Source organism: Lissotriton helveticus, chromosome 10 (genome assembly GCF_964261635.1).
Source record: "Lissotriton helveticus chromosome 10, aLisHel1.1, whole genome shotgun sequence".
Lineage (NCBI taxonomy): Eukaryota > Metazoa > Chordata > Amphibia > Caudata > Salamandridae > Lissotriton > Lissotriton helveticus.
In genome coordinates this window covers 648,613,568-648,685,656 of record NC_136071.1, presented here as the reverse complement: position 1 = coordinate 648,685,656, position 72,089 = coordinate 648,613,568, and positions in this window count along the sequence as shown.

The following is a 72,089-nucleotide window of genomic DNA, read 5'->3' as shown; positions in this document are numbered from 1 at the left end:
CTTGTTGTTGTTTTTTGACCTGCACTTCATAATCTCATTGTTTTGTTGCTGGACTTTTTTCAAGTATTGTTTACTTTTACATTGTCATCATATTGTCGACTTAACTGTAGTTTGGCCCCTTCTTTACTGACTGTTTACTATGAGCAATGTATGCATTTTTTCATGGAACATTAAAGGTCTTCGAAACCCCATGGGATGTCAAAGACTACTCACTGATTTATCCAAGCTAAAATGCCAGATTGCCCTATTACAAGAAACCCATTTGTAAAAAAAAAAATGTTTGCCTCAAAAAATGTTGGGTTGGTCAAGTGTTCTGGTTCCCCTCACATTAAAACAGAAATGGTGGAAATATCATCTTCCATAACTCCATATCTCTTGTCTTTGAAACTACAGTTACTGCTGATGAAGGCAGGTGGTTGTTATTAACTCTTACAGTTAACAATATCCTGTTCCCTATTTGTAATGTTTATGCCCCCCTGGGTGTTGATGTACAATTTTGAAACATTTTCCCTCTCCAATTACTCTCTTGTCCTATTAAAAATCTTATTTTGGGAGAAGGCTGCAATCAATTGATGAATCCTTTCTAAGATAGATGTTCACAAACTAAATATATCCATACCAAAATCCAACCCAATTTAAAAAAATGTAACACTCTCAGTGGGCTTAGCTGACGCTTGGCGAACCTTAAACCCTGATGTTACTGAACTCATGTTTGTTTCTGTGTACACCGGTCTAGCTCAAGGATAGATGACATATGTGTAACTCATAACATTTTTAAATATAGGGTATGGGCCAAAATTTGTTCTATCCTTATTTCCCATCATGTCCCTGTCATAGTTGACGTAGATATCCTACCAGATGTTTCATGTTCTAATAGATAGAGCTTTAATAATGTATTATGGACTGATAACATTTAAATTGAAAAAGTTGATAAGTTTACCGCAGAACTTTATTAGCTTGACCTTACTATTGATATTGCAATTAATTTTATTTGGGATGCATTTAAAGCAGCCGTAGAGCTTTTTTTAATTAACTATGTTGAATTTAAAATGTGTACCTCGCTTAAAGAAACCTCCTTGTTACTACAAAATATTTCAGTGCTTGAACATGAATATTTCTCCTATAATTGTAAAGACACTGTACAGGATGCTAGTTTCCAGGCCAGAGAAGACCTGGCTTGACAGTCCGGGTGGTCTGTTCCGATGACGAATAGGGTCAAGACTGATTTGCATATGGCTGGGTCTGAATTGGGGTGGTGAATTGAGCTAAAGAACGATGAGGGATTCAACCCAGATCTGTGACTTAGGGTGAGTGTCTGAAAAGTTTCAGTGCTCCGTCCATCTTTGTGTTTGCTTTGCACTTAAACAATCACGTACGCTCAATCCATGCACTCAATGAATAACGTATGTACTAAGTATGTAGTCCTGTTATCACCGAGGGACTAGAGTAGCATTCATTTAATTCTGCAACCACTATCCATGCACAAATTGAATCATTGAGGCATTAGTTATGCACTTATCTAACCATTCAGGCACTACTCATAATCTCATCCAAACACCCAGATAGTAACAATATAGTCATGCAAACACACAGGCAGTAACTATTCCGATATGGAACTTTTAATGTAGTTTCTACATACTCAGGGAATCACTCAGGCATTACCTATGCACTCATCCAATCATCCAGGGAGTACTGTTGTACTCAAACACAAACACATGTATTTACCAGTTTTAATGAGGAATATGTACTCTTTTAGAATCATCTGGTGAATTATATATGCAAACTGTACCACACTGTTTGCATGTAATCAGAAGAATTAGTGAGCTATATACTGTGATACAGATTAATGTGCAGATTTATCTATGCAGTGTTTAACAAAATTAAAATCTGATGCATGTAAGTAAAAAAGTACTCAAACACTAAGGGGCTGATTACAATGTCAGTCATAAAGCCACCTTAGGTCGGAGGCTTTACGACCGACATCGTCGGTTTTTCTTCCAGCCAGCAGATTACAATATAGTCGGTCGGAATTGAAACCGCCCTGTCATTGCGGCTGGCTTCTGATGGCTCAAAGAGCCCATTGGCCAGTTGCAACCAGCCCGTAATCAATATGAATGGTGGTTTATGATGTCCGGATTACAATGTACAGTTTCCAGAAGGATTTCCATGCCAGCCTTTCTGACATTGAACCCCTGTCAGAAAGCATGTTTGGGGGCCCCTAGCAGGGCCCCCTTTCCCTTGCAGCATCTGGTTGAGGGCCGGCATAGGCGCCCCCCTGTTAATCCTTGCATCTTGTGGCAGGCACCTCAAGGTGCCTGCCACAGGGTGTAGGGATTAACACAACCTCACATTTCCCTATGGGGACATGCCCTACGGCTGGAGGTCAGTCAGTCTTGTTTCTGCCACGGTTTCCGTTGGAGAAAACTCTGACCAACATTGTAATAGGCCCCGTGATCTATCAGTGACACAGTGGTAGAGAGGCACAGATATAGCTCTTTTGTTGTGCTTTCAGATTTAAAGTATTGAGAAACAGTATGTACTTTTACAGTTTGATTAGTGTTTATTTTTAAATTTACTACAAAAGGATTAAAGTGGTCTAATTAGAACTGAGATATAGTGCAGCTATGTTGTAGGAGAGGGCACTATAATAATAAAAAAGGTAACTAATAAATTAAGTTCTGTGTTTTGCTCTGCGTTTGGTACATTGAAGTAAGGGCTTGTAGTTTTGTAGCTAGGTTCATCTATAGATTTAAAACTACAACATAACATAAAAAAAGAGTTTGGGCCAGATTACGATCTCGCTAGGAAAGCCCTCCATACGACTCTGATTCTGTGGGCTTTCCAAGTGAATTGTGCTGTGTGAATCCGACCGAACAAGTACGATGCATCCGTATGCTGACGGACTCAGTTCGCTCAGACCTCATTGTACTTTATTGGAGCCCATGTGGGGTGGGTGGGGAAAAGCGTACACCCTGTGGCGTGCACCGGCCCTTATTTGTTAGGGCTGGGTCTATAATGATAACGGTCTCTCCAGTGAATAGATGATTGTGCATGTAAGGGGTAAATCCATGCCTGCCCGGATTCGGACAGAGGTGCTTGATTGTGCGTGCTGTGCTATAAAATATTTTAATATTTAAATTTGGATGCTGGGCCTCCTGCCTTCTCATGAGGCACATGGATGGCCACACACAGCCAGAAACTGCCTGGGCGAAGTGATATCAGCCCCGTCCTCCCTCCTTAGCGGTGAATCATCAAGTGCTTCCTCCCAAGGTGTATGGACAAATGTAGATCTGGGTCTCAACTTTATCGGATTCCCCAGCGTACTGCACAGCTGCAGCGCTAGTCATCGAAGGAAGCAAGCAGAAGGCCTATAAATAAAACTGAAAAAAGTAAGTAAGTAATTATTTCATTCTTGTTTTTTAATATACGCTACTGAAGCAAGTATGTCTTGATTATTGGTTTAGGTGCATGCATGCTTGGAAAAGTGCAAATACTAATGTAATTCTAGTGATTGTTTTTATGCAAAAGTAGCGACATTACATGCAGTGGCGGCAGTCTCATATTTGAGCGCGGGGTGAGGTCGGTAGTACTAGACTCTGGATCTTAATCTCATCAGCAATGCCAGGGTGGGGTTTCCTGAGTCACAATCAGGTTTTGGGAACATCTGCTAAGTGCGCTAATTATTTTAACCTTTGTCAGTCTTGCTTTTACTGTCCTAGGCAGCCTTCGGTGCACTTGTTGTCACCCGCTTCAAACCTGAGACCTGCTCTCAGTCATGTGACCCTGTCACCAGTATCTCTTCTGTGTCACGGGCAGGATATGGAAGGCCTATGTGAGGCCCTCTAGTGTGATGCATTTACCCACAGGCCTCAGTCGAGTGGCATATGCACAGGCACACACTCCATGTCCTCCCACGCTCACTCACCCACCCCGTGTCAAATCTGGGCAGAACTTCCAGCACCTCAAGCCACATTGCCAGAACAATTCCTGTCACTCCTGTGAAAAGCCACAGCATGCGAGGCAGGCCCTGGCAAGCAGAAGGGAGGAGGCAGGCGGACGGACTGACCAGCAGAGAGTAAACAGGTGACACCGAAAAACATAAAAATACCTAGCATAAAATCTGAAGCACTTTCCGGAATGTCTGACTGTGAAACCTACACACAGCAGGCCACCCTTGAAGCACCAGAAGCTCAGAGTGCAGAGCTCAAGGTTGCCATGGAAAAATGGTGAGTGCCCCAAAAATGTGATGTTAGCCTTTACCTACAAGAATGTACCCCATAATACGACTGAGCACAGCCTATACAGTTTGCACCACAAACTTAGTTGCTATTGGCTGCTATTAATGGCAATTGGAAAAGCTGACTTGCCCTTGCCGGGGTCCAAATCTGAAAACTGCAGATTATACACAAATCTGAACTGGTCAGCAGGTGGCGGGTGATGGAGCAAGGATCTGCATGTAAAGCGACTTGCTTGGACTCAGCCCTCTCTAAATAAACTGCACTACCCTAATAACCCAATCTGGGTTCCTGAGGGAGAAGATTCGCTAACCCAATCGGGGTCTGACTGTTAGCTGCAGAGAGAGGGGTGTGACACTGGCGTTGCACTTTAGCTGTGGGTGCCGGTCCTGACCTGCGGTGGTCCTGTCTTGATCCAATTTGGTGTTTACTTATCCTGATTCTGGTCTGCACCTGTTCTATCCTGTTGGCACCTGCACTATCGGGGTCCTGTCCTTTATCCCAGCTCGTGGCCAGGGTTGTTATTCACACAATTCTAGGTAAATATAAAAGTTGTAAGGGTATGTCATAATGCTGTTTCCTTTTTCTTACCCTTCCTATGTTTCAATGCTTAAAGAAAGTTTTCTTAATATGTCCGCATCATATTGCTTTGATTATACTTTTCTTAATTGAACACACTTTGACTAATTTAGTATGGACTCAGACCTTTAAGAAAATATTTAGATAAAGCGTTTAAATCTTTCCCGAGTCTGTGGTTATTTATGAGTGCAAATGTAATTTACTACCTATTTTCTTGCTAACTCCCTTGATCCCTTAGAACACTAGGCACCAGTGACTAGGATTGGTAAGTCAAAGGTATAGGTCCTAAAAGTAAAATACTACTGGTTTAAAACGTAGGTTTACCTGTTCAAAGTGTGTATGTTTTATGGGCCCAGGTGAGTATGGTAAAATCCTGAGCAGGTGAACCCGCGCTCTATTAAGGGAACTTTCTAAACGGTTTCAAATGCCGTTTTCCTTCAATTTATTGTTAATGTGGGTGATGTGTGAGTCTGTTACAGACATTTTGCAGAGAAATGTTGTGTTTATGTTTCAAGCACCTGCCATAAATACATTTCGTTTAGATTAAAACAAGACCTCACATATTCCTATGTCACAGTGATTATTTGCAGTAATATTAGTGAGCTGGTGCTGTGTTTCAATATTGAAAACACAGGTCACTATCTCTAAATATTAGCTGTAAACACATTTAGAATTTGGACCAGTGTGCATGTGCACTGTCAGTGACCTGGCCAAAGAGGGCATGAATAAGCTGAAACTGGATCATAACTTCAAAGCTGTTCTGACAGCAGCCCCCAAAACACGTTTGGCCCTGGGTCTCCAAAATAATTAAGATGTCCCTGGCCAACCGAGCTATCTTACTAGAAGTTGAACCTGTGACCTGTAAGTGGCACAAACATCGCCTACTTTCGAAGTTAACCGGCTAAAGGAGGTCACCAGGGAGAGTGACTGGGATTTATTTGAATTTGGATGCCTGGGGTTTGTTTTTTGCCAGCAAATTAAACTGTTTTTTGTTCAGTGGCGAACAAAAAATACAGATTTTGCTTGTTCCACTTTTATGGGAGACTTCTCCCGCTTAACCTGGCTGCTGGAGAGAGATGGAGTTTTGTCTAGTGGCAGTTTCGACTTACCTAAGGTAGCGCATAGCAGGCGCAGAGGGTTAATATGCCTGCTGCAAAGAACGTGTACTATGCAGATTACGGAAGAGTATTTCTTGTGCAACGCTCAGAGGGATGCTGCTTTTGTCAGAGATCCTTTTGTTACTGTGCACTTCATAAGTTACAATCATGATCTAGCACAGTGAGCTGTGAACTGGCATCAAAGCACTAGATGCAAATAGCATGGTACAGGATTGAAAGTTATGTTTTTTTCCCCAGTTTTTGACTTTGTTTAGGTAGAAATAAATTGTTAATTATAAAGTCAACTCTAACCACCGTGTTACGTTGCCAAATTTGCATTAGTGGCAATCATCATTTTATTCCAAAATTGTGTTTTAAACCTTACCTGAGGAAGTCTTTCTTGCCGAAATTCAGATTGGGTATTACATCTGGCTTTCAGTAGTGCCAGTTGAGGATGTAGGTGAAGCCAATAGAGTAAGTGGGTGGCGCCAGTGGAGGAAGTGAGTAGAGCCGGGAGAAATGGGTGTGGCCGCCTAAAAAAAATTGAGCAGCTGGACTTAACATTTTACAAATTAAGCCCTGAGGGGGTGGCATTAAAGTTCCCAGTTTCAAAATTGAAAATAAATGAGCGAAGCACATCCGATGTTACAGACATACAGTTATTTATGTTTTTAAGATCCTTTTTGTTTTTTACGTAGGTGCTTGATGGATTATTTACATGGAAAACAATTTGAATACCTGGCGCGTGCACAGGTTGTTAGAGCCAAGCCCGTAATGCCGGGTTTCTGGCCACATCTCGAGAAAGATGCCACCAATCCTGGGTAATCAGGGGCACGCATTGTGGACGGTCAGGCGGGATGTTCTTACCTGTTGCTGCAGTTGTCCTCTCTCAGCTCCACAGCACACCTTTCTTGGATCTACGCCCTGCTGCCTCCTCCAGGTGCGTATATGGGGGAAAGGGCGTAGCCTACGTAATGAGGGATGAAGCCCTAACTAGATGCTATGCTTTAGCACAGTGGACCTTTGAATTTGCATATAGCACTACTCCCTTCTCAGACAAAGAACAGAAACATGAGCAATCACTCTGTGGCTTCAAATAGAGCCACACAGTGATTGGCCATATTCCCACCCTTACTCAGCATTTGAGTGTGGGGTGCAAAGGCAGTCCAAACTGAAGCTCATCACAACCAATCCTTGCTTGTTTGTGGTGATCACAACCAATCCTTGCATTGCTTCATATTAGCAAACTGCATGAGTGCCATGCAACAATTGGTTGAAGCCGGTGAAGCCTCACACGGAGAGAGACCAGGAGCTGTGCAGTGTCCTAGCTGCCTAACATAGAGCGGGTTCAAGAGGCCTGAAGTGCGCATGTTGGGCTGGTCACAATAAGAGACCTGTCCAAACTCGACATGCGCACTCGACTTTATCCAAGACGTGCAGTCTATCAATTAAAAGGATTCGCCCTGACTGCCCAAACGGTGCCATGGATGAGGTAATATTTTTAAATATGGAAAATATATAAATAATGTGTAATGTTTAAGACATGTGTCAGCTCTCAGATGTGCGGAGGAGCAATGCCTTTACGCCCCTTAAGAGCAGCTTCCCTCAATGGGTTTGTAGTCCATGATATACAACCATAACTATTTTTGGCCTTCCACCTACTTGTTAGGTTTGTGAACATAAATAAAGAAAGGGAAATCAGATAACCTGCCCGTTGTGTCTGATTTTGATTAACAGAAACCAGGCAGCGATCAGCAAAGCTGGTAGCAATATTTAATTCGTATAAATAGGAGAACATAAGCCACACGTTGTGAAATTTGTCACATTTCTTGACAGAGCTATGCGTGATCTTTCTCATGATAAAGTGGCATCTGCACTGTACAATTAAAACTCGTTAGCAAGAAAAGGTGGCATCTGTCAATTTAGATACCAAATGTAGAATTTTTGGGGAACGGTATTTTCTTTAACTATGTTCTTGTACAAACAACAGTAGTGTTTACAAAACAGTAGCTCATTTCATCTTTAACCTGTCTCCGGGACATTTCTGTTCATTACACCAATGGTCTTGGTTCCTGTTGCATTTACAGGTTTTTGTTTATCTACACCAAGATTTCCATGGCTAATTGCTACCTAAAACAAAGAGTGTTTTCATGGTCAAATGATAATCGAAAGGAGTCTTGAAAAGAAATACCTTGTCTAAGGCAGGTTATTATTAGACAAATAATTTTATTGAACTGTTTTAGGTACAATGTTTATTTACTTTGGGTCAATGATGGAGGCAGCACTATATTTAAAATATTTAAAGTGCAAAAGAAACCTTGAGAAAATGGTGACTCAGCTAGTTATCCATGCCACAAACCTATTTTCAGTTAATCAGGGTTGTTATTAAACGCAATCAGTGCTGATGCAGAGACCAAAGATCCGTCCTGCTGTTTAGAAATTTTGACTACTAACTCTGCTGTGCTTACTACCTTCCTATTGCCAGTGGCATAGCCAAGGTGCCCTGGGTCCTAATGCAAGCAGTTACATCGGGCCCTCAATCCCCTGTTTTGCTAATAAAGCAGCCATTAATTGATGCATGCCGATAACCCCCTGGGCCCAGGGACATTGCTTTCCTTGGTGCAGCAGGTGCATGCACCAGGGCCCAGAATCATGAGGTGCTTATTGAGCCCTGTAAATTGTTGCATGCTACTATCAGAAAAGCAGTCAAGCGGACATTTTCCTTGTTTGCACCAGGGCCCATGGAATCCTAGCTACGTTACTGCCTATGTGCGGGTGCCACTGCACCTTCTGCAGTATTGATAACTATGTCCTTTCCGCCTGCCGTGCACGTGCAGCAGGCAACTGCACATCTGACTTGCCTTCCATTTCCTCTCTACTACAGCACCATATAGCCCTTGAAATATATAAGTTCACATATGACATATGCTGAAATTGGTAAATGCACATCCTGACAAATGGAAAATTGTGCCACTAAAACTTATCTGAAATTCACAATTACTGATAACTGATAATGGGAGAACTAATGAGTAAGACAAGCAAGCGAAACCTCATTTTACACTCGTCAGAATTCAAGGAGGCTCCAATTAAAAACATATTTGAAAGCTTAGGTAGGATTCAGGGAGGCACCAATAGAAAACTTATTTTTCAAATTTAAGCAAGTATTCAGAGAGGCAAAACGGCTTTTTCAAGAACAGGTGACAGATCCACTTTCACCAGATCCAGTAAAAGATAAAACCACTGGGAGTGATTAAAAGTATTTTCTATGTGTACCATTATTAAAAATTACTGCCCTCAACTGTCGACTACAACAGCTGTTAATCACTCCCACCACAATTCTGGGACGCTGGTGTGAACCCATAATGAAACATTGTTATTCCCCTAAGGTAAGGATACAATCGGACCAACAGCACCCTTGCTCTTCCCTCCAAAAATAAAAGAAGAGCTGTGCTGCAGATGGAAAAGCCACCTCAGTGTAAGCTGTGAAAGGAAAGGCGCATACATTGCACTATAGACATGAAAGGCTGCTTGTTCTATTGTGCAGCACATCTCCTGTTTTGCTCCTGAAAACTACTGGTGCAAGAACAGAACTGCTTGAAGCAGCACCCGCCGCAATGTTAAAACTGCATGCAGTGCATTTGCATGCACAAAGCGGCAGGCACCGCGCGGTGCCTGCCGCTATGTGCAAGCAAATGCAGGGGGGTACCATAGGGACCCCCCATGTGCACCCCCACCCCCCCTTCACCTGGGGGCCCGCATCGGGCCCCCAAAGAAAAGACCGTATGCCTTTTCGTGGCGGCATTGCCGCCGCGGAAAGGCATGTCCCAAGGCTAATCCTAATATGGCTGGCGGTGTCTGATAGACACCGCCACCATATTAGAGCTTTTCCGCCGCGGTCTGAAGGCGACCGCGGCGGAAAAGCGGCGGACGGTCTCCCCGTCTGCCGATGACCCCCCCGCCATCCTAATCTGGCGGGGGGTCTTTACAAACACCGCAGCGGTGAATCCACATCCTCCGGGCCGGCGGTGGCTTCCGCCGGCCTGGAGAATGCAGATTCACCGCAATCATAATCGGCCCCAATGTGAAAAAGCTGCTGTAAACCAGCTTGGCCCCTTGCTTCATGGGAGAATAACAATGCAGAATTCCACTGACGAGAAAAAAAAACAACCAGAGAGATGTACTTATTTTTCACAATTTCAGTGATATTTGGTGGGGTGGTGCAAGGATGCAGTCACATTTGTGTCAAAATTGACTGTTCTTTCAGTAGTCGTTCATAGAAAAAAGCAAGAGATGAACCGTACAACAAGCAGAGCTACTTTTAATTGTCTGCTACAAAGGAATTATTCTGCTAGCCATGACCAACTCCTTTCAGGTCATTATGAACACAAACTAGTTTAGGCCTCCTCTGTGATGGACTAATGTGTTCTGGACTTTGTGGTCTTCATTTTTTTCGACTGAACTAATTAAAGTACTACACTTGAATTCAATGATTTTAAGAGAGCAGTTGAGGACTGGAGACAATCAGTGTTTGTAATGATTGGCTGGAGTGCAGTGGTCACCAGCTTCAAGCATCCCACTCTGGATACTAATTACTGCTACCGATATGTTGCATCTGCAATAAATAGCAATTGCATTTCCTGTGTCCTGTATATATTCGTGCTTGCTATTTCTGGGAATTAAGTAATTCTCCTTGGAACACAAAGAGATCTCAAAGAGATTTGAAAAAGAGGAACTAGTTGAAAAAATATAGGCTCAACGACACATATAAATAAGTTTTCCTACCCTTTCCAGGCCTATACTGGCCTTTAAATCCATCAGGCATTTCCTGGGTGGGCTGGAACCATTGGAGCCCGGTATGGGAAGCAGAGGGCTGAGGGGAAAGCGGCAGCCTCCACAAGATGGCCACCAGTGTGTAACCTCTGGCCGCCGCAAATGCCATTTAGAGAATTTATGTGGATCCCTCCACTCCTGTTATGTTTTGGCTAGTGGTACTGGCATTGGAACAGTAGGGGACTGGCTAGGTGAGTCTTTTTCAACCTCTCACCAGTCTCTACAGCCAGATTCCCCCAATCGCCTCACATGGAGCCATCACAGCCACCAATTTCTCCAAACGTCCTCCTGCACTCTGAATTCGGCACAAACCAAGAGTGTATGATGCTGCCCTTGCCCTACTAGCTTCTCTCTTCTTATTTCCAATGCACCATTTTTAAGAAGACATCTGAATGGAGCTATGCCAGGTTTGCAAGGCTGCTTCATTATTCAATAATTTGAATGCATGTCTAGCAGCTCATGTAAAGCTGGCTTGCTGCTGTAATCTCTTATTCGTCACTGCCTACGTTTGTCACAGAAGTTCCCGTCCAACTCTCTGTTTAGATTCTGTCTACATACTTTATTGATAAATAGATGAGTTGACAGTCACTCACGATGGTTTTATTTCTTTTATTGTTTCTTGAGTAGCAAGCTCAATTGATTTACACATAATGGATAACAGACTCTACCTACCCTCTCATCAATCCTCATTAGGAATAGATGAGTAATGTTAATAAAAGGGCAAAGAAAGATCCAGCTTCTCTTACAAAATCTCAAATCCTTGTACATTTGGAGGATATTATGGATGGAATGAAACATTTAAATCCTTTTGTTGAAGAAAAAAGGTTCAACTTGGAATCAAGAATTTCAGAGGTTAAAAATAGAATTAGTGATGCTCTGGACATTGTGGGCAAAGTTGAATCATTGTCCAAAGAAATTCTTATTCTTAAAAAGCAAACTAAAGTCTTGGAAAATGGCAACAGACAAAACAACCTGAAAATGTGTTGAGTTACCAAAGACACAGAAGGCTCTGACATGATATAATTTCTAAAACTTAGTATCCCCAAAGTTGTTGGATAACATGTCTCTGACCTTAACACAACAAACCCACTGAGTTAGCTCTATGTCCATTTCTACAGCTAATTTCACTCGTGTAAGAGGTATCATCATTTTTCTACTGTACTTGAATCTTATGATGTTTCTCTCGGCTGCACAGCATTGAAAACAAATGCTCTAGTTGAGGACTGAGGTATTTTTTACTCAGTATGTTGCCCAATCAACGGTTGGTACACTGAGGACGTTTTTGCATCTGTGCCCAGCTGAATACCAGATTTGGCCTTTCACAAGTTACTTACAAGGGCAAAACGTCTACTTTTGAAAACCCAGAAGATTTGTGGCAAAGCTTGATTACCCTTGTTATTAACATCTTAACAACTGTCATATATTCTTATGTCATGTTAATGGTTGAACACATTTTTCTCATTTGTTATTTACTGCTGTCTAATATTTTCTTTTTTTTAATAGGTACCTTGTTTATCATTGATACCTGGATTCATGTGTTCCACCTTTTCATGCTCTTCTGTTTCTTTTCCCTCATCTCAACATGTGTATATTTTCCCACACACTGTCGGTAAGTGTTTATTACCTTTTATTACATGTCTTTGTTGATATCATCCACAGTTTCATAAACTTCACATGTATTTTTTTCTTATCACTTTTGATCTTTTTTATCCCTTTACTATTTTATCAATATGTCTGAGATTACTGCCTGAAGTTAGCCTCTTCTCTATTTTTTTAGCTCCACCTCCTCCTACCCCTATTTTACTCACTTTTTCTTTGAATACATTTTATGGATAAGTATTTGGATTTCTGCCACCTCTAATGTCTACACCATGGGGAGTTCATTTTTCCCCTTCTCTCCTTCATGTCTTTCTCTTCTTCACTTTTTTCCTTCTCCTTACTCTTCCATTTAAAAAAAAAAATGTTTTGTTATATTTTGACCTTCACTTCATAATCTCATTTTATTGTTACCTCACTTTTTTCAAGTATTGTTTACTTCTACATTGTCATCATATTGTCTACTTAACTGTAGTATGCCCCCCTCTTTACTGACTGTTTACTGCAAGTAATTTATGCATTTTTTCATGGGACGTTAAAGGTCTTCGAAACCCAATCAAATGTCGAAGAGTACTCACTCCTTTATCCAAGCTAAAATGCCAAATTGCCCGTTTACAAGAAACCCATCTGAAAGAAAAATATATTGTTTCTCTCAAAAGATGTTGGATTGGTCAAGTGTTCTGGTTCCCCTCACATTAAAACAAAAATGGTGCAACTATCCTTTTACTTAAATCCTTATCTCTTGACATTGAAACTACAGTTACAGCTAATGAAGGGAGATGGTTGGTATTCACTCTTACAATTAACAAAATCCTGTTCTCTAAGTGTAACGTTTGTGTCCTCACAGGTGTTTATGTACAGTTTTGGAAACTTTTCTCTATCCAATTACTCTCCTGTCCTACTAAAAATCGTATTTTGGGAGGAGGCTGAAATCAATTGGTTGATCCTTTCTAAGATAGGTGTTCACAAACTAAATATATCCATATCAAAATCCAACGCACTTTTAAAAAATTTAACACTCTCACTGGGTTTAGCTGATGCTTCGCGAACCTTGAACCCTGATGTTATGGAACTCATGTTTTTTTCTGCGTACTTCAGTCTAGCTCAAAGATAGATTATATATTTTTAACCCATAACATTTTGAATTATATGGTATGGGTAGAAATTAGTTCTATCCCTATTTCCCATCATGCCCCTGTCATAGTCAATATAGATATTCCGCCAGATGATTCATGTTCTAATAGATGGAGCTTTAATAATGTATTATGCAGTGAGGACATTTTAGTTGAAAAAGTTGATAAGTTTACCACAGAACTTTTTTTAGCTTGACCTTACAATTTATACTGCAATTAATTTCATTTGGGATGCATTTAAAGCAGCTGCTAGAGCTTTTTTATTGACTATGTTGCATTTAAAAGTGTGTACCTCACTTAAAGAAACCTCCATTTTACTACAAAATATTAAAGTGCTTGAACATAAATACTTCTCCTACAATTGTAAAGACAGTGTAGCCCTCCTAACTAAAGCTACGTTATAGTTTAATCAACAGTCTGTTGAACATGCAAGTGGTGGATCTTATTAAAAGTCAATGTGAAAATGTATTGTAGGTGTAATAAATCAGGTCAAATGTTAGCAAATTACTTGAAAATCCTCAAACTGCTATTTTTAATTCAACACTTTCTTTCGTTAAACACAACACAAGGCACTTTTGTTGAGGCTATGAACTGTTTAAATCCCTAAGAAAGAAAAGGACCTCTCTCTTTGTGGAAATTACAGGCCCATACCCCTAATTAATAGAGATTAGAAGATCTTCGCAAGACGTGTGGCTCTATTTATTAACTAAGTAATTCCTGATTTAATTGTAATGGAACAATCTGGATTTGTAAAAGGTAGATATATTACTGACAATTCTAGGAGATTTTGAATATTATTCACCAGACATCGAAGTGCCACAGCCACATGCAGTCATCACACTTTATGCTGAAAAAAGCCTTTGACCCTGTTCACTGGGATTTTATGTTCAGAGGTTGAAATGGCATGGTTTCAACTCTCCAATTCTCAAGTATATTAGTTTGCTCTATTCCACACCTACCACTTACATTGTTGTTAATGATTTACATTCCCCTGATTTTCATTTGCATAGAGGCACTTGGCAGGGTTGCCTATTATCTCCCTTACTTTCTCTACTCACAAATTAGTTGCTCCAGTCATTTCTTAGGAAACAAGCATCATGGGCCATATGTATCAAGCACTAATGCGTTCGCAAACGGCAAAATACGCATTAGTGCTAAATAGTATGTATGAAAGAAATCTGCATGCAAAATAAGGAATCGCAAAATTCGCGATTCCTTATTTTGCGATTGCATTTAAGGAATCGCAAATTTTGCAATTCATTAAATGCAATGTAAGAAGCATTAAAAAAATGCAAATTGGCCTTAAGGAATCGCAAATTACCACCAACTTCAAGTTGGTGGTAAATTGCGAATTCCTTGAAAAATGCACTTTTTTGCATTTTTCAAAGTGCAATGTGAAGCACATACATGCCCTATGTGCACCCATGCTAATTTTCAGGGGTGCAACAGGGTGTCCTTTGGACACCCCTGCACCCTTGAAATGATTCTCAATTTGCGATTCTCAAATTGCGAATCACAAATTGAGAATAACTACCCTTTCATTCCTATGAGCCTCCTGGCATATAGAAATGAATGGGAAAGTATTCCTTAATTGCGATTCGTAATTTGCAAATCGCAATTAAGGAATACTAAGAAATCACAAAAAAATTGCGATTTTATACATACATCCCTATTTGCGATTCTCAAATAGCGATTTCTAAAAAATCGCTATTTGAGAATCGCAAATCAGGTTGTGGATACATATGGCCCAAAGACTATAATATCAAATGTATTGCTTATGCAGACGGCATTCTACTTTTCATATCTGACCCTTAAGCAACTATTCCTGAATTCTTCAAGCTATTAAAGGGATATTCTACTATATCAGGTCATAGCCTTAATACTGACAAATCAGAAGTCATGCCCCAAGTTAAGCACTGTCTCAAAGAGATGGTTATTGACTCTGATTATAAGTGAAATTCCAATCATATTAAATGTCACTGTATCCCACACACTAACCCCATTAACCATGCAGTATTAAACACAAAACGTATACTTTTTTTGAGAAATGGTCACCTCTTATTATATTGGTGGGGTAGACTAGATACCATAATGATTATTCTGTTCCTGATAATACATTGTACTTAATCTATGTTTCCAGTTCATCTCCCCCAACAATTTTTAATCTATAATTAGTCTGCAGATTGCATTTTTGTGAAACAAAATAAAGAACATTTATTGCTGTGTAAGCTTCAACAACCCAAAGATTCTGGTGGCATCAGTTTTCCCAATGTTACCAAGTATCACTCTGCTTTTATTCTTAAACAGATTTGAACCTCTTTAAGGACTTAACTCCACTCCTACTATCTGGCAAAAACTTGAAAACCCTCTTTTTTTTCCCTTTTCGTTTAGGAATATAGTTTATATTTCTCAATCTACCAAATCATTCCTTTTCCCTATAATTTCACATTCATTATCCCTAGCCTAATCCATACTTCTTCATATGCACCTACCTCCTGATAATTTAAAATGTTCCCCTATATGATTTAATAAAAATTTTAAATTAATTAACTAAATACTCATCCAGAAAGACTGGCTCCGTAATGAAATAATTCCTGTAGAACACTTTCTCAAATATTCATCTTCTTATATGACACAAATGACACAAGTAATTTAATATACCCTCATCCTATGCTTCAAAATATGAACACTTAAAACCTTTAATCCTACAACTAACTCTCTTCTCCAATTGTGGCCTCGGAACAAAATCACCCAGATACATCTCCTATTTCTACTTTTTCTCTCAAAGTTAATGCTTTATATATATATATAAGGACATGGTTAGAGTTTCTAAAAACAGAATAAAAATCACAACTGAATTACAATGAGAAAATTAGCTCCAAAATATTTTTCCCATTCAAACTTAGACCAAGATCTGGCCTGAGATGTATTCTACTTTTTGCTCAGCTAGCACCATGCAAACATTATTCTTGTTTACTAAAAGATTATTTCTCACCCCACATTCACTGTTTAAATTTAAAATATCATTAGATCCTAAATGTTGGTCCTGTAATGCTGAAATTTATAATGTTACGCATATATTTTTAAAATGCCCTAAAGTGAGTCTATTTTGGATACAAGTTTGTGATAAAGGTAATGATATCTGTTTAACTACTAGCCCATTTGATAAAACTCATATCTATTTTTGGCAGTTCATTTCCTGCTTGTGATTTACTTCTTGCCATTGCTTTACAATTGATTACTTCTAGCTGGAAGAATGCAACATATATAACTTGTATCAGATGGTGGAACATATTATGTTGTACTCATAAATTAGACTTAGTAAATATACATTCCAAATAGCTTATTATTAAGAGAGACTTGCTCAGGTTACCCTTAACATCCTTTTTATCTAGGCAATCAATCACTCCTACAGATCTGAATATCACATATAATTCACAATAAATTGTTCATATATCTCCTGCAGATTGTTCTTTCTAGACTTCAATTAGTCAATTGTAATTTCTATTTCATTTTTTCTTTGTAAAACGTATGTTTATTGGCATTTTGTTAATTAAACATTAGTTGCTTTACAGTAACAGGAGCATCAGTGTTATATAGTACAGTACAACATAGTACATGGAATCAAGGCTGAGGATCACATTCTGTATGCTGCTGTGCCCAGCTTTGGAAGTAGGATAATCTATAGTGATTTGTACAGTTTCAAACAGTTTGGATGCTTAATGAATCCTTTCTTCCACAATGCAGTTTCACAGTCCCTAGCATTGTGCCACACTGACGCTCCATCTTTCCAACCGGGAAGGTGCTCCAAAGGAAAAACAGAAAAGGTAAAACAATCAACCCAAGAATCCCCCTAAGCCCTTCCCCTCCCAATAACAAGGTGTGTGGTGACAACTCTACAGATGCAGGCTGAATGTATGGCTGGGCAGAAATGTAGGATGTTAGAATTGAAAGAGATGCATGTCTCTAATAGCCGGGGGCACACCGCCAGCGGAAGGCCCAGTGTAAGGAAGGCAACCAAAGGACCCCACTTAAATTCAAAGCTTTTATAGTCATCGACGAATATGTCAACCATTCTTTCTAGGCACAGTAGTTTCCAAAGTCGTGCATGCCAGACTGAGGGGGTAAGGGCTGTCTTCCTCTTCCAAGATGCTAATGTTACTTTCGCTGCACCTATACAAGTCCACATGATGGCTTTGCCGGCCTTAGTCTGGTGTTCTAGAGAGGGATCTTGTATACCTAGGAGGACTCCTTCCATAGTGGTCTGTATGGGATATCCCAACATGGTTTTAAGTTGAGCTAAGATTTCCTCCCAGAAGGGACGTTTAGTGGGGCAGTCCCACAAGGTATGTTGGAAATCACCTAAAAGCCCACAGCCCGTCCAACATCTATCTGGCGAGTTTGAGAAAAGTCTTTTGAGTTTGGCCGGGTAGAGGTACTAGTCCATTAGAGTTTTTAAATGTGCTTCCCTGAGTTCCAGGGAGTGATTGAATTTTGAGAAGACCATAGTGCCGCTCATTCCTTGTTGTGTATGTCTCGCTGCAGCAGGCCCTCCCACATAGCCAGGTATCTTGGTTGGGCCGCGTGTGTGGTAGAAGGTAGATAATATTAGAGGAAGGAGATCACCCCTTTCATTGCACCCACTGTTCTTACATACTTTTCACACCCTGTTTTCTCCCTAGTAGCATTATCCAGTATGTGCGGGGTGAGTGCCCAATGTCTAACTTGAAGGTAGTTATAAATGTTCTTCTGGTGGTAAGTGGAATTCCAGTCTACAGCTATAAAAGGTTAAGATATTGTAGTTATGGAATAAGTGATCAAGCATAAGACAGCATCCCTCTCTCCAGGCGTCAAACAGGCATTTGTGCAGGGCTGGCGGAAAGGCGGGGTTAAAGTGGTTTGGGGTGTATGGGGAAGGGAACGAGGTCCAAGCCTCATCTCCTAATACAGAATCCCATACCTTCAGGACAGTGCACGCGGGAATACTAAAGTACAGAACCGCTGGTCGCTCTTTCTTAGGATTCCAAATAAGATCCCATACCGTCCTCCCCGTCACTCTCCTGTCCATATGAAGCCAGTGTTTCCCCGATTTCCATTTAAACCACTCTGTCACAATCTGCAATTGCGCCACTTTATAATATGAACCTATATCTGGCAGTCCCACCCCTCCTTTCGTTCTGGGGTGCCACAGAATGGAGAAGGATAATAGTTCCCGTCCTCCCTCCCAATTAAACTTTATGAGCAGGTATTTGATTTTAGGCAGAAAGGTCCAATCTTAGTCTATGGGCAGGGCTTAAAAGAGATACAACAATTTGGGCAACAGTGTCATCTTGACAGTGTGGATGCGACCAAGCCAGGAAATGAATAGGGGCTTCCACCGCTTAAGGTTGTTCTGTATTTGAAGGAGGGTGTTCAGGAAATTGGCTTTGTAGAGCCCCTCTACTTGGTGTTAGTTGGATCCCTAGGTATTGGAGGGAGCGGTTTGACCACTGTAAAGGAGACTGGGATTGGACAACACGTGCCTCTGCGTCCGGAAGGGTGAGATTAAGGATGTAGGATTTGTCGAGATTGACCTTGAAGCCGGCTACGACTTCAAATTTGGCTAGTTCCAGTTGCAGGGCAGGAAGTGAATGTGACGGATCTGCGAGTGTGAGCAGCACATAGTCCGCAAAGAGCAACATTTTGTAGTTGTCCCCTCCAAAGGGTATGCCCTGTATCGGCAGATGGATATTGCGAACGGTTTAATACTCAGCACAAAAAGCAGGGGTGACAAGGGGCACCCCTGCCTGGTGCCTCTCGTAAGGGAGAATGGAGCCAATAATACCCCATTGACCTGGACTTGGAAGCAGGGTTGGGAGTAGTTGGCCTTAATCATGCAGATGAATTTGTCTGCGAAGCCGAAAGCCATAAGTACCCGAAAGAGGAATGCCCAATCCACCCGATCAAATGCCTTTTCGGCATCAAGCCCCACCTAGACCACTGGTATCTCTCTTTTGTTGGCTTTCTTGATTAGGTATATTGTACATCTAATGTTGTTGTGTCTTCTGCCCCTTGATGAAGCCAGACTGATCGGGGTGGATCAGATCTGGCATCAGGTCTTGTATCTGGTTCGCAAGAATAGTGGAGTACATCTTCACGTCTAGATTTAAGAGAGCTATTGGACGGTAGGAGGCACAGAGCTGTACATTTTTCCCAGGCTTGGTGATGACCATGACCACTGCTTCGGCCATCGAAGGGGTCACTTCACCTGTCTTCGCCATCTGGTTAAAAAGGCTCGTGAGGTGAGGGATAAGGTGGGGGTAAAGGTTTTAGAAAAGATGGGCTGTGAGGCCACCTGGCCCTAGGGCTTTGCGTAGTTTAAGAGCTGTGATGGACGCTCTCACCTCATCCACTGTGATAGGGACCATAAGTATATCATTTGTGGCTTGTGAGATTCATGGAAATCGCAGGCAAAAAAGATAGCTGTCCTGCATGTCCGGTTCGCTGGTATCCTTATTTATTTATTTATTTATTCAATTTATATAGCACATTATCACCGATTGGTCTCTAAGCGCTTGTACTTTGAAAAACTGAACATTACAGAGAGCAGGCAACCAAATTATATCATACCCCACGCATCTCGGAAGAGTACCGTCTTTAACATTCGCCTAAAAGGCAGTAGATTAGGTTCCTTCCGTAGGCAGAGTGGTAGTTTGTTCCAAGCTGCCGGTATGGTAGTCGAAAAAGCACGTCCACCTAAGGTAGCCATGCGGTAGCGAGGGCTGACCAGAAGAGTGTCCTCAGACGAGCGCAGAGTCCTTCTAGGAATGTACTGCACCAGCCTAGCTTTAATGTAACTAGGAGCATTGCCATAGACTGCCTTATGCGCGATGCACAGACCTTTGAATAAAATCCTCTGCCTAATGGGGAGCCAATGCAATTGGCATGGGAGAGGAGAGGCATGCGTACTTCTGATTTTCCAAAAATCAGTCTAGCTGCATCGTTCATCACTATTTGCAGTCTTGAGAGTTGTTGCTGAGGGAGCCCAACATAGAGGGCATTCCCGTAGTCCAAACGTCCTAAGATCATTGCGGACACCACAGTCCTCAAAGTAGAAAAGGACAGCAGTTGAGAAATTTTACGCAGTTGCCTAAGGAGACCAACGCATGTGCCCACCACAGACGACACTTGATTCTTCATAGATAGATTACCATCAATATGGATGGCCAAGCTTTTCACCACCCTAGCTGGTGCTGGGGTCCTGCCCAGCTCCTTAGGCCAGAAGCGATCGTTCCACGGGTTGCCCAAGATGGTAATGGGCAACACTTTGGTCTTCTCTGGATTGATCTTCAAGGAGTTGGTGGACATCCAGTTACTCGTAAACTTTAAGATGTTATGCAGCCTGGCTTGGGCTCCCGATGAATCCTCAATTTGTATGATAATCTGTGTGTCATCAGCATAGTTGTAAATCTGACACTCCATCTGATTAAGAGCCGAAATCAGTGGCTGTAAGTATATATTAAAAAGGAGCGGTGAAAGGGCAGACCCCTGCGGAACTCCACAGGTTATGGCTGCTGATGTGGATACCATGTCTGAAAACTGGACCCTCTGCGATCTTCCCTGCAGGAATGAAGTTAGCCAGCCTAGAGCGGTCCCCCCAATGCCCAGATCTCTCAGACGTTTCAACAGTAAATTATGACACACCGTGTCAAACGCGGCGGAGAGATCTAAGAGCACCAGGGCCCCGGGGATCTTCTTGTCAGCTCTGCATCTTAATTCATCCAAAATGGATACCATCACCATCTCCGTACTATGATGTTTTTGAAAGCCAGCCTGATTTTGCTCTAACAAGTCATTGGTCTCCAGATGTTTCGCAAGATGCGTCAGAACATGCTGCTCAATCACTTTAGCTAGAAAGGGTAATTGGGAGATGGGCCTATAGTTCTTTAAATTTTTAACATCGGGCCCTGGCTTCTTAAGAAGTGGGATCAACCTGGCCTCTTTGAAGGAAGTTGGAACCTCTCCCATCTTCAAAGACCTATTTAAGAGGGTAAGAACGTCCTCTTCAAACCCCGACATAGCGAGCTTAAAAACACTAGGAGGGCAAGGGTCCACCTGAGAACCTGATTTCACTCTCTCCACCAAACTAGCAAACATCTCCTTAGTATTCAAAGGTAATGTGTTTAGGGAGTGGTGTACGTCAGGGGTATCTGGCATAATATGTAATGGACAGACAAAGATTGAAGTCGGAGATATTTCACCCTGAAGATCTTCAATTTTACTTATAAAGAAGTTCTGGAAGTTCTGACATTCTTCCTGAGAGAACCTTAGTATAGAGTGTCTTGCAAAATGACCCAAAGAGATCTGCCTCATCTCGATGTGCATGCACCAGGCCATTATTCCCATCCCGAATGCCCCCAATGTACTCCCTCTCTCAATTTACTCTTAGTTGTCTCGCTAAGTGTTTGCCAATCTTGTTCCCTTGAGTGTATGATATGTTGCATAGTTTTTAGAGCGTGTATTCTGCCCTGTTGTTATAGATTGCCTTTAGCTTGCCATGCAGTGATGTGAGGGAGCACAGAGTCACCCTAGTGGGCTTGTTCTTGTGTGCCTGCTCCCTCTCTAGACCTTCCCTCTCCTGTGCCCGTTGTTTATTCAGGGTGGAGTTAAGTTCTATACACCTCCTTAGAATAACAACCTTAAAGGCATCCCATGTGTTACCCGAGGAGGTGTCCTCCGGCTTGTTCACCTTAAAGTATTCTGTGATTGCTTCTCGTAATTACGTAATCAGTACACTATCTTGTGTGAGGGAGACTGGGAAGTATAGTTTGGATGTACTCTTGCACTCCTATTTTTGTCCGTTCTATTACATTTGTGGCGTGCTCCTTTTGCACTGAAACCATCACTTTGTAAAAATACACAAAGGTTTAAGGATAAGTGGTACGCGATCTTTAATAAATGTTCTCTAGATTTGATTCTGTTGATCACTGAGGATCTTTCAAACATTCTAGAGGAACTATCGAAATAAATCGTCACAGTTACCAACGAATTCACTAACTCTATGTCATCTGAGGCTTGGTCTAAAGTACTAGAGGACATTAACACCCAACTCACCAAGCATTCACAGGAGGTGAATGAAAGAAAAATTTGAAAACTGCGCCCAGATACAGTGGATTACAAACTGGGGGAGGTATATACCTGGGCAGAGGTATATGCCCGCCGCCGACAACACAAACCAGAAAGCCAACAAATGGACACATCATCCTCAGAAAGTGACGCATCTACCAGACCCAGAGATTGGCACAATAAACCCCAAACACAGAAGCAAACAACTCGAACAGAACAACCTCAAACCTCAAGACAAACAGAAGAACAACAAGGAACAACTGAGCCTTTTTTAGAGGCAGGCCAAACAGAAAAGGTAGACCTAGGAGGGATAAAGGAAAAGGAAACTCCAAACACTAGAAGCACAACTGCAGGAGCGAAGAAAGACAAGACAAAAAAGAACTAGACAATCTGATGATAAATATATCGGATGAGCAATTGAATACTATGGAGTTGAAAATCTTACAAAAAGGGATGACTTACATACCGACCACCGACACCAACAAACTTGAGCTCGAAATCAGCGTATTCAAACTCATGAGAAAATTACGCCTTAGACACTTCTTTGACAACATAGTACCGGAGAAGAGCACAACACAAGAGGATCAACTACGGGGCCTAACCCCTCGAAGCACATATATGGCACCTACCAGCCACAAGACACTAGACATATTTGAAAACCTAATCAAGAATGATTTATCTAACTTGAACTATGCGAAGAAAACGAAAGTGAACAACCTCACAAATAAAGAAAAAGTCATCTTACATGGAATAGCCAGTAATCCTAAAATCATATTTCAAAAGGCTGACAAAGGAGGCGCCATTGTGATCCTCAATACCAAACATGACGAAGAAGAAGTGGAGAGTCATCTATCAGATAGTACCATATACCAACAATTGGATACTAATCCCACAGAGGAATTTGCAAAGCAACTTTTGATGATTGTGAATAATGCATACGACAAAGGGGTCATTAATGAACGTACAAAAAAGTTTCAAACACCATCCCATCCTAGAAGTCCCACCATATTCATGGTTCTGAAAATCCATAAGGACCAAAAAAAAAAACTTTCCGCCTGATTGTTTCCACTAGAGGAAGTTTTCATCAACCCTTAGGACAACTATTAGACAAATACTTACACCCGAGGGTTATGAACATGGGAACATACATTAGGACACAACCAATTTCTTAAACAAATTAAAGAACATCATTATAACACCAGGGGAACAGATTTTACTGTGCACCATGGATGCCAAAGCACTCTATACCTCTATGCCTCATATAGAGGGAATAGAATCAATAGAACACGCTCTAGTACAAACTGAACTAAACATGGATATGAAGGTTTTTCTAATGGAACTACTGTGCTTCACACTATACCATAGCTACTTTAAATGGAAAAAACAGTTCTTTCGGCACCAATCCAGTACTTCCTGGGAAATTCAGCAGCCCCAGCATAGGCGAATCTTTTTATGGAAAGATACGAGGAGGAAAATATCCTCACACAAGAACCATGCCTAACCTATACAAAACTCATTTTACGATACAACTGACAGATGCCATTACAGGACTCAACAGAAAAATGACCGAATCCAATTCACATCTGAAATTCACCCTACCGAAATCACTTTCTTAGACGTGATGATCACAAAAACAGATAATGGTTTTAACACCGACATCGATCGTAAACCAACAGACCGCAATAATCTAATGCACTAACATAGCTTTCATCAGTAAAGCCTCAAGAGACATTTACCATACTTCCAAATGTTGCGGGTCAAAAGAATTGTGTCAACACCCGAAAGCACAGAAAACAGGATCGAAGAAATGGCCAAGAGATTCCAAAAATGAGGGTACCCTCAAGAAATACTCAACCAAGCCAAGGCTAGATGTGCACAAAAAATCTGAAATAATCTATTTCTAAATACACCTAAAAAAGAGAACACCAGGATGGTGATTGTTTCAAAATATTAAACAAAAAGTAAAGCTTATAAAGCTATCATTAAACGACATTGGATAATATTAGCACAGGAACATGAATTCAATGGAATCTTCAAAGAGGATCCTATATTTGCATATCACAGGGGAAGAAATCTAGGAGAGATACTCAAGTCACAGCCACATGGGACACCACAAATGTGGTGTATCTGGTAAAATGTCCCTGCGGGTTAGGCTGTGTAAGAAAAACTGAACGTAAAATCAAAACCAGAATAAATTAACATAAATCTAACATAAGAAACAGATCAATGAAATATACTGTAGCCAGCCATTTTTTAGAAGCATCATACAATGTTAGCTAACTAACATTCACAATACTTGAGATTGTCTCCAAAGAAGAAGGAAAAGACAATAACAAGATACTGTTACAACGAGCAAATCATTGGATTTATAGACTTGAAACTCTAAAACCGTGGGGAATGAATGACAGAGTGGAATACAGTTGTTACCTATAACCTAAACCTTTTACTTGATATTACTATGAACGCCTGACAGACCTCCCAGAACAACATTTCATAGATTTATGCTTCTGCTTCATCACTGTAATATATTTGCACTACTATTTACCCCAGAACAATGTTTCATCACTGTAATATATTTGCACTACTGTTCATCACATGATTTATTACATTTTGATCATACTCTAAATGTACAAAGTTGGAAATGTAAGATTAGATGCACGCAGCCTCATAGAGTTGTACACAGACATTCCAAGATGGCACTCACCACCGACATATAGTCCTTCTACCATATTTATGAAATAGGAAGTGCATGACTATCACTCAGCAGACCGTCCCGATACTCAAACCGGATTGGCACGGAGCTAACGAACACACCGCCTGGCTAACAGAACCACATTCACAAAGTAAGTCAAACGGGAACGCGTCTAATACATGTCCTGATTACGTTGTTAGATTTTATCAGCTGACCACTAATTGCGGCACAAAGTTAATAACACCGATAGGCCCGTTCTCCATACGGCAGTTCCGAAACGAGAAGGGCGCTTAATGCATGGCCCCACTGAATCGCTAACCCATTACAAATGACGGCATTGAGTTTATGAGTAAATACCGAGCGGCAGGGTCACTAGCGGCACTCCCGACCTGAATCTGTGAACGGTGATTACACCACCCATCGAATAACCTAATAATACACACAGAGCGGTTAATCCTAATAGATTTTAGTCACGCACCATAGCCACCACACGGTCCCTAAATATCACAAGAAAAGACAGCTACAGGGGAAGGCACTACTCACAAATAGAGGATGTCGATATTACCAATGTTTAACCATACACCACCAAATCATAAAGACCGGTAACCAGCACCTGTATCACGTTGTATTTTGCATCCTCGTATATTGAACATAAACTTTAATTTATAGATGAACATTTCCCTGATTAAGGCTGAATACAGCTGAAATGCTTTGGAAGGTGTATGAATATGGAATTAAATATAACAAGGATTTAAAAAATAGAGTGAATTACAACTCTATAACAAAGATAATCAAGGAATGAATAAAAACAGTAAATGAGCAATACATTGGATAAGTCTCATTATTAACTGATCAAACCTTGAGGGGCAATAAGCAGTGACCTGGGGACGTTCCCCAATTGCTAGGGGTACGCTTTTTTTTTAGCAGGAGACTGGGAGGTACCATTTGGGGGTCGTGGTTGGGGCAGATCCCCATTGTAAGCAGATTGATAGCGGACAATGATCCGAGATGGCAAGTGGGAAGATCTTGGCCTCAGTACGCTTGCCCATCAAGCGTTGATTAATAAAAATATAGTCTAGGCATGAGTAGGTGTGGTGTACGTGTGAATAAAATGTGTAGTCTAGTCTCTAGTTTTGGGAGTACAGGGTGCGCCAAGCATCTTGCAGCCCAAAATCGTGCATTCTTTGCTTAAATTCTGCAGGGAAAGAACCAGTTTCAGATCTGTGTGAGTGAGTGCTTTCTATGTCGGGTTGCCAGGTGAGGTAAGATTGAAATCTCCCATTAATATCATAGGCCCTTCCACAAAGTGCTCCATTTTATCAAGCAGGGTATTGAGAAAGCTCTTCTGGCACATACGCTGCTATAAAGGTGCAAAGAGTGCCCCTCTGCATGCCTTTAACCAGGACCATCCCTCCCTCCCTACCTGTCTGGATGTCTAGCGGTTAGAATTTCGTTGCAGCGTGAAATAATACTGCCAATCCCTGATGTTTGGTATGTGCTGACAATCTATATATAAGGGGGTACGTTTTGTGCTTAAGCCTCAGTTCGTCAGCCTCTGCAAGTGTGTCTCTAGGAGAGCCACTAAATCGAAGTGGTGATCTGTGAGGTATTTCCAAACCTTTTGCCTCATCTGTGGGGAGTTAAGGCCCCTAACAATCCACAAGTCTATAGTAATTACCATCTTTCCCAATGGAGCGCCCCCTCCCTTGCCTAGAATCGCTCCTCAGCTCCTTCGTAACCAACAGTGTGGAACGAGTACCTCCATGCCCCTGCCTTAATATACAAGCATCACACTCACCGCCCTCTCGTCGATTGAGCAGAGTATGCCACCACCACAGCCCCACCCCACCCCCTCCCACCCCCTGTCCCACACACAAAAGAAGAAGGACACCCTTTCATTGAATTAACTTGACTGACCAGAACAAACAATGAAAACGAGTGTGTAGGATCCCCCTTCCAGAAGGAGATCCCCCATTTAAGAGACACTCAAGGAATGTTACAGTACCCATTTCCTTAGCCCCTCTTATGAGCAAGAGAAAAATACAAGGCATATAATTTATAACAGGATACAGTCGGTTATCAGTAAACCTATGGGTGAAGACCCCTGCAAAGAAATAAAAAAAAAGACCAAACAAAGAGTCCCAGTGGTACTGCATGCGGTAGGGAGACAAAATACAAGTTCTTCGCAGTCAGCACTCTCCATGTGTGACCCCCTTACCACCACGGAGACATGACAGTCCTGCATCTTCTCACAATTGGCCCCAAGGACAAGGTCCAGGACCGGATCGTCCCGTGAGGTCCAGGCATTTGGGCCCCTCACAGGAGCAACTCTTGCAAGTCCTCCCCTCCATCAAGCTCACAGTGGAAATTTCCAGACGTCCCCAGGGGAGGAGGCCCGGCCTGAGACTCTCAAGCAAGATAATTGCAAGTCTTTTGCTCCATCCAGCCTCTAAGGGTCCGCATCACTGTTCCGGACAGTTGGATCCTCCAAGAATTACTAAGTACAGCATGGGGTCACCAGCAGTCGGTTTACTCCTTGGACTTCTACCCCCTGGGCCCATAGTATTCCATAGGCCTCTGCCATGTTGCCGTTGCTGCAGTTCGCCTTCCATGTCTTGTGAAGGAGACTTGTCAGTGGAGGATGAGATCTCGATTCCCAGGAGATCCGCTGCTTCCTGGAGTGCCATGCAATGATGAGATTTATTGTTCAATTGGAAGGTTATACCATAGGGATATGTCCATCGGTATCTGGTTTTCTTGTCTCTCAGGAACTCGGGGATCGGGCGGAACTGTTGGCACCATAGGAACGTGGCCTGTGCCATGTCCTGGTAGAGTTCACACAAAACATTTTGGAAGGTGACCTTTTCAGCTGATCTCACTTTTTGGAGGACCATTTCTTTAACTTTAAACGAGCTGAACTTCGCCAGCACATCGCGGCGGTCGACGATTTTCTTCCAGTAACCTTGGACCAATCCTGTAGACTTTTTCCAGCTGGATCTCTGAGCCCCTTTCACCCAGCATGAGGAGAACAGCCAACCATGAATGCCTCTAGATCTGGGCCATCACAGTCTTCTTCTAGGCCTCTGGCTTGAATGTTTTCACGTTGATAGTGATTTTCTAGGTCTTCGCATTTAAGTATGGAGGCTCGTAGTTGGCTACGCAGATCAGCCGAGTCCTCTACCAAGGATGTGAGGTGATGGGCCATCTCATGATGTTTTGTCTCAAGGTCCAGTGTGCGGGTGCCCACCGAGTCCACATCTACCTGCAAGGATACAGTTTTCTCCCTTTTCTCTACTCGGAAGGACTCAAAGGAGGCATCCATGTCAGCCTTTAGTTCTGTCCGGAGTTCCTTTTTAAATTCTTGCAGGTCCTCTTTAGTTAGAGCCATGGCCCCTGCCGATGGTGTTGCCTCTTTGCCTGTCACTCTTTTGGGTGGCATAAGGGGATCCGCGATGTGGTCAGCTCCAGGCCGTCCTATCAGTCTCGTAGAAGCAGTGTGACGCATTTGAGCACATAGAAGAGTCTCAAGCCACCTATCCTCTCTCGACAGGCTTCACCTTCGCTGACACGCCACCTACCCCGAGGTTCTCCTCACTGCCGATGTTATGTGCCTTGGCCTAGGAGAGCTCTGAGGTCGTCTGGTCCACACTGGGTATGTTGGAGGACATTCGTTATCCCTTATAAATGATTCTCTCTTCAGGTAGGCAGCCATGTTAAGGTTAGGCAATCAGCCTCTGTAGTTCCATCAGGATGGGGGCCCCAGAGCACTGCTGTGTCTGCCTCTTGAATGATTGATCCCCGCAGCCAACAAACATCCGCCCACTCTTTATGCTACACTTGCCTGCTTGGGGGTTATTGGAGCGATGCCTCCAAGGCATGCACTCTCTAAGTAGTGTCCGACCGGAGTATCAGGCTCTATGCTGGGCTGCAACAATTCTCTTTTTAATAGCGCCAAGCCGGGAAGAGGACGTATAGTGCTCCACTGAGTGGCTGGCGCATCTTCAAATACAGGAAAGAACTTTGCCGGTTGCGTCTTCTTTATTGCATAGAGCCCGCCATTTTGTCGGAGCAGGGCTCCGCTTCAAGCCTCCTCCCGCCGCATCCACCGAAACTACCGGGTGCAGTGAAGCATTCAATCTGCAAAGGGAGTGTCTTCACCTTCTCTTATGTGACAGCATGGACATCCGCTGCACCAACAGGGGTCCCAGGGATCAAGGCGGAGCACTACCGGGAGTCTGCCGCGATTGGAGGTGCCATTTTCTCCAGCAGGGCTTCAAATGCTTTCAGAGCTTCAAGTCGGCTTCCTCCTCGCGCAGGTACATTACATGGGTCCTCCGGCGATTCTCGGCATCCCGCTGCCCAGGGGAATGCACAAACTCTTGCAGGAAGCAGTTATTATGCCTTATTTAAGGGAATAAAACAGGGCATGGCACGGAGCTGATCAGGAACAAGTCTGACCGGCCATGTTACTTAACCACACCCCCATTTAATTTAATTTATTTTAAGGTTCTTCTTTCTTTCCAGTCTTTTTTCACTTTCCTCCTTTTCTTTTTCTTACTCTATCTTTTCCCTTAAAACCCAAACATTTACAAAATGCTATTTTCTTATTCATCCCTTATATTTCAAATAAACTATGTTTATGCACTTGTTTGCTTATATTTATTGTTTCTTATGATATGCATGTGTCCTCTTAGTTCCAAAGCTCTTAATTAGTTGTTACTAAAAAGAGGTCCACTGTCAATATCTCTGTTACTTTCCTCAGCTCCATGAAGTTAAGTGCAACAGAGACAAGTTGGCTTTGAGAGAGAGAGAGAGAAAGAGAGAGGGGGAGAAGAAAAGGGACATTTAGATGAGGGGGTAGAAGAGCAAGTGGAGCTAAGGAGATAGAGAGGAAGGCTAGAAAGAGAAATAAGAACAAGGAGAGGAATGGAATAGGGCAGGTTTGAGCACTTTTGCCAGGGCTGCTTCAGGTTGCCAGTCCGACCATGGTCTTTGATGAAAGAGCCACCACCACATTAAAAAATGCTAACAATATCATTAATTCTAACTATCACACTACATAAATCACTATCTAAATAACTCTCTCTCTCTCTCACACACTCTCTCTCTCGCTCTGTCTCTCTCTCTCTCTCTCTCCAGAACTGTGGGTCTCTAGTTGGCAATGGTTTGCACCTTTGTCCAGATAGGGACCCTTGCTTCTAGTCAGAGTAAGGGGGCTACACTCCTAAAATAACCCCTGCTAAACCCTGTGGTAGCTTGTCACGAGCAGCAAGGCTTCTCTCAGAGGCAGTGTGTAAAGCATTTGTGAACACATATAGTAATATAGTGAAAACACTACAGATGGACACAAATCAGGTTTTTATAAAATATAAGTATTCTTTATATAGACTAAACACAAGTCCCAAACAACAAAAATCCACAATACAGTATTAAGAAAATGACTTTTAAATGGTAGAAATGGCTTTGTTCTCTTTAGATGGCAAATGCAACACGTTTCTCACAAAGTACCTTAGGATGCATAATGCAAGATAAATAAAGGGGTTGCAATGAGAACGATGCGTCGGTTCCTTGCTTCGGGGGAAGCAATACGTCTGTTCCTCAGTGCTTGCGCAAGGTAGGCGATGCGTCTGTTCCTTACCGGAGAGGCGGTGATGCGATGATCTCGTGGTGCGTCCCAGTTGCGATGCGAAAAGATGGCGCCTCAATGAGATATGACTATCCGGTGGGATGCGACAAGATGGCTTCTCAATGCGATGCGACAATCCGGTGTGAAGCAACAAGATGGCATCTTTGATGCGATGAGATGACGTGAAGGAGATGCGTGCATGCCCAATGGCCGTGCAGCGACCTTTGAACTTCTGAGCTGCAACAGGCCCTGCGACATGCTTCTCCGGTGATGCAACGGCGACCCTTGCGGTCGCGACATGCTTCTCTGGGGATGTGACGACAAACAGCTGCAACGGAGACACACTTCTCCGGTGATGCAACGTCGACCCTTGCAGTGGCGACACACTTCTCTGATGATGCTATGGAAACAGCTGTGGATGCGATACGCCTCTTCTCTTTGAGTCGCGTTTCCAGCTCCCAACAACATGCAGGCTTCTGCAGACAGAATTCCCAGCAAGGAAATTCAGGGGGGCAGCTGGTGGTGAAGTCTTGTATACCTGAGACTTCAGCACGAGGCAAGCACAGTTCAACCCCTTGGGGATTCTTCTTCAAGGTGATGAAAGTTCAATAAAAGGTCCTTCTCCTTTCCTTGGCAATAAATAAACCACTGCACGCCAACCCCAGAAAATAGAACACTGGCCTAGGGGCAGAAAAACGTATGCAGATTCTCTGGTTCTTTTCATTGGCAAAAGGTATGTCTTGATTCCCAGAAGTGATCTTAAGTCTTGGGGTCTGGGCCCCAATATTTATACTAGTAAATCCTTTGTCCTCTGAGGGCAGAGGGTGCCTGTACCTAGCCAGAACCAGTTCTGTGCAGCTTCCTGGCAGGAGGTGGAGACAGCATTGTTGAAAGCAGACCTAGCCCAGGTAACTGAATGGACATCTCCTCCCCTACTCTCTATTCTATATTCTATGAACGCTGGGAGCACTGAAAGGAAATGTCCGCCCCCAACTCTCTATGCAGCCAAGGTCCTATTCAGCACAGCATTGACTCATCAGATTGCTGGAGCCCAAGCCCTGCTGTCACTCACAAAGCAGACATGAAATACACAACCTAGCAGAGGCAGGCTGGAGGGTTAGGTAATACCTTCTTTCTAAAAGGGGTATTTTCAAATACAGAATGTTTAAACCAACTTCACTAAAAGATGTATTTTATCATTCTGAGTTCAGGCATACTAAATTCGTTTTTCTACCATGTTCTCTGGGTCAGTTAGGATTATAAGATGTTATAATAAAGCTGCCCATTCTGGCCTATGGGGACAGGTATCCTTGCAATAGTGAAAAATGAAATTGGCTGTAATTCACTATCAACACATGCCACACACACCAGGGCATGTCCTACAGTTTACTCATAATGCACCCTGCTCTTGGCCCTACCTTAGGGGTAGTTAATATGTAGAAAAGGGAAGGTTTAGGGACTGGTAAGTGGGTGCACTTACCAAGTCAACATGGCAGTACTAGACTGCACACAGGCTCTGCAATGGCAGGCCTGAGACACACTTTGGAAGCTGCTTCTATGGGTGGCACAATCAGTGTTGCAAGCCTACTAGCAGCATTTGATCTACAGTCCCTGGGCACACATGGTGTTCTGTACTAGGGTCTGACAAGTAAATCAAATAAGCCAATCATGGTATCACTAATACACTACAACAATTTACAAAAGGGAGCACTTGCACTTTGGCACTGAATAGCAGTATCACAGTGCCCAAAGCATCTAAAGCCAGCAAAACATTAAAAATAGAGGAGACCACAGTGAAAAATGGAGGGGAAACTCACACCAGTAGCACCAGGTCTAACACATGTCCCCTCCAGCTGAAAAGTGGGGAGAACTACCCATCCTCTTGGGAGTTCTCTTCACTAAGGCGGAAAAATCTGGACAGACCATCAGCATTGGCATTTTCTGTACAAGGGCAGTGTTCCATCGTGAAGTCCATGCCCTGTAGGGAAATGGACCACTTCAACAACTTTTGAATTTCACCACTCATCTGCATCAACCATTTGAGGGGCTTGCGGTCTGTCTGAACCCGGAAATAAGTCCCAAACAAGTAAGGTCTCAACTTCTTCAGTGCCCAGACCACAGCAAATGCCTCAAGCTCAATTGCACTCCACCTCTGTTCTCGTGGAAGTAACCTCCTACTGATGAAGCCTACAGGTTGGTCTATGCCCTCCTCATTTATATGTGAAAGAACGGCCCCCACACCATGCTCTGAAGACATCAACACTTCCCAGAGGTGGGGCAGATTTTCTTCCCAACTGGCGCTGACCACTGCAATGTCATCCAGGTAGGCGGCACTGAAATCTTCCAGTCCAGCCAACACCTGGTTGACAAACCTCTGAAAGGTGGCAGTAGCATTCTTCATCCCAAAGGGCATAACCTAGAATTGGTAGTGCCCATCTGGTGTGGAGAATGCTGACCTCTCTCTGGGCCCATCAGTTAAGGCAATCTGCCCGTACCCAGACGTGAAATAAAACGTACTGAGGTACCGTGCAGCCACTAGCCGATCAATGAGCTCATCAGCTTTGGGGATGGGGTGCACGCCAGTCCTGGTGACTGAATTGAGCCCTCTGTAGTCCACACAGAACCGGAGTTCTGGTGTGGCACCCGGACCTGCAGCCTTTGGGACCAAGACCACTGGGCTGGCCCAAGGGCTGTTAGAGGCCTCAATCACCCCTAAGGCAAAGATCTTGGAGACCTCCTCCTTTATGTAAGCTCTCACCCTGTCAGTCACTCTGTAAGCCTTGTGCTTAACAGGAGGTCTGTCCCCAGTGTCTACATCATGGATGCACCACTCAGTGACACCAGGAACAAGGGAGAACAAATCAGAGAATTGTCCCAACAGTTGGTGACAATCATTCTGCTGCTCAGGGGTCAGGGTGGAAGAGAGGCTTACACCATACACTTACCCATCTTGCTCTGTTGCAGACAGGAGGTCAGGAAGAGGCTCAGTCTCCTCCTCCACTCCAGCATCTGTCACTAGGAGCATGCCCACTTCGGACCTCTCTAAGTGGGGCTTCAGGCAGTTAACATGTAGGACCCGCAAGGGGTTCTTGGGAGACCGCAAGTCCACCAAGTAGGTGACATCACTCTTGCGCTCCACCACCTCAAAGGGTCCGGTCCACTTATCCTTGAGCACACAAGGTTCCACTGAGGCCAATACCAAACTTTCTGACCAGGCATTCTGATTTACAACCGCTTTATCTCTTCCTGGCTGTCTGCCATATTCGGCTGAGCAAGTTGTCTGAATCGCCTAGTCTGGTACCTGAAGGCCAGCAGGTAGCTATATACATCCTGGGGAGGTTTGCAGGGAGCTTTCTTTCAGCATCCTTAACCAGACTCAGAGATCCTCTTACCAGGTGTCCATACATCAGTTCAAAGGGACTGAACCCTCAGGACTTCTGTGGCACCTTACGGTAAGCAAACAAAAGGCATGGCAAGTGGACATCCCACTTAAGCCTCATAGGTTCCTCAATACCCATAATCATGCCTTTGAGGGTCCGGTTGAATCTTACCCTGTTGTAAATGAATCTAGGACTCTAGTGTAATTTTTACCCTTATATAGGTATAGATTATCCTATCCTTATATAGGCATAGAAATCATTACCATATTTAGACTGGGCCTATGCAGCCCAAATACGGCATGGCTACTTCCACTAAATTCCAAGAATCAACAACGATTTCTTAGAGAAACCCGCCTTCAGCAGCTAGGGACTTCCCCTTGCCTGAAAACTAATTTATCTAGGAAATCATGGACTTTTCGAAGAACTGAGTCTTTTATGACGTAATTAAGTCCAATCACACGTCAAACTCAGCACATTCAAAGTATAAATATGCCTACATTTACCCAGACAAACACAAGGTGGTTTGGAGCAGATCGACTTACTACTTGCCCGACGCCCTGCAGCAGCAAGTGCCGATGGAAGCCGACCCTCCAGCTGATGCACTGAGAGACGCTGTCTTTTCTCCTGCCGAGAAATCCAGCTCCAGTGTTTCCAGGCTACCCTTGCGGGTTGCTGGGAAAATGAGTCCTAAGATTGAGATACAATATCTCCTTCATTCTAAAGGAAGGTACGGAGCTGATTAGACCCTTGGAGAATTCTTGGATAGATTCTTGGCAGAGAAATACTAAACTTAAACTACTCCTTACCTACTTCTTCCCTTGTACTAGACTTAGGTTAGGTACACCGGGGTAGGCCTATTTTAGAAGCACCAGTTGAGTACTTTTAGTCATTATTTTATCACTGTATGTATTTTATATGTTTCAGGTAATTTATGGCTTAGAAACCATATCATGCTTTTACAGTAGTACTTTATAATACTTTTCGTATTATATGCCTTGTACTTTATAACCAGTATTACGATTGTCGTAGTACATTTCTTATGCTCGAGAAAGAAGACTGTTCAATAAATACTTTTTATTGCAAACGCCCATCTCCCTATTTTCTCAGCACCGCTGGTGAAACGGAGCATGCACGATTGACTGAGTAAAATAGTTATCTATTGTTTCCGCGACTCTAGAGATTGATTTCTTATTCTTAGGAAACAAAGTTGTCATGTTTATGCGGTTGTCAGAAACTAATCTCTTCTTGTGAATTCGAGAAAGTTTCTAGTGACCTCTGAGCTAGCTGGCACTCACAATTAAGTCTAATAGATTCGGTAGAGACCTAGTCGACCTCAGTCCTATGTCTAAACTACAGGATTTATTATTTCAATGCACAGAGCCTATTGGGAATATAGGAACTACACTACAACCCAGCCCATTACCTTGAGGGTGGTAAGGAGTGGTGAACTTGTACGTTAAACCGCACAAACTGAGTAGGAAGGCTCTGAAGCGCTGGGGTACCACCAGCACACGGGCTGACCCAGGCTCAGCAACCTTAGGCTTGCTATACAGGAGACCATTCTCCCAGTAGATCCAATGTGATCCAGACTGATCACCTGCTGCCTGGTTTGTGGCCTGTTGCTGCAAACCCACAAGAGTAGGGCACTTCTTCTGCTCTTCCACACAATTCCTCCCTGGAGGGTCCTCCTTCTTGCTGCCAATGGTTGAGCTCAGCAGGTCCCTCAGTTCGGCCACTTGTCCCCCTGTAGGTTCAAGGGCATCCCCCTCAAGGTCTGCCTCCTCTTGGACCGTAGGAACTATGCGGGCTGTTTTCCGTGCCCCCTACCTCTTCTCTTTAAGGCAGGTACCTGGGTCATACTTTCACGCTCCAGGACCTCTTGAACTCCCTTACTGGCTGCCATAAACCAAGGGGCCACACATGCCCACTCGGACAGACCCAACATCTCTAAATGAGACCCTCTCTCCATCTTAGCCCAAGGAGAGCTCTCTAAATCATTTTCCCAACAGACAATCCACAGGCATGGCTGGCCTCACAGCTACTTGGAGAGTACCTGAGACCCCCCCTCTCAAGGGGAACCTGATCCACCTCACACTGGCTCTGTGAGTTATCCGTGGCAACTACAGTGAAGAATGCAGGGGGATCACCTGCTCCTTAGACACCAGCTGACAACTGACAGCTGTCACACTGGCCCCGGTGTCTCTAAGAGCCTTCACCCTATGGCAATTGATGGTCACCCACTGTCTGTATTTTTTAGTGTTATCAGGCAGCTGGGTCCTGGGGACCACCTCACAATCTCCTAAAGAGACAAGGAACAGTTCTGCGGGACCCCACCCACCATGGGCACCCATCTCCTCCCCTCCCAGGGCTACACTCGCTATCTGATAGGGTGGTGCATGTGGTGGTGCATTACGATCCTTCAGAGGACACTGAGGATCATCCCAACAGTGGCCCAATTACTTACACTCAAAGCATGTAGGTTTACCTGTCGGAGGCTCGGTCTTCTTCTCAGGGGGAGGCTGGAAAACCTTACCTTGGTTCCCTTGGGAATTAGTTTGGGGCCCTTTCTGGAACTCCCTCTGTTTACCCTTGTCTCCCAGCTGTTCTACTGGGGACCCTGCCCACCTCTGGTATAGTCTCCCGAATGACCCTTGCGGACCCGGGTGCTGACCCAGCGGTCTACCTCCTCAGCAAGCTTACTAGGGTTAGTTAACTTGCTATCAATAAGGTGCTGGCGTAGCTCTGAAAAACAAATACCAGAGAAGTGCGCCCATGCAAAAAAATCATAGAGCTCCTCAATAGTACTCCGTTTGCTACTCTTCACCCAACCATCTATCGTCCTGCAAAAGAAAGATACATACTCCACACAGGTAGTTGCCTTCAGTTTCTTACAATTCCGAAATCTCTGTCTATAGAGCTCTGGGTCAACCCATACCTGGTCATCAGTGCTTCCTTCATATGGGCATAAATTAACCTACTCTCACTGGGCAGGTCTAACAATGCATCCCTCCCATCACTAACAAATCGGCCCCACAACCCCTCTCCCCAATCCTTCTGAGGGACCCGGTGGGCCAACTTTGCCATTTCATAGGCTGCAAACCACTGCCCAGTATCCTCATGCTTATGGAAATCCTTGATGATATCTTTGGGGAAAAATACCCTGCCTTCTGCAGGCACAGGTAGTGTGCTGCCACCAGAGGGACTAATTTCTAAACTTTTAGCTCTAAGCTCCAATTCCCCCAAAAATCTCTTATGTGCTAATCTCTTTTTCCCTTTCAAAAGCTATCTTGTTATTCTCGATCTCCAGTTTCTTACTTTCTAGGTCCCTTTGACTCTCCATCTTGAGCGTGGCCAGCTCCATTTTGTGCAATCTATTTCTCTCCCTGTCCTCCAGCTCTCCTGGGTACAGGCCCTTGGAAGAAACACTGCTGCCTATGGGGGAAGACACACTCTTCTGCATCTTCAGCCTCCTCTGGAAGCTCAATCACATGCTCAGAGGCATTTCTTGTTTCCATCCAGGCCCTCAGCGCCTTTTGGAATTCCTAATTTTTAGTGAGGCCTGTAGTAGCAACTTTGAATTTTCTACAGAATTGCTTCAGCTGTTTCACAGTGTATATATCCACCTTCTCTCCCTCAAACTCTAGATGCATAGATGCTGATTTGCTCATGGCAACGAGAACTGGCAGTCTTTAGCAAAAAAAACAGTTCCAAGGAACAAAATTCTACCAAAAATGTATGTTGTTGCGTATGGTCTGCACTCACTACTAGTGTACACCAATCACTGTATATAAGTCAGAAATTTAAAGTCCAAATCCTCACAGCTGACCACCAATGTTAGAACTGGGGGTCTCTAGTTGGCAAGGGTTTGTACCTTTGTCCAAATAGGGACCCTTGCTTCTAGTCAGAGTAAGGGGGCTACTCTCCTAAAATAACACCTGCTCAACCCTGTGGTAGCTTGGCACAAGCAGGTAGGCTTATGTTAGAGACAGTGTGTAAAGCATTTGTGAACACATACAGTAATACAGTGAAACCACTATAGATGGACACAACACAGGTTTTATAAAAATAAGTATTCTTCATATAGACTTAACACAAGACTCAAATAACAACATTTCACAATACAGTATTAAGAAAATGACTCGTAGATGGTAGAAATAGCTTAGTTCACTTTAGATGGTAAATGCAACACATTTCTCACAAAGTACCTTAGGATGCGGAACTCAAGATAAACAAAAGGTTTGCAGGGAGAACGTTGCGTTTGTTCCTTGCTTCGGGGAAGGTGATGTGTCTGTTCCTCAGTGCTTCCTCAAAGTAGGCAATGCGTCTGTTCCTTACCGGAGACAAGGTGATGCGACGATCTCATGGTGCCTCCTGGTTGCGATGCGACAAGAGGGTGCTGCGATGTGGTGATCGGGTGGAATGCAACAGGATGGCGTCTTGATGCAAAGTGACGATCCAGTGCGATGTGACAAGATGGCATCTTTGATACGATACGATGATGTAAAGGTGATGCGTGCAAGCCTGACAGGCGTACGGTGACTCTGGAACTTCTGCGCCACAACAGGCCCTGCGATACACTTTTCCGGTGATGTGATGGTGACCCTTGCGGTAACGACACTCTTCTCTGGGGATGCGACGACAAACAGCTGTGATGAAGACACGCTTCTCCGGTGACGCGACGGCGACCCTTGCGGTGGCGACAGACTTCCGATGATGCGATGGCAACAACTGCCGATGCAACACGCTTCTTCCCTTTGATCCGTGCTTCCAGCTCCCAACAACATGTAGACATCTGCAGACAGAATTCCAAGCAACAGCCTCCAACAGGAAGTCATTGTTCTCATCTGAAAACATTTCAGCCATCAAATTCAATAGTGAGAATGAACATGCATGTTCCTCAACGGGGGAACATCCTTTACAACGCAGCTGTTACAACGAAGTACCTTTACGACGCAACCATTACAACGCAACTTTTACAACGAATTGCGCTGTGGGGCGCTCTAGGATAGGGAATAGTTTCCAACACCTTCCCTACTATCCACGGGGACTGGAGTTGGAATAGTAAATTAAACTATTCACTATCCAGCGCCCCCCAACGCAAGTCGTTGTAACAACTTGCATTGTAAAACTTGCGTCGTAAAGGCATGCGTTGTAATAGCATGCGTTGTAACGTCATACATCCTCCTCAATGACCGGAGCCTCTATCACCATCGGAGGAAAACTCTGGTCATCTTCAATGTAACTGCGTGCCAAGAACTTAAGCACCACTGCAAAAACATTCCAACGTCCCGATATTCCATGTATCGCTGCTAAGGCTATAATCCCGCCGCCAGAACAGAGCAAGTCATGAACCACTAAGGGGCTCATCAGCTGGTCATAATCCGCATTGGGAGACACCCTACAGCAGAGACACAAATCCAGGGCCCAGTCGAAATCGCATGTGAAAAAGGAGAATCGAAACAACAATCCCTAAGCTGCACTCAATGTAGCCAGAGGCGGCGCTCTGTAATAACTAAACATTCGGTTGCGAACCAGCAACAGCCGGGACATATTGTCATCTGCTGCAGGATGTGCATCCATATTTAAGTAAACATATTAATAAAAGCACACGGGCAACTAATGCGAGTATTAAGCGGAATCCACCAAAGATGCTGGAAAAAATCAAATGAAAAAATCCCGAAAAGACACCAAATATAGTTTGAAAAGAAGTCAACAGGCCACTGCTTCTAACTTTAAAAAAGTAAGGTAACCCCGTAGTCAAGGACGCATTAAAGATACTCTAAATTAACTCCCCAAAATTCAGGAGCACGTCTGTATTTAATAAAGCATGCACTTCTGTGCGGGTGTTTCCTACATGAAGGACAAATGTTTCTCTAGAAGATGTAAGAGCGAACTCTTTTTGAGACAATAGAGCTCTTATATGACTCATTTGGTTGACTCTGCTTTCAAGGTCGTAATCGACAGCCAGATGGAAACATCCAGCTTCCCATGCAGAGGAGTAAACACAACTTCTTTTTATAGCAAACCACACGCTCAGTTACCGTAATCATGTAAGCGATGCCTGCTAACATCGCACAACAATCTGCATTATTTCAAAGTAAATAACTCCCATTTCCAGTAAACTGAACGTTGGTATGATAGCAGGTCTCAGAGTGCCTTTCAAAACTCAGTCCATATTAGGCGCATCTTCATTACAAGAGCCATGCAATTGTATGTGTCTACAAATTAAGAAGTGATCTGGTGCTATTGTGCAATCCTCGCCATTCAGATAGACTTCTTTTCCCTCCCTCAGGCACCTATATGTAAATGGTAATAACCAAGCTTCATGGTGAAAAGCGCTTGCTAAAGATCCATATCTGCCTATAGCATAGTATTTCATGCAAACGTCAAACTTAAACAGGCTAAAAAGTAACAATATGATACCGTGGATAAGCCACACAGCTGAATCGGATCTCCAATGAGTGACCACTTCTAACCATTCTCATAGCGCGCCCTGTGCTCTGATTTGACAGTGAGAGAGTGATCGCACCATAGTTTGTACTGCTAATCATTCTCAGCATACGCTACGAATATGCTTTCATGTTACGCATCGCATCAAAGCTTCCGTGTGACGTCATGTACGGCACCCCGTACTCAAAAGACGCAAATGTTTTTAATTGTTTAAAAACATGTATTTATGTATTTAATGAACATACTAACAGAAGCCATTATCTAGGATAATTATGAAATTAATTTTTTTAAAGTTTCAATAATCCTATATTACTTTTAAAAGTAATTACCCAAATTACGGTGGAACGTCATGCGTACTCGCATCGTAAGAGCACGATAAGCACAGTGTAAGTGTACGCAAAGCCATGTGACTTTAAAAGAAGACATTTGATTGGGTCATAACACTTCCTATTACAACTGTTGAAACTTCCATCCCATTATAATCATTCTACTTTGACTTTCTAAGCAGAAGCATCTCTTCTGAGAATCTTGTCAAATAGAACAAAGTTTACCATAATAACAGCAATGGACTCATCTTCCAGCCATTCTTCAGAGGAATATTTCATTTCTGAAGAATCTCCAAGGATGAGGAAAGAAGCTCTAATTTAGCAGTGTTTTACTTTTCCAGAAGGGCAAAAAAAGGTTAATGCTCCAAAAGTAACCTGTAAAATTTGCCAAACAACTCTTTCAAGGGGTGATCTATCTAAAAAATACTCCTTTAGCACTGCAAATATGGAGCGACACATGAAGAACTTACACCCCAACAACTTTGCTCGAGCTGTAACACGGAGGTTGAAGGACAACCCACCTGCTGCTGCTGGACCAAGCACATCAACTGCTGCACCAGCACTTTCAGCAAGCAGTCCACACCCACAAATTGATCCTGATTTTGCTAAAATTAAAATTCGATGCATTTATTGCAATAAACTTTTGTGTTATGGGGAACAGTCTATTGACCTGATAAAAGGCAGGAAGCAGGAGCATCGCTGTCCTCAACATAATTTTTTTTTTCATTCTTGTGTTCCTGTTGGACACTTCCAAACCCCCTATTATAGAAAAAAATTACCCCCGGAATTTGGCCCCCCGGGAGCTAATTAAGAATAAAACGGACTTCTAGATTGCGTACGAGTACCATACGCATACCCCGCGATGTTTTTAATTAAAAAAAAAGAGATTTGCGCCTAAAGATCCATGTGGGACCCCCTGAGCAGGCCTAGAGGGTCAACATGTTCCTACCCTGCCCCCTTTCCCTATTTTTCAACTTTGTTTTACTGTTTTCTTCTGACTCTGTGCTACTGAGGCACAAGATGGCTGCCAACACTTCCTGGTTTGGAGTGTTAACAGACAGTTGACATCCAATCAGCATGCAGCTCGTGGTGATAATTCTTTATTTGGATATAAAATATCCATAAAAGTACATGTCAAAAGATATCAGCAACACTACAAATTGTTATAAAGAAGCAAAAACTTAAAAACAGTGAATAGATAAAAACTTCCAAGTTGCATTAGAGGACTTCAATAGTACACATGTGTTAAAAAGGCACGATGTGCAAAACAACAGTGTAACAATAGCATTAAGACGTAGAGAATGTATGGCCCTGACAAATAGCAATATTATGCTAATAGATACAGTCAAGTGTTCAGCAAATAGCAGCAGGTTATGGTAAAGTGCAATCAGTTGTAAACAGTTTTAGCAGCACAAAATAAAAGTACGGTTTAGTATAAACTGTTTCTTCAAAAAGCATTGACAGGCCCTTCCGGTTGCTGAGTGAAATTACGGTATGCATGGCGTATAAAAATTGTAAGGCCTATATTTAGAGCTGTATTTTCAGGAGTCAGAGCTACGATAATTGCCTGTCTACAGGTCCGGATTCCCAGCCTGTTCCACTCAGTTAACAGTTTTCGTCTGCGTTGTAACATAATCGTGGGGCAGAGACATACTACATGCTCCATAGTTTCAGCCGTCTTGCCACACCCTCTGCACAATAAAACCTCTTACGCTCGACGCCAGGAGGGTAGATACTTTAAAAATCGCCAGTCGCCCAGTCTAAGAGCCATAAAACTAAGTTTTAAGTGCAAGGGATAAGTGCAGGACGGATAAGAAGGGGGAGAGGCCAGACCATAAGAATTAATTATTGCCCATGCGTGTTTACGTTTAGCAAAGTGGGCTTTATCAGTGATTAGGAACCTCCTTCGGATACGTTTCTTGATGCTGATTTTAAAAACTGCCTTACTGGGGTTGAGATCCCATAGCTTGCCCGCCGACATTTGCTGGAGCGAGTCCTTAAAAAGTCGGCCATAAGAGCCACCTGGGTTTTTCTGAGAGATGTCTAACCAAAGTAATGACTCCAATGTACCTAGATCTGCTTGCCTAAGTTTGTGGCACAGATTCAAATACGTGCCAGTGTTTGAAATTTCATAATTTAGTAGGCCCAATTCTAATCTGATCTGTGCGGCAGAGGCGGTTTTAGGCATGTGGAAAACTTTTTTTATAAATTTTGGTCACATGTTGGTTTAAATTGGCGTTTAGTTTACTACTAAAAATGTCAATGCCATACGACAGAGTAGGCCCGATTTTTGCTCTCATAACTTCCAATAGTGGTGGTAGACTCGGACCGGACAGTTTTGTTGAGAGCTTGGAGAGATTCACCTGAAGGTTCATGGCTTTTATTGATATTTTGCTGCGTTGTTTGGCGAAAGTACCCCTAGAGTCGAAATTGACCCCTAAATATTAATATGTTTTTCCTATTGTAAGGCTCATATTATTGTATAACCATCTGCCGCCGATGTTGCATTTTCTACCAAAGATAACCACTTGGGTTTTCTTTAGATTAACCTCTAAAGTATTCTTGGTGGTGTAGCTGTGTAACTTGTTTAGTAGCCTTTGCAGCCGTACCCGGGTGAGACTAAAGAGAACCAAGTCATATGCGTATTAAAAGGTATACTTATTGACACACCTCCAATCATAGGGGGATGGCTATTTGATTCTTCTAGGGTGGCTGGTAAGTCTGCTATAAACAAGTTAGAAAGTAGTGGGGCCAGCACACATCCCTGTTTGACACCTCTAGTTGTCATAACTTTCCGAGAGAGTTGTGTGCCAGTCCCCAACTTCACTTGTATCCATGTGGCTGAATGCAGTTGGATATTCACCTCCAAAAGTTTGCCTGGGATCCCCCATTTTTTTAGCTTTACCCATAGAGCGGCCCTGGGGACCCGATCAAAAGCGGCTTTAAAGTCTACAAAGCAGCAAAAAACAGCCCTAGATGTAATGAGAGCCTTATCAACAATTATAGACAATGTCAATAGATTGGTCATGGTGCCAGAATTTGCAGTGAAGCCAGTTTGATTCCTTGGGATCAAGTTGTTCTGCTCTGCCCAGGTTCTCAGCTTCACCAGTAGAATACCTGCATTGTGCTTTGCCTCAATATCTAAAAGGGCGATTAGTCTATAGTTATTTGGAGACGCATGAGATCCTGATTTGTAAATCGGATGAATTATTGCGCCTCGCCAAGTATCCCGTATAATTGAATTATTAAGTACAAAGTTAAAAAGATTAGTTAAATATCCCGACCAAAGGTTTATATTTGTTTTGAATAAGATCTGTGGTAGGCCATTTGGGCCAGGCGCTCCGTCTGATCTTGCTTTTAATAATACTTTGGTGACCGTTTCTTGGGAGATCTGCAAATCTTCACTTGGAGATTCGAGGGATTCATTGGAGCTGCCCCAGCTCTTACTCGGGCTTCCTTTCATCGGGTTGAAAGCACATATATCTGTGGAGGCTGTTCCCTCTGTGGCCCTAAAGTGGTTGGTCAAAAAGGCAGACCAGTCAGCTTCTGCAATGTTTGCGCTCCCAAAGGTGGATGAACTGGAGTTTTGATAGTGGATTAAGGCTCAAAATGCTCTTGGGTTGCTATTTTTGCTCTCCCATAGTAGTTTACACCAGAATTGATCTAGGCAAAGTTGTTTATCTTTTTGTTGAGCCTGTCTAAATGTTTTTTGGATGGTTTTGTACTAAGTCAAGAGATCACTGTTCCCTGGAGATTTCTTGAGGGTGCGCAGAGCATTGTTTCTAGATTACTTCAATGCCGTAGTTTGGCTTGAGATCGAAAACTGGGGACTGGTAGAGGCCTTATGGAAATGCTGTTTAGATGGAAAAAGGGCTATCAAATGGTAACAGAAGATGGACCAGGAAACAGTGGGGGGGGGGCGCCAAGTCGGTGCCTCCTGTCGTAAAGGCCAAACATTCCTTCATGACGCAAATATCTTCGCTCCATCTTAGATGTTTAAGGTTTTCAGTGTCTGTTCCTATGCATGTTGTTGAAGCAAGTTTGTGGTACACTGGCTTTACATTGAGGGTGACGACGTGTGGGCGATGGTCACTTTGGTATACAGCCTTTACAACGAAACTTTTACAACGAACTACCATTACAACGCAACTTTTACAACGCAAACTATTACAACGCATAGCGCTGGGGGGCGCTCTAGGATAGGGTATAGGTTTAATGTACTATCCAACACCTTCCCTACTATCCACGGGGACTGGAGTTGGAATAGTAAATTAAACTATTCACTATCCAGCGCCCAAAAGCATTATGCGTTGTAATGGTATGCGATGTAAAACTTGCGATGTAAAGGTAGGCGTTGTAAAAGTATGCGTTGTAACGTCATACATCCGGTCACTTTCCAGTCGGGGATGGATGCTATAGTAACCCAAGTGTTGGAACAGGGCTGAGTTGCAGATGGTATAATCAAGGTAGGAATGTTTGCGACCGTTTGTCTAAGACCACTTGGGTGGAGTGTCTTCCGCAGATCTACCGTTCATTACCAAATAGCCGGCACTGTGAAATTGCAAAACACAAAGCTCTCCTAAACCACAGTATGTTTGATTTGGTGGTTTGGACTGTGCCTCTACTTCTGTTGATGTAGATGGAAAAAGCTCTTCAAAGTCAGCAGGATTTCCCTGAAAGAGGTTAGTATTGAAGTCTCCGGTGATCAAACAGTCTGAATGAGGATGATCCGCAGCCAGGTCACACACGATTTTAGTTAAGCGTGTTAAATGCTCCTTTTTCGAACGCGTGCTAGGATTAATGTAAACATTGAGTAATAAAAGCGGTCGCTTCTTACTCCATGAGCTGATTTTAACTCCGAGTAACCAGACCTCATCAAAATTCAGTAGCTCGATCGGGCCTTTTAGATTGGTTGAGACGTAAATCGACAGACCACCTTTGGGGTGGCCATAAATACAGTCTCTAATTGCGGGTTTCCAATATTCAATAAAGCCTGTAACTGGGCAGTTTTGGGTAGCCCATGTTTCCTGAAGGGCTATTAAATTGTGCCCAAATGTGAAGTTGTGCGTCTCCAAGTTGGTCTTTTTCTGGTGGAGACCACTAATGTTCCATGAACACAGTATAAAAGACGAATGCGTCTGTGAATTTGGAAGGTTTATGGGAGGTGATAATTGAGATCTTGGTTGCACCAAGTCGTTACAATTTGGGTCTACAGTGTACTTTCCAAGTGGTCATTCTGAATTTTTTACGGGACAGGGCGGCCGGAAGCCATCCCCAATCTAGGGGTTTTTGGGGGTTTGGGGCTGTAGCCCACAAATTTTCAGTCAGTTGTGTTGTGCCTAAGGCATTTTTTAAGATTGAGTATGGCCTATCTTTAACACCCATCCTGGGGCATTGCGCTTTTGTCGGGGTGGCTGGCTGCTTTAGTAGCATTGTGGGGAAGCCTGGGGTAGAATAAGGATGTATTTTAATTCCCCATTGCTGAAAAATATCCTTTTGGGCTGAGAATGCTCGTGCCCAAGTAGCGGATCTAAATGTCACCAGGGTTACCTCAGAGGGTTGTGGGCCTCTTGGTGGAAGAAATTCAATACACTCAATTTCGTCGGATGTCAGCGCCTCAAAACCTGACACACCGTTCACTAATTTGATTATGTTTGATCTGTTAAGGATATCGTGCCGACCTTTTGATTTATATTCAGGAGCAAGGAGTATTTTGGAATGCTGTGGGTCACTTTTGGCACTCTGAGTGCTGGGGCTTGGGATAAGCAGAGTGGATTTGTCAATTAGGGAGCCTGAGTCTGATCCCTGATGGAGTTGGGGTGGATCTCGTGAACCTTGTCTAGATATCTGGGGGTCTTTGATTAAAATTGGGTTGTTATTAAAGATTACTTTTAAGGGGTTAGATCCAATGTTTAGTTTTTCATGATAAGGAAGTCTTAAGGGGGAAGCTGGTTGGAATGGAATTATTGTGTCTGTCGTCTTCCTTATGGTTAATACGTTAGGATTACCCCTTGTTTTTTCAGTGCCAGGTTGTGGCTCTAGTGCCACTATTTCAGCGGGTAAGGCATTTTGACCGTGACGCCACGCAGAAGTCTGTTGACTGGCATTTGAGGCTGTGTCGGCCACGGGGGGGGCTTTGACAAAGACTTATTGATGTTTGTGGTAATTGTGAGACACTTGAGGCTTTTTTATTAGCAGCAGTTGTAAACAGTGGGAATAATTTAGGAAGTTCGATTGTTGGGTTTAGTCTTAATTTGTTTCTTTGTTTGCGCTAACGTTTACGCTCTCTCTTACTACAAGCTGGCAATGGGACAGGAAGTATTTCGGGGTTGAGTGCTGCAGCAGCAGCTGGTTTGACAGAAGACCCTACCACGTTGTTACCGGTAGTATAAAGTTGCCCGCTCGCACTCTGAGGGCTTAAGGCCGATGATGGAGTAAGTGCCACTGAGGACCTGGGGCCTTGGTCTTGATGGGGGTCTTGCATGCAGCTCATGCTCGTAATTGTACGGATTTCTGTATGCGTGCAGCACTTCGTCTCTAGATATCGCTATGATTTTACTTTTGATTTTCTGAGGAACTACTGAACGGATTTACACCATTTAACAAAAAGCACAATCTGCAAACCGACCTCTACCCCTATGCCAAATTTGGTGTAATTCCGTTGAGCCGTTCGGGCTGTAGCCCTGGCTAAAGGTCCCTATGGAAAATTGCATGGGGAAAACAAGTTTTGGGACCCCCCTTTTTTCTCGGCCTCCACTTTACGAATCACCCCCAAACATTCAGGGAAGGAGCGGAGCGGAGCAGGACATTTTCTTGGAGAAATTCGCGAAGATTCGTCCACCAGCGCCAAAGTTATTCCAAAGAGAATGTTGTGGATTTCCCATGGAAAGTAGGTCCTAACTATAACTACCTACTGGCGACTGCCAGTAGGTAATATATATATATATATATATATATATATATATATATATATATATATACACACACATATATGTATTGAGGAGATTGAGGAAGGCGTCTGTGACTGCCGAAATGCATCTCTCTGTTCTTGCCAGGTCGTAGGAGGCCCTATGAAATAAAATATGCCTCATAACTTAGCATTCTTCATGTGCGTGCCTTCTTCCAGCTGGAGCAAGGTTTTATATATATATATATATTCACTGAAAAAACCATAGGTTTAACATTCGTTATAGTTAGGAATTAGCATTTAAAAAACCTTTGAAATTCACTGAAAAAACCATAGGTTTAACACCAGTTATAGTTAGCTGAACATTTTACTCATACTCATACAAAACCATTGAAATCCCCACGTTATAGTTAGTTTGACTCACTATAAATCGCGCGCCCGCAATCCACTGCTGATGATGTCACATATTACATCATTCATGACATGGTCAGTGACATCACTGATGACATCTCAAATGACATCACTGATGACATCACTGATGACATCTCAAATGACATCACTGATGACATCACTGATATAAGAAATGCGTTTTTTTGTTTTCCCAATAACTTTGGTCCAGATGAATCTTGTGAAATTTTCAAAACTTGCGGGGCCCTCCGGTCAGCTCCTATCTTGAAAGTTTCGGGGTGATTCGGCAAGCAGAGGTAGAGAAAAAAGGGGGGTCCCAAAACGTGTTTTCTCTATGTTATTTTCCATAGGAAACTTTAGACATGGCTACTGCTCGAACTGCTGAACGGAATTACACCGAATTTGGCAAAAACAGTAGCCCTTGGTTCAGAAACAGACCTTTTTGTTGAATGGTGTTAATCCGTTCAGTAGCTCCTGAGAAATTAAAAAAAAAGAGGTCAGAAAATCAATTTCCCAAATGAAACTTTACACACTGCTACAGCTCGAACTGCTGTACGAAATTACACCAAATTTACCAAAAAGGTAGCCCTTGGTTCAGAAAGAGACCTTTTTTTTAAAATGGTTAAATCCGTTCAGTAGTTGCTGGGAAAATAAAAAAATAAAAGTTTCGATATCTAGAGGCGCGGTGGATCTGCTGACCCTCCGACCACGAGCTTTATTCTAATTGGCTGGCAACACTCCAAACCAGCAAGTGTTGGCAGACATCTTGTGACTCAGTAGAACTGAGTCACAAGAAACAACAAAATCGAAAAACAAGAACAGGGGGAAGGGTAGAAACCCCCTGACCCCCTAGGCCTCTAGGCCTGCTTTGGGGGTCCCACAAGGACCCCCAGGGCCAAAAAAAGTGTCTTTTTTTTTAAACAGCAGAAGTCGCGGAGGATTTGCAGATCCTGCTATGAAAATAAAAAAAACAAAGCGGGGGTTCCTGTGCTTCGTTTATTATTCAGCCCCCCCGGTGGGCCAAGTCCCAGGGGCATGCTATATTGTAATGGCGTGGGCCCAGGGGGCCCATGCAGCACAGGGGACCGCCACCCCGGGGCTTTCCTTAAATATTTGCAAAGGCACACGGCCACCCCACAGACCCGGGGATCGCCACAACCGGGGCTTGTGTTTTTTAAATGTGTGGGGAGCCTCCAAGGTACCCCCAAGCCCCAGGGGCTGCCAACCCCAGGACTTTTCTTAAATATTCGCAGGGGTACATGGCCCCCCCGCAGCCCCGGGGACCGACACCCCCTGGGGCTTTTTTTTTAAAGAACCTATGTGGGGAAGCTCGAGCCCCCACACGCCCGGGGTCTGCCACCTCCCTGTGGCACTAAGTATGTAAAGGTGGGGGTCCGCAATGGACCCCTGAGCCCTGGGGACCTCCCCAGGGATGTGCACACATTGGGAGTGGGGACGCACGGCCCCCCTTGTGGAGCCTTGATGGCCCTGGGGACCACCACCCCCCAGAGCCGGCTTCTGCAGTGGTCCGGATGCCCACCCCGGGACACTGCTGTTTGCAATGACAGGGTGGGAGCCGTGCGGCTCCCGCCCTTTCAATGCAAACTGCTTTGCTTCATTGAAGCAAGAGCAGTACACCTGCTCTCGCTTCAATGAAGCAAAGCAGAAATGCTTTTCCACAAGGGGAGCTGCATGTCAGCAGCTCTCCATGTGGAAAAGCAATGCCAGCTCCTGCAGGACTAGGGGAGCCGGCAGGACCGTGGGAGCATTGGGGCTCCCCCACATTCTCCAACGGAGAGGGCCTGCCCCGGTGGGTGGGGTCCCCAGGGCTAGAAGTGTCCTGGGAGGAGGGCCACGCAGCCCCCTCCATAAAAAATAAATATTTATGTGGCCATGCCCCAGGGGATGGGGTCCCCAGGGAGGAATTGGCCATGGGAGGGAGGCCCATGTGGCCCCCTTCCTGTTCATATATATATATATATATATATATATGAACCAGCAATCTCCACCACCTCCACAGCTGCAGCAAATTGAAGAGACGGACCCCAGGCTGTTGGAAAGGTAAGATTTATTTTGTACCTCTAAACGCGCGACGCATTTCGAGCATAACGTGCTCTTGTTCACACACCGTGCACCCGGTCTGCTTTGATTTTATATACTTTTTTTTAGTGTTGCTCCACCTCTCAAGTGAGTCACAAGGTCAGTAGTAAACATAAAGAAAATACTTTAGTTTACAGAGGGTCCTATTTACATGTTGCATATTCGCATTTGAGAAAATGTACATGATAGTTTATCTTACCAACTGGCTTTAAAGAAACATATTAATTCCTGCATGAATGCATCGACAGTACCTGATAATAAGCAGATGTGGATTAAACAATGTAGCTAAGGTGCACTATGTAGGGCATTTCATTAACGTGATCAACAGTTGATAATAAATACCTATAAAACATAGAATACATACTATGAATCCCATACATACAATAATTGTACATGATTTACAAATTATTTACATATTGCTGCTTAAATGCATTTGGTTCCACTGGAACGGATTACTGGATCACCTATTAGTTTTCTGAGATGTCACATGCCTACTATCCTGCACCTCATGGGGTACTACTATGTATACCACCACTGAAACTTGTTGCCTCCTTATGCCTGGCATATAGATATGTTGTATCCCATAAATATAATGTTATTTGTTGGACCTTACAAGACCTGTGTTACATAAAAATTGGTGACTTCAAACGTGATACCCTCCACTCCGAAGCTATAAAGGAAGATTGATCTGTACCGTGAAACAACTTTGTTTCACCCCTTACAACGTTTCAGACCCCTGTGTTCTTATCCTAAAAAACGAATTTCAAATATAGGGGCCGATTAGGATGGAGGATTTTCCGCCTCCTCCGGGCCGGCGGAAGCCACCTCCGGCCCGGAGGAGGCGGAAAATCCTCTGCGGAGTCACCAAAGACCCACCGCCGCATTACGATGGCTGGTGGGTCTTGGTTTCTGTCCGCTGCTTTTCCGCCGCGGTCGGATTAAAACCGCGGCGGAAAAGCTCTCATTTGCCTGGCAGTGTCTATCAGACACCGCCAGCCAAATTAGAAAACATTTGTAAACATGCTTTTCCGCGGCGGTTTTTCCGCCGTGGAAAAGCATGTGTACTTTTGATTTCGGGGGCCCGTTGTGGCCCCCCAGGGTGTAGGCGGGTGGGGGGTGCACATGGGGGGGTACCTATGGTACCCCCCAGCATTTACATGCACAAAGCGGCAGGCACCGCGCAGTGCCTGCCGCTTTGTGCATGTAAATGTTAAACATGCACTTTTAACATTGCGGCGGGTGCTGCTTGAAGCAGCACCCGCCGCAATGTTAAATATCCAGGATGTGACCGCCAGGGTGGCGGTCACATCCTAATTTGCACGGAGGGACCGCCGCAGCCCATGCGGACGGTCCCTCCACCTCTGGGATGGCGGACGGACGCAAGTCCATCCGCCATCCTAATCGGCCCCATAGTGTATACATACATATTTACAAATGTGGATAGCAACTAACAATACAGAAAACAGAAAATTTCATTTTTCATCAATATTTACATTGTGCAGTCTGATGTGTTATTTCGGGCCAAATGATTTCAGCTTTTTCTCTCTGTTGTTACTTTTTTGTAACCGCTTTCCAGCATAGCACTAGATCACACAGCAGTCCTCTTAATTCACTGATTTACTTCTGTAGGGAACTCCCCTAGTGGTGGAAACATACATTTTGAAATTTACGGTCAATATGGAGCTTTAATCAACGAATCGCCAGAAACTTATAAAAATAGCCATTTGATTCTACAGAAAATTGTGTAGATCTTCCGTTGTATTGAGCCCGTTTGGATATTTACTATCAAGCTCCACTATATATTGCGTCTCCCTCCTTCTCAGGGTCTTCTCTCTATCTCCTCTTCTTCTGGGGGGTGCCACTGCGTCAATCACATAATAGGAGATACATGTCAGAACATTATTGTGTGTGGATCTGAAGTGGCGAGCTACGGGATAGGCACTGTCATTGTTCACTATTGCCCTTAAATGTTGTAATATCCTGACGTGCACCTGTAGTTTAGGGCTGCTTACATACCGCAGGCCACAGGTGCACGTCAGGACATAAATTGCATATTCACTGTGACAGTTGTAATTGCCTCTAATAGCTGTACTGACCTTAGTGAAGGGGGTGTTATAATGTGTGGTGTTGATATCAAATTTACATGCCGGACACGTCGAGCACTTGAAAAAATCCTCTTTGAGTTTGAGCCAGGTGCTGCCACCACCTAGCTCAGGGCTCGTTTTGACTATACAATTGTGCATGCTTCTGGCTTTTCTATATGTGATAGTTGGAGTTTCAGGAAGTCTTTCATTGAGGATCCCATCAGTCATTAGAATAGGCCAGTGTTTTTTGTCTGTTCCTGCCTGCTAAAAGATAAAATCAGGCGCGGAGCTTCATTGTCATCTGATTCCTTCAGGACCTCAGATTGCAAAAGAGATTCCCTAGATCTTTCTTGACTTTTAGCTAGGGCCCTTTGTAATGTTGCATTGCTACATCCCCTAGCTCTTAATCTTGCCAACATTAATTGAGCTCCTCTTTCGAATATTTCAAGAGTGCTCCTGATTCTTTTTAGACGCAGCAGTTCCCCATAGGGGATATTTTCAATCACATGTTTGCGGTGTCCACTGCTGGCATGCAAAATGCTATTGCCAGCAGTGGATTTGCGGAAAAGTGATGTGACTATGGTGTTGTCTTTCACTGAAATATCTACATCAAGAAATTCTGACTTGAGTTTGTTTATGCTGGAGGTAAAGAATAAATTGTCTTGATTTTGATTTAATGCATTGACGAACTCTTGGGCACTAGATTCGTTATATATTTATATATACATTTTTTTAAAGGGATCAGGCCCTGGGGGATGTGATCCCCAGGGCCCAAAAAAAGGGAAAAAGAAGGGGGGGGGGGGGGCACAAAGCCCACCTTCTAAAAAATAAAAATAAAAAAAAGATCGCAATCGTGCCGGAGGCCCCGCTCCCTCCCAGCAACACTCTGCAAAAGCACCCTGTGGCGCGTTTTAAATTGGGGAATTAATTCCCCTACAATACTGGGGGACTCTGGGGGCCAACTAGCCCACCAGGTACCTCCAGTAAGCGCCACAGGCCTGTGTTGCAAAGAGGTGGTCCAGGCCATGCCCCTTTTTACACCTCTCTGCAATGCAACTCTTTGGCGCTTACTGGAGGTACCTAGTGGGCTAGTTGGACCCCAGGGACCCTCAGGATTGAAGGGGACTTAATCCCCCAACTTACAATGCACCAGGGGGTGTGTTTCCAGAGTGGTTGAGAAAGGGGACATGAGCTTTGTCTACCTCTCAACAATCCCACTGCGTGACGCTTACTGGAGGTAAAAAGAAGGCTAGTTGGCCCCTAAAGAACCCCCAGCAGTGAAGGAGACTTCTATCCCCATCCAAGAGCATGCCAGGGAGCGCATTTGTAGAGTGGTAGGAAAAGTGGGCGAGGCCTAGTACAATTAATTACCAATGCTGCTGTGTGGGATGGACTGGAGGTAATAGATTGGGAAGTTGGACCCCAAGGATGTCCTTGGGGGCCAACTACCCCTCTTGTTACCTCCAGTAAGTCCCACACAGTGGGATTGCTAAGACGTCTTCGGAGGCCCGGGCCCCCTTTCTCTACCACTCCGCAAACGTGCCTCGTGGCAGACTACGGGATGGGGGATGAAGTCCAATTTAGTCCTGAGGGTGTTTGGGGGCCAATAATCTGTGCTGGTACCTCCTGTAAGTCCTACACAGGGGAATTCCTGAGCGTTGGTTGGACACTCAGCACCCTTTCTCCACCACTCTGCAAACGTGACTACTAGTTAAAGTAGCATATTTCTGCACCTCTGACTTAGAGGTAGTGTTAATCCCCCTGTCCTATTATGTACTAGGGCCTTACAGGGGAGGTCATGCTAATCACAGGGGTACCCCAACGCATAGTGTTCCCTAGTGTATGTAGATGTTTTTACAGTATTCTAAGTGTCTTTTAGCATAGCACTGGCTCTAAGCCTGGTTAGTCAGAGTCAGTTACCACCAGTACCCGTCTGAAAAAGTTGTGGGCACAGGATGATTTTGCAACAAGGCCTCTTTCTGCTCCTCTGTTGGTTCTTTCTGCACATCTCTTCTTCCTGCACTTTTCTTTGTCTTTCTTGACTTCTGTTGCCTCTTTCTGCATTTATCCTGCTTCTATCTGCGCTTTTCTTCCTCTTTCTTCATATGTCCTACCTCTATAGGCATAGTTAGAAATTAGCATTTAGAAAACCTTTGAAATTCAATGAAAAAACCATACGTTTCAGGCACGTTATGGTTAGAAATTAGCATTTAAAAAACCTCCAAAATTCACAGAAAAAACCATAGATTTCAGGGACGTTTTAGTTAGTTGGAGATTTCACTCGTATAAAACCATAGAAATTCGGCCGTTTTAGTTAGTAGACCTAACTATAACTCATGCCCCCACAATGCACTGCTGATAACGTCACATATTATATCACTCATGACATGCTCAGTGACATCACTGATGACATCACTGAAGACATCTCAAATGACATCACTGATGACATCATCCACGTGATCAAATGATGCACCTCCTCCTACCGTGATAAAACTTTTCATATTCCCACTCTAAAACACAGACCACCAATATTGAAACCTTAGACAGACCAATAACAGTTAGTACATACCTGCTCAGTGATTTATATGTCTACAGTTGCTTATACATACAGTCATTCATCTCTAAAGCCACAGGTATATCCACTCATAAACCCATATAGACACTCACACACTGCCACTCACCCAAAAAGTAACTCATACACCTGCTCAGTCATGCAAAGAAATGATCACACACCCATTTCCTTGCTTATACAGTCCTACACATACCACCACACTTATTTATACAGATACTAACACATACTTACTCTCTCAAACACTCACTCATAGAAACCCACACACATCCATACAGATACTCTTGCAATCACTCATTCTCACATATAGTCATTTATATACTCCAACACTCACATATACTGCTTTAAAACATATGTAGTTACTCACACATGTACCACTGAGACATCCATTTACTCACCAAAACACCCATACACACACTCACCCACCCATACAGGTGTTTACATATGTACTCTTGAACCTATACACCCAGTGAAACAACCACTCACATATCTATGCATAGAGTCACACCCTCCTCACCCACCCACAAAGACACTCAGGCACCCATACAGATACTCAGACAACCAATAAATAACCCATATAGACACTCATGTAGCTACTCACCAAGCCATGCAGCCGCTTACACACTAACTAACAAACCAATAAAGACATTCACAGAGTTTAGTCTCTAACCCATGCATTCAGTAGGACACATTTAATCACTCACTTATACAGTCAGTCACACGCCTACTAAATCATCCATTGAGACACTCGTACACCTACTCATACTTCAATACAACTTGGAGCACATAGATTTAAGGATTTAGATAGTGCATCAAAGTCGGCTTAGGGGAAATGAAATAGAGAGCATTTAAGCAGCAATGTTTGCTTTAATGGCAAATTGTTGATATAATTTTTAAACACTGAATTGTTTGTTTTTTAATAATTTAAGCTATTATAGAACAAAACTTCCTTTCATGTGTTAAATATCTGTGAAAAATGCATTTATACAGTTACTGGTATTTTTTCTATGTCGATTACCTAATTGATACACTAGCACTTTAAAAATGGGTGATGTAGTATGCATGGATGACCGAAACGCGTCCTGACAAACGTGTTAATAATAAAATAATGCTGCACTAAAGTTTGGTCTGCGCACGTGATTCCGCGTTTCAAGCGGTGAAGAATTACGAGTTGTTGCTCATATATATATATATATATATATATATATTACCTACTGGCGGTCGCCAGTAGGTATATATAGTTAGGATTTTTTCCTTTTGGGTTTTTTGAAAATTCTATGTCTAATAACTTTGGCGTTTGTGGACGGAATTGGCTGAAATTTTCAGGAAAATGGCACATTTTGTTTCTGAGCAGCCCTTGAAAATTTGGGGGGGGTTCGTCAAGGGGGGGCCGAGAAAAAAGGGGGGTCCCAAAACGCGTTTTTCCCATGTTAATTTCCATAGGGCGGTTGGCCTCACTTTTAGCCCGAACGGCTGAATGGATTTGCAGGAAACTTGGCAAAATTGTAGGGACTGGTAGCCCGATGTGCCTTTTGTAGGTCTCAATATATGTGCTCCAGTGGATTTTGAGAAATTAACGTTTAAAAAAAGATATATATCTGTAACAGCGGACCGGGCAGCGCTCTGGTTCGCGGACTTTTCGCGCAACGGAGCTTTGTGAAGCGAAGCTGATTGGTTCTCCGGCGTCTGTCAACATTCCAAACAGTCCGTAGCGGCCGCCATCTTGTCTCTCGGTAGGATCGAGAGACAAGAGGAGGCCAAAGCGAAGGGGCAAATGACCATAAGGGGGCATAGTACATTGTCGCTCACCCCCTAGGTTTGATGTGGAGGTTTTAAAAGGGCCCCGCAGGGCAAAAAAAAATAAAAATAATAATAATCGAACAGCTGAATGGATTTGCACGAAACTTGGCAAAATTGTAGGGACTGGTAGCCCGATGTGCCTTTGCTAGATCTCAATATATGTGCTCCAGTGGATTTTGAGAAATTAACGTTCAAAAAAAGGTATATATCTGTAACAGCGCACCGCTTCGCGTACTTTTCGCGTTACGGAGCTTTGCGAAGCGAAGCTGATTGGCTCTCCGGTGTCTGTAAACATTCCAAACAGTCCGTAGCGGCCGCCATCTTGTCTCTCGGTAGGATCGAACAGCTGAATGGATTTGCACGAAACTTGGCAAAATTGTAGGGACTGGTAGCCCGATGTGCCTTTGCTAGGTCTCAATATATGTGCTTCAGTGCATTTTGAGAAATTAACGTTCAGAAACAAGATATATATCTGTAACAGCGCTCCGCTTCGCGGAGATAAAATTATATGTGTATTACCTAGCTGTTGCTAACACCAGTTAGCGACGGCTAGTAGAAGATAGCGACCATCTTGGGCCCCACTTTGCATGTGAGTGATATTTATCACTAATGACATGCAAAGTGGGCATGCCAAGATGTTAGCGACTGGAAACAGTCGCTAACATCGCTTTCTCCTATTATCAACTTTTGGAAATATTCGAGATAAGGGCGAATATCTCTAAAAGCTACCACCTGCCCTGAGCAGTTCTTAGCCATGTTATCCAATGGGAGGTGGATAACATGGCTAAGAGCATTAGCTCGGTAATGCATGAATATCGCTGAGTTTTCAGCGATATTAATGCATTGCGGTCGTTTTTTATCGTATTTCCGATAAACCTTGATAATAGCAAGGTTTATCTGCGATAATTTCTGACGGTAAAAAAATCGTTGCTAAGCATCGTTAGGGATAAATATCGCTTAACTTTGGTAATATGCCCCAACGTCTGTTAACGTTCGATTCGAAGGAAATCAGGAAGTGTTGAAAAACATTGTCTGCGCCATCTTGTCTTTTTTCAAATGCCACACTTTTGTCGTGCACGGCAGCCATTTTAGATGCCTTGACCAGACCCACTCTGTGCACGCTGTCGATCCTTAGCATGGCTCCCCACCCTCGCAAGCATCTCCCCCAGGCAGTGGTCACCCCCGCTCTCTGTCTTATGCATGGGTAATAAACCTCCCCCATCTGCGCTGCTGTTCCCTGAGAATCACACCCTGTGCCCGCCCGACACCTCCCTTTCGCCCTATTCACTACCGCACCCTCTGACACTCCTTTTCCTCTGTGTCCGATTGTCCAGGCTGGTCCTAGGGTATCAGCTAGCCCTGCAGATGTAGTTTATGGCCACAGCTGTAAAGAATCACCCCTCTTCAAAGGAGTTATAGTAGATCAAGGCCCACACTCGATGAGATCCGTCACAGCAGAAGCGTTGCTATTATCTGAAAACCATCCTGTATTGTGATTGGGGAGGGGACCGAGCCTGAAGCGGAAGATTCCAGGGATGACTGTTTGTACATCAAAGTTTTTACAATTATGTGTCACATTAAAAATATATAGCACTCCGACAAAGTAGTAAGATTATAAAACTTTAATAATTTATAAATATATACAAGAAAACAAAAATAGTAATAACATATAAACATTTTTAGGGAAAAACAACGAAGTAGCGGTCGGCTGTGCGAATAGTCCCAACGCAGCACAACGTCCAGATTTCCGGCGTGGGGCGTCGCGGGGGGTGGGTCATCAGTAGCAAACTGTTGTGCGAATAGTTCCAAGGCAGCAGAACGCGCCGAAATCTAGATGACACGAAAGTGATGTCTAGTAAGTTGCCACCCAGCAAATAACGGCATGGGGCGTCGCGGGGGGTGGGTCATCAGTAGCAAACTGTTGCGCGAATAGTTCCAAGGCAGCAGAACGATGGCACCAAGGTGATGTCCAGTAAGTTGCCGCACTGGTTTTGGTATCCTACAATGCTGCTCCGAATAACGGCGTGGAGCGCCCCGGGGGAGGCGGCGTGAACGGGCCTCTCCAGGTGGAGTCTCGTCTGTTGTAGTGGGGCGCCCCTTTACCGTTTCAGTTGCCATTCCGTCCGTTTTTGGTCCACTGTGTCAAAAGCCGCAATTCAGCTGAGTTGCGCCCACTCTTGCGGTGCAGCGATAGGCGGCTGTCACAGGACTCTCAAAATGGCGGCAGGCTGTTTCCTTTTTGGGCCTGGTCCACTGAAATGGCCCTGGGACACCTTGGAAATCAGACGCTTGTCTGCTAGGTCTTGGACCTCATTCTCGAAAGCGTCCCCTCCGCCTTGAGAATTCATCAAAAGTTTTGGGGGCTCCGACTCCTGCAGGCTTCTGGTGGGGAGCGGCTGCCATGATTGCTCGCGGAATGACCACGACTGAGCTACGAGATGGTGGTGCTTTCATGCTGACGCCAGCTTCAGTCTGAAACATCCAGAAACAAGGTGGGGCTTTCATCGTTTGGGGGAAAAAAAAAGTTTTCATCCTATGAAAAGTGTTGTTTTTAGGTCACATGATCAAGCCTTCCATCATTAGGAAACCAAAAGTAAAATGAACCAATGAAAAGTTTTATAAACAAGTCACATGACCTGTTATGCGGCATAGGGTGTAAAATTAGGAGAAAATACGTTGGCACGTGAGGCGGCGTCAGTAGCGGACCGATGTGCGAATAGGCCGAAGGCAACACAACGCGCCAAGATCCGGATGGCACCGAGGTGGTGTCCAGCAAGTTGCAGCACTGGTGTGGCCATCCTACAATGCTGAAAGTCGGCGTGGGGCACCCCGTTGGCCTGTGAGTTTGCGTCAGTAGCGGACCGATGTGCGAATAGGCCGAAGGCAGCACAACGCGCCAAGATCCGGATGGCACCGAGGTGGTGTCTAGTAAGTTGCCGCACTGGTGTGGCCATCCAACAATGCTGAAAGTCGGCGTGGGGCGCCCCGTTGGCCTGTGAGTTTGCGTCAGTAGCGGACCGATGTGCGAATAGGCCGAAGGCAGCACAACGCGCCAAGATCCGGATGGCACCGAGGTGGTGTCTAGTAAGTTGCCGCACTGGTGTGGCCATCCTACAATGCTGAAAGTCGGCGTGGGGCGCCCCGTTGGCCTGTGAGTTTGCGTCAGTAGCGGACCGATGTGCGAATAGGTCGAAGGCAGCACAACGCGCCAAGATCCGGATGGCACCGAGGTGGTGTCTAGTAAGTTGCCGCACTGGTGTGGCCATCCTACAATGCTGAAAGTCGGCGTGGGGCGCCCCGTTGGCCTGTGAGATGGCGTCAGTAGCGGACCGATGTGCGAATGGGGCCAAAGGCAGCGCAACAATATTTTCTGATTTGAAGACACCACAAGGCGCTGAGATGCCAAGATCCGGATGGCACCGAGGTGGTGTCTAGCAAGTTGTGGCACTGGTGTGGCCATCGTACAATGGTAAAAGTCGGCGTGGGGCGCCCTGTTGGCCTGTGAGTTGGTGTCAGTAGCGGACTGATGTGTGAATGGGGCCAAAGGCAGCGCAACAATATTTTCTACTATATTTTCGGAGTAGAAGACACCACAAGGCGCTGAGATGCCAAGATCCGGATGGCACCGAGGTGATGTGTAAGTTGCGGACGGATGTGCGAATGGGGCCAAAGGCAGCTCAACAATATTTTCTGAAGAGAATACACCACAAGGCGCTGAGATGCCAAGATCCGGATGGCACCGAGGTGATGTCTAAGTTGCGGACCGATGTGCGAATGGGGCCAAAGGTAGCGTAACAAGATTTTCTGTATGGAAGATACCACTAGGCGTTGAGATGCCAAGATTCGGATGGCACCGAGGTGATGTCTAGCAAGTTGTGCCACTGGTGTGGCCATCGTACAATGGTAAAAGTCGGCGTGGGGCGCCCTATTGGCCTGTGAGATGGTGTCAGTAGCGGACTGATGTGTGAATGGTGCCAAAGGCAGCGCAACAATATTTTCTGACTGACACCACAAGGCGCTGAGATGCCAAGATCCGGATGGCATCGAGGTGATGTCTAAGTTGCGGACTGATGTGCGAATGGGGCCAAAGGCAGCGTAACAATATTTTCTGTATGAAAGATACCACTAGGCGTTGAGATGCCAAGATTCGGATGGCACCGAGGTGATGTCTAGCAAGTTGGTGTGGTCATCCTACAATGCTGAAACTCGGCGTGGGTCACCCCATTAGCCTGTGAGATGGCGTCAGTAGCGGACCGATGTGCGAATAGGCCGAAGGCAGCACAACGCGCCAAGATCCGGATGTCACCGTGGTGGTTTCATAGTTGAGAGGCACTTCATCTGCAGTGGGGCGCCGAGATCCGGATGGCACCGAGGTGATGTCTAGCAAGTTGCTGTACTGGTGTGGTCATCCTACAATGCTGAAATGTAGTGGGGCGCCCCTTTACCGTTTCAGTTGCCATTCAGCTGAGTTTCGGCCGCTCTTGATGCTACAGCGACAGGCGGCTGCAAGAGGACTCTCAAAATGGCGGCCTGTTCTTTGGATTTGGGCCTGGTCCACTAAAATGGCCCTGGGACACCTTAGAACTCGGACGCTCGATTTTTTTTTCCTTTCCTGTACATGCAAAAAAAGGTAAATGCCCGGTATGTTACACGCTTCATCTGCCACGATGAACTCTCCAGAGGAACCGAAAAAAAATATAGTTGTGGTAACTATACCATGCATCGTCATATGGAGAGGTGGCACCAATTAATTATAGTGCTGCATAAAAGAGAGATTTGGAGGAGAACCCCTGACCTGCTAGTACATTCATCAAAGAAGTGGCACTGAGAGCTTCAGAGGCAAGGGAAACGGTCCCAAATATTTAGAAGAACTTTGGAAAGATTAAAATGACATGTTTAGATTGTGGTAAATTAATTTCATGTGGGCAGATGAGTGTTACTCTAATAAATACAGCATATGAACATCATCATAGTCGATGGTTGGTAGAGACATTTTGACTATATCCTGGACCTGCCCGTCCTCGCCCAAAATGGCGCCGGAATAAATGGGACTCGTAACTCCTTGTTGTGTACTGGTTGCAGAACCTTGAAATCACGAGATACGTATGCAGTTTTGAAGCACATGGCGGGCGGGGACGAGAATTGATTGAATATTTCGACATCCCTATTGATATTAAGTTCTGATGTGTTATTGATTACTGTACTGTTGAAAATTCGAATTAACGTCACCCATGGTACTTGCCCGCAAATGTATATCTAGATAATTTTATTGTAACTGGCCCTGTCGTATTTTAATTATAAAATGTACGTCCACCGATTCCGTAACTGTTAGACACCTTAGTTTTTGCAACCTAATGGCCCGCCCGTTACGTTCCTCTACAGTGTAAATGTCTATTCATCATATACGATTACAGTTTGCTCCGTGGCAGGCCCACGTGGTTATAGGCTCGTATTTGTATAATGAAATTTTCACAATAAAGGTTTTTAAAAGAAAACATGGTAGTAGTGTATACATTGGTAAAGTTTTTAATAATAGTCACTGTTTTAGAATCATTAAAAGGCAAGTGAAATAAAGCAGACCAATTACATGAAGGGTAAAAGGTATAATACGAAGGAACGCAGTAAAGATAAATGGTCAAGGGCTGTTGTGTTTTCTATTCCTGCAACATAAAGTGATCGATAAGAATCTCATATTCAGGCGTATCGGCGACTAAGACAGCAGGTCGACCCTCTTTTGCTCAACGGCTCCGTCATGGGACGAAGAAACGCTCTTTTTCTCGAAAAAAGAATATATTTTACTTGCAGGACAGTTGTAAAATTTCCGGGAAAGTACATTAGCCTGGAACATTATAACATATATTTAAGAGAAAATAATGTTCGGAAGTAATTAAAAGCGTAATTTTTAGGTGATATGACCAAGGCTTTCATCATTAGAATAAGAAAAGTAAAATGAACCAATGAAAAGTTTTATTAACAAGTCACATGACTTGTTATGCTTACGTTACGCGCTGCGCGCCCCGGATGACTTCCGGATGCGCTAACGCGGCGCGTCATATGACGCATTACGCGACAACGTAGGTCCAGAATATAGTCAAAATGTCTCCACCAACCAGCGGTCGAAACACAACCCCTTTCAGCAGGCTAAATAGTTCTGTTAAATGACAACAGAAGGGACAGGCAACAAGAACCATCAGTCAAAGAGGGGAGGGCTAGTTCTTCTCTACCGGGTTACATTGGGGCGCTACCGGAACTGATCGAATTGGTAAGTCTACAGTGTTTCTGGATGTTTCAGACCGAAGCTGGGGTTAGCATGAGAGCAGCACCATTTCGTAGCTCCGTTGTGGCCATTCCGCAACCAATCATGGCAGCCGCTCTTTATCGTTATTTTGGGCGGGGTGGGTGGCGGAGCCGAGCTGTTTTGCAGCCATCATTGTGTGGAGTTCAGTTCATCTCACTAGTTTTGTATTTGTCATGAGGGGTTGTTCCTAATGTTTCTATTTTAGCGAGGTCAAAAAGAGATCCCATTAGTGGCCTACTGATTTTGCTCGATTCCTTTTCTTTTTTTTTACACGATTTTTCGTTATCTGCAAAGACTAAACAGAGTATTGCGACTCTGTGTTTGTTTGTAAATAGAGAATGAACCAAAGAGAACTAATTCTAAAACAGTAAATACTTGGATAACAATCAATCAAATGGAGAGAGAAGCAGGCACGACGGATTACAACGGGGGCAAAGGCCTGCGTTAACTACCTTTCACTATCTGCAAAGAGAGAGTACTCCTAATAGAAATGAGGGGGGGGGGGCACCATTCAAAGCAGATCAGTGTGCATAAACACAAAAATGTTTTCACTTACCACGTACTTGACATTCGACAGCTTATGATATTTGCTATTAAAAAACCATTGAAATTCACTGAAAAAACCATAGGTTATAGACCATATATAGTTAGGAATTAGCATTTACAAAACCTTGAAAATTCACTGAAAAAACCATAGGTTATAGACCATATATAGTTAGGAATTAGCATTTAAAAAACCTTATTTTACTCACACAAAACCATTGAAATTCCATATATAGTTAGTTGCACTAACTATATATCGCGCACCCGCAATCCACTGCTGATCATGTCACATATTACATCATTCATGACATGGTCAGTGACATCACTGATGACATCACTGATGACATCTCAAATGACATCACTGATGACATCACTGATGACATCTCATTTGACATCAATGACCACATCACTGATGATATCATTCATGTGACAATACAATGCATCTCCTCACATTTTAATATAACCTCTGTTTCACCCAGTGTTAAATACAGAGTATAATTTTTGAAACCATTGACACACCAATACTAGTTACTACATACGTACTCACTGATTCCTACGTCTACACACACATTCACTCATTCACCCATACAATCATTCATACATACAATCACTCATCTTTACAACACTATCATATGCACTCATACACCTATACAGACACTCACACTCTGCCACTCATCCATGGAGTTACTCACACACCTAGTCAGTCCTGTAAAGAATCAATCACACTTCCATTTTCTTGTCTATACAGTTAAACATAGAGCACCTTACATTTTCAAACATATAGTAACACATACTTACTTTCTTATACAATCATTGATACAAGTACACATTGATCTGCACAGAGTCACACACCTCCCAGCCAGCCACACACACACTCAGTCCCCCATACAAATACTTGGACAATCAATCAATAACCCATATAGTTAATCATATAGCTACTGATCAACACATACAGTAGTTTACAGAACAACAGACATAATGATGCACAAATTAAGACAGTTTAGTCACTAACCCATGCACTCAGTGAGACACATTTAATCACTCACTCATACATTCAGTCATGCACCTACTAAATCCTTCGTCCAGACAGTTATACATCTACTCATTCTTCAATATCTAAAACATATTTAAACTTTACAGAAACACACAGTCACTGGATGATGTCATCAGTGATGTCATCAGTGATGTCACTGACCATGTCATGAATGATGTAATATGTGACATGATCAGCAGTGGATTGCGGGTGCGCGATATATAGTTAGTGCAACTAACTATATATGGAATTTCAATGGTTTTGTGTGAGTAAAATAAGGTTTTTTAAATGCTAATTCCTAACTATATATGGTCTATAACCTATGGTTTTTTCAGTGAATTTTCAAGGTTTTGTAAATGCTAATTCCTAACTATATATGGTCTATAACCTATGGTTTTTTCAGTGAATATATATATATATATACATATATCCACGAAAAACGGCGTTCTAAACGAGCTCTTGGGTCGAAAATAAACACAGGGCTACTGCAACGTATACAAAAATAGAAGGTTTATTAACACCATAAACCGAATGTGATGCGTTTCGCGCTCCAAAGAGCGCGTGATCAAGCGCACTTTGGAGCGCGAAACGGGTCAGATATTTTTATGTACAGTGAGACTCTTGAGTTTAGTTAAACATGCAGAGAACCATATATTTTTGGAAAGATAGTCTGTAGGTTTATATCTATTATGAAATCGCACATAAGCTTACATGATGATCTATTTTCTTTTTTTTTTGATGAATAACATCTTTATTATAGTTGCTATACAAGGAAGCAAAACTGAACAAGTCCAGAACTTCCAAAATCTCAAACAATCATAGTATCTTGTCAAGGTAACCGCAGCTTAAAGCTAACTGAAAGTCTTTCCAGGACACAGGCGATCGCTTCAGAGACAAAGGTAGACACGATATTCGGGTTCTTCTACAGTAGCCATATTTATCAGTCCAGCTGTATGTAGTTCCAGCTGTTCTGGGCCAGGAGTGTGGCAGGTGAGATCCGGCAGACGCTTCATAGTTCCATTCAGAAGCTCTATGCTCAGGTTTTCACCCTCGTAGCCGAAGAAGCTTACTTGGACCTCTGCCTCATGATGATCTATTTTCTTTAAGGCTGTTGTAAATTTCATGTGTATGGTGAGGGTGGTGCATTTCTTTAAACATGCTCTGTTTAGAATTGAGGAGGGTTAGTAGCGCAGAGTGTCTTGGGAAAGTTTTTGTGGCAGCTTCACTTGGCCTGTAACTTTTCTTTGAGAAAAGCTGAACACATGTTTTAAACACACAAAATATATTTGAAAACTGATGTAGATTTTGTCTTTTGAAAAAGTGACAATTGCTGCTTTTAGTTTTAGAAACTTACTGATGCATGTGCACTTTGAGTAACAGAGCAATGTACATTCCTACAGAGCCATGTGTCCAATTATACATCAAGTTTGCTATCTAGACTTCACTCACACATAGCTCAGTAGAAAAGGAAAAATACAATAAAACAGGTAGTTTCATACTGACAGAATGACTTAAACAATCAGTCACACATATAGTGACAACTCTAATATATCTAACAGCAAAGGAGGTACTTTCACAGTCACTCAGGCACTACTCAGGTGCTCATCCAATCATTCAGCCACTGCTTCAGCAGTTGTTGAATCACCCAGGCACTTTCCACACACTTAATCAATCACTCAGGCACTACACATGCACTCTTCCAATTACGCAGGCACTACCTATGTACTCATTGACCCATGCATCCACTACCCATGCATTCATCAAATCACTAGGCACTAATCATTCACTTATACAATAACAAAGTCTATACCTATGCAGTTATTCAAACACCCAGGCACAACCCATGTACCCATACAAACACCTACTTATAACTCATGCACTCATTCAAATACTGAGGCCCAACCCATGCACTCATCGAAACACTCAGGCACTAGTCACGCACTCATGCAATTATGCAGTGAACCTATAATTGCAGTGAACCTATCACCCATCCAATAGTTATGCTCTCATCCAGTTACTGAGGCAATAATCTTGCACTCATATATTTACCACAGCAGTAGAGTTACTATCATCCAATCACTCAAGCATTAACAATGGACATAAACAATTACTCACACATTAGTTATGCACTCATGTAATCAGCCAGGCAGTACTGATGCATTCATTCAATTAGCCAGGCAATATCCATGTAGTTATCTAATCACCCGGGCACTGCCTGTTCAATTTACCAAAAACACATGGGCAGTAGTCATATACTTATTCAATCATTGAAACATTGCTTGTGCACTCATGCAATATGCCAGGTGCTATGGAGTCACTGGGTCTGAACTGGGGTGGTGAAGTGAGCTACAGAACACTGATTGATTCAACCCAGATCTTTGAATGGGGTGAGTGTCTGAAAAGTTTCAACGTTATGTCCATCATCTCCTTGTGTTTGCTTTGTTCACCCTAAGTTGGCAAGGTATGCCCACACCTGGGTCCCTTAATCACTTTGAAAACTGGAATCAAGTGTAGCCTGGCTTTTGAGGAGTGTTACCATGAAACCGGTCCCAGGATACTTGTTTCCGATCCAGGGAAGGCCTGGCTTGACAGTTCGAGCTGGACTGTCCCCATGAGGAACAGGGTCAAGACTGATTTGCATAAGGCTGGGTCTGAACTGGGCGAGGTGAGCTAAAGAACGATGATGAATTCAGCCCAGATCTGTCACTGGGGGTGAGTGCCCGAAAAGTTTCAGTGCTCTGTCCATTACCCCCTTGTGTTTGCTTTGTTCGCCCTAAGTTGTCAGGGTATGCCCAGACGTGGGTTTCTTGCTCACTTTGCCACTGGATTCAAGCTAGCCTGGCTGATTATGTTTTTTTCCCAAAACATGTTCCAGGATTCTTGTTTCCAGTCCAGGGATGACCTGGCTTGGCAGTTCGGGCTGGACTGTTCCTATGAGGAACAAGTTCAAGACTGATTTGCATAGGGCTCAGTCTGAACTGTGGTGTGAAGTGAGATGAAGAACAATGATGGATTGAACCCAGATCTGTGGCTGGGAGTGAGTGTCTGAAAGGTTTCAGCGCTCCGTCATCTCCTTGTGTTTGCTTTGTTCACCCTAAGTTGGCAAGGTATGCCCAGACAAGGCCCCATTGCTCACTTTGCCACTGTATTCAAGCTAGCCTGACTGAAGAGGTAATGCTGTCAAAGCAATTACCGCTGTTCCCTACAAAGGCCCAATCTGATAAAAGGGGAAAAATGTTTGTCACCACAGTGATGGCATCTAATGGAATCATATCAAATGGAAGCCTAGAAGGGGGTACTCATGCCGCTTATACCAGAAAGGGGCCAGTTAGTTCCTGCATCTTTGATTACATAATATGCAGTTTTGACCTCTTTGGGAAAATGCAAACCCTGAATGTTAAAAACACAAGTGACCACGCATTTTCGTTCTTGGGAACTGAGATCCCTTTGCAATCCTCTGATGCTTGGTCCCCATCTCAACAAAATGGAATTGTAGAAGTCTAACCAAAAAACTGGCGGATAAAATGGAAAAATAAATTCTGCTATCATCACTTCATTACTGACCAATGGAACCTCAGTTGCCAACGTGATAACAGTTTAAGATCTGAGATAGTGGTCTCTCTGACTGGACATACAGCCAGGTGTGGTAAGCCTAGGGGTCACTCAGCCCTAAAGCATTCAGACTGTGTAACATCTAATTTAAACAACATGATCAGACTACAATTTCTCAAATATTCCCTAGTCAGACAAAAAGAGATCACAAAGATGAAAAAAAAGAGGCAACAACCGAAGGAAAAAAATCAGACGTGCACAAAATGATAAAAACTGGGTGGATATTCAAACTGCACTAAACCCCAAAAATTATAATTAGTTCTGAGGATAGTAGCAGAAGAAACAAGCAGAAGGAAAACTCTACACTTTTCTCCAGTTCCCCCTTCAGAGTGGTAAACTTATCTCTTCGAGTTTTATAAACCAGATTTTCAAAACTTGGTAAAACCACTACAATCTTAGCCCAGAAAGGAGGAAAAACTTCACGATACGTTAGCACCATCCCCGAAACAAATAGGACTATACATAAAGGCCACAAGATCAATTGCAGCAACAGGCCTAGATAAACTCCCCATTAACGTTCTCCAAGGTAACCTCGAAGACTGGAGCAAGTTTTTGGCCCCTTTATTTTCCAACGGTTTTTCCACAAGGAGAAACCCAAAAACATGGCTTGGGAGCACTGTGGTTCCCATCTTGAAAAAAGGATCTGTTGCCCAGCAACTATCAACAGATAGCCCACTGACCGCTACTGGGAGGATTTTTGCAACATGAGTAGTGGAACACCTGAAAGACTATGCCTTCTCCACAGGCTCAGGCTGGTTTTCGACCAAAGCATTCTATAACGGATAACATTGCAGTACTGCAAACAGTTATAGATAACTATGTAATAACGAAGCAGCAGGTTGTTTACCGTGTCTTTTTTGATTTTACCACTTCCTTTGATCGTGTAGACAGGCCAACCCTTTGGACTAAGTTAATGAAGCTTGGAGTACATAATGACCTGGTCACCACAGTTATATCATTACACTCTGCAACATGGTGTAAAGTCCAATTAGGGGAAGAAAAGGGTTTGACGGGGCCTATCACCACGAGGAATGGCCTTGAGCACGGCTGTGTCCTAGCCCCCATTCTATTTTCCCTTTTATATAAGGAACCTCCCAGAGTTTTTTCAAACAATTAATAACTCTCCGCCAAAAATAGCTTTAAGCAACATGCACATTCTAATGTACGACGGGGATGTAGCAATTATGGACCTTACTCGGATAGGTCTACAAAGAAACCTAAATGCCCTAATTCATTGTGCTAAAAAAATGTTCTCGTACCAAACATCTCTAAAACTAAAGTCCTTTTGTTTAGAGGGAGAAAACATTGTCTTCAAAACAACTGGACAATAGATGGCAAGTCTCTGGGGATTGTTAAGGAATATGTTTATTTGGGGAGAATTTTTACATAGACCTTACAAAATTCTTCCCATCTTGGGCACATTGTCCTGAAGGCTGACGCTCACGTTGGCGCAATATTGAGATTTTACTCTTCCTCATGGAATAGACACTTTGCACCCATGCTCGAGGTCTACTGTTCAAAAATACCACCAATTTTAATATACGTCTTAGAATATATTCCGATCAAGGTATGGAACCCACTAAATGTAAAAGAAGGAATTTTTTTACGTAAACTGCTATGAGTCAATCAGTCAGTTTCTGTCCAAGCAATCCACCTGGAGTTATCCATAGTCAGTGCGTACGCAAAAACTTTCATACATATACTCCATTGGGTCTATAATCTCCTACATGCAGACCTAGGGTCAATAAGGTACATTCTAAAACTGGAGACTTTTAAAGACGAGTCATCTCATCATACTTTGATTAAGAATTTAAGTATTGCACTGACCCAGTCTGGTTGCACAATTGCACTTTTGAAATCTATGATTCTTTCACACTTATAGTTTTATTCAAAGAAAATGACCCCGAGAATAAGCTACGATTCGGATGTAGCCCATTGCTCAAAGCTAAAACACTTTGCACACTTTTTGGATAGTCTAGAATATAAAATTCCGCAACGATATGTACGTTTTTCTTTAGAGCATAGGGTCCAGTGCACCATAATTTTTATGAGGCTGGGGATTCCCTTAAAGACCCCTACTTTTAAATGGGATAAATCAGAAAGCTCCACAGAAATGTGTGACGTATGCAATGGAGGAGTGCAAGATTTCTTATGTGTGTTACTAGTAAGCATGGGCGTAAAATCCGTTCCGTCTGCGGAATTTGTGGATTTTCTGAAATTTCGTGGTCTGCGAATCTCGCGAAATTGCAGAAAAATCCACGAAATCGCGTGCGGGACGGATTTTCAAAAATTGAAGTACATGAAGCACTTACAGGGTTACAGCAGGTGCCCAAGTTGAAGGTAATTTCTTTGTAACCATTTACAAAATGGTTACAAAGAATTTAACTTCAACTTGGGCACCTGCTGTAACCCTGTAAGTGCTTCCTGAGCTGTGCCTCCAGAGTTGTTGCCTACTTGCAACTATTCTCTGACCCTGCTCTGACCCTCAAAGCAGGGTCAGAGAACAGTTACAAGTATGGCACAATGCTCCAGGCTGTCACAAAAATTAAACCACAACAAGAAGCACTTACAGATAAGGAAGCAGGTGCCGGACTTGAAGCTCAAATTCAGTAACACATTAACCAGCCCCCGGTTGAGGCTGGGCAGGTGTGTTTTCTCCTCATAATCTACAGTGGTGAACCAGAGGATGCTGTGATGAACCAGAGGGTGGCAGTGGTGAAACAGAGGGTGGCAGTGGTGAAACAGAGGGTGCTGTGATGAACCAGAGGGTGGCAGTGATGAACCAGAGGGTGGCAGTGGTGAACCAGAGGGTGGCAGTGATGGACCAGAGGGTGGCAGAGGTGAACCAGAGGGTGACTGTGATGAACCAGAGGGTGGCAGTAGTGAACGAGAGGGTGGCAGTGATGAACCAGAGGGTGGCAGTGGTGAACCAGAGGGTGGCAGTGGTGAACCAGAGGCTGACAGTGGTGAACCAGAGGGTAGCAGTGGTGAACCAGAGGGTGGCTGTGATGAACCAGAGGGTGGCAGTGGTGAATCAGAGGGTGGCAGTGATGAACCAGAGGGTGGCAGTGATGAACCAGATGGTGGCAGGGGTGAACCAGAGGGTGGCAGCGGTGAACCAGAGGTTGCTGTGATGAACCAGAGTGTGGCAGTGGTGAACCAGAGGGTGACAGTGGTAAACCAGTGGGTGGCAGTGATGAACCAGTGGGTGGCAGTGATGAACCGGAGGGTGGCATGGGTGAACCAGAGGATGGCATTGGTGAACCAGAGGGTGGCAGTGATAAACCAGAGGGTGGCAGTGATGAACCTGAGGGTGACAGTGGTGAACCAGAGGGTGCTCTGATGAACCAGAGGGTGGCAGTGGTGAACCAGAGGGTGCTGTGATGAACCAGAGGGTGGCAGTGATGAATCAGAGGGTAGCAGCGATGAACCAGAGGGTGACAGTGATGAACCAGAGGGTGGCGGTGGTGAACCAGAGGGTGGAAGTGATGAACCAGAGGGTGTCAGTGGTGAACCAGAGGGTGGCAGTGGTGAAACAGAGGGTGGCAGTGGTGAAACAGAGGGTGCTGTGATGAACCAGAGGGTGGCAGTGATGAACCAGAGGTGGGCAGTGGTGAACCAGATGGTGGCAGTGATGGACCAGAGGGTGGCAGAGGTGAACCAGAGGGTGACTGTGATGAACCAGA